This window comes from Eriocheir sinensis, chromosome 1 (assembly GCF_024679095.1).
Source record: "Eriocheir sinensis breed Jianghai 21 chromosome 1, ASM2467909v1, whole genome shotgun sequence".
NCBI classification, from domain to species: Eukaryota; Metazoa; Arthropoda; class Malacostraca; order Decapoda; family Varunidae; genus Eriocheir; species Eriocheir sinensis.
The window spans coordinates 23,518,362-23,590,450 of NC_066509.1; the positions used below are offsets into that span (position 1 = coordinate 23,518,362).

The window sequence follows — 72,089 nt, forward strand, 5'->3', positions numbered from 1 at the left end:
GTGTGTGTGTGTATGTGTATGTATTGTGTTGTGTTGTGTTATATTGTAGTGCATTGTATTGTATTGTGTATGTGTATGTATTGTGTTGTGTTGTATTGTAGTGCATTGTATTGTATTGTAAGTGTGTGTTGTGTTGTGTTGTGTTGTGTGTGGAGGGGGGCGTGTCTGTGTCTGTGAGGGGGGGGGGGGGGCTGCCGCTACCATCTGTTATTGGCTTAACTTGCCGCAGGTTCCTTCTCTTTGAAGTCACACAACAAAAACATTTAAATGGCAGCCAAAACCTTCCGCAAAGAGGAGATCCGACGTGCCGTCTACGGCACTTGCTTGGTGGATGCGCCCGTGGGCGGGTGCAGCGTGGAGGCCGCGCCCATCCGGGTGACGGTCAGCGTCCGCCGGCGCCGCGGGTGCTGGGGGAGGCTGGCCGGCGCCTGGAAGGAGGCGGCCACGTCAGCGATGCCCCGCAGCTGCCGGAGAGTGATATTCCGGCGATGGGCGAGCACCCGCCGCCGCCACCACGCCGACCCTGCCGCCGCTCCTTCATCAACCCTGGCACCGCTTCACCCCCCCCCCCTCCAGCCACTCCACTACCTTGCAACTACCCAGCGCTCTCTCCTCCATCAGTCTCTCTTCCACCGTGGCAACGATACACCCAGCATCTCCCTCCCCACATCCTCCAGTACCACCTTGCCACTCATCCAGCACCGTACTCCACCCTGCCACCCATTCGTCACTCCTTCATTCCACCCTGTCACATCCTCCCATCCCTCCTCCTAGATATACACCCATCCACCTCCTCTCCATTACCCCTGAAACCCTGCTATCCTTTCACCTTTTCACCTCATACTCCACATCACCTGCACCCATCCGTCTATCCACCCTGTTTTTCACTTCCCGTGGCTGTTGCTTCCCTTCCACCCTTCCACCCTGTCACCTTAGCCAAACTCCCGCTGTAGCTCTTCCACCAAGACCTTCACGCCACTTCTAGAGTCCCTTGATAGAGAGAGTCCCGACACAGGCGGCCCTGTGCATAAGGCTGCTGGGCGCCATTATTGGCCCTTCGAGCACCGCGCCGACTCTGAAGGAGGTACTAAAAACATAATTTTACCTCTTTTGGAGGTGGATTCGGCTGCTTTTTAATGTAACAATGCCTTGCTGCCTAGCCTTCGGCTGTAGCAACATGCCACAGAGGGGACACAAAGTGTATAATTTAACTGCAAGGCCGCTGAGAAGACAGACAGAGGTGTGCTAACAGGCAGTCGTCTTGGGAGAAAACCATCGTTATGACAGCAAGACACACACACTGCCATTGTGTGTGTCTTGCTGTCATAACCGCCCTCCCTGTGTACTGTCTATGGAAATCATTGTGAGAGAGACACAGCTACAAGGACTGAAACAATCGCTCACCTCAGGTCCAGACATCGAAGCTGATGAGGGAAGCTGTGGCCCTTATGGCCAAAATTATTGAATGTGATCTCTCCCACAGGGCTCTAACTGTTATTACAGACTCACAATGGATATTTCACAGTCTCATCAAGGCCAGTCTAATAGGCTGGACGTGTTACAAGAGTTTAATGAACAGAAGCTAGCTTTCGATGAGCCATACCTGTCTTGGTAAAACTCTAGAATCACACCCAACTCACTCTAAAAGTTAATATATTTTTTTTTTTTTATTTGCTAATCATCACTCTGGTAACCGTTTCCATTATTATTACTCGTATCTGAGATTTTAAAATGCGGGGAAATAATACTATTTCAGCGGTGATAGGTTAGGTTACTATTTGCTCATGTGGAGGCTCTTCAGCTAGAAACTCCTCTAGGTTGGGTTATGAGTGCATCTTTATTTAATAGCCTAATATATAAGGTTGCACAGTCTTCATTTTCATTGGTTCCAATGTCATTATAATATGTTGAAGACATTTTCCTACAATATTCTCTAAACCTATTTTGACCCTCAAGCAAAATGGAACACGTTTACATGGCCTTAGTATTTTATTGTATTATTTTTCAATCAACAATGCGTAAGTATTTTAAATAAATCAAATTAAATCAAATGTTATTGAACTCATTGATAACTTATCCTCACAATACCTTGGAAACGCACAAAAATTAGATTTATTGCAGCAACTACATCCTTGTGTGTGTGTGTGTGTGTGTGTGTGTGTGTTAACACAATAAAGATAGCAGCACGGCGAGTAATGGAATCAGAGCCCCCTTCACCCCCACGTAAGTACTTTACACTAATTTTCTCTCCATATGCTAAAGTTTTCTGCAAGCAGGTAACGGAAAGGAAGCAAAGTGCCTTTGCATTGATGGAGCTTGGGTAGTGTGTCAGCCACGTGGCCCATGACAAGTATATCAAGGCTCATGACGTCCAGGAGGCAGCGTCCCTCCCTGCAGGCAAGGGTCAGGCGATAAAGGGATATGTAGGTAGTAGAAAGACTTCCCAAACTGCTGCCGATAATGTTTTACAGCGATAAGTATTGTTAAGTCCATCCATCACAGTAGCAATACTAGAAGAGAAGCACCCAGACTTGTGTGAAGTCTCAGTACCCTCTGAATGCTGGAGCCTCTCAAGGTCGTCAGCAGTCCGCCGTGACATGCCTATATCACAGGCTACGTGGGTTACTGAGTGCCTATACTGAGACAGTAGCTGATCGTAAGGCTAATAATAATCTCCTGTCACCTTCTTACGGCACATTACAACGGCTGGTGACCAAATTATGGTAAAGTATAAGGGTGTAAAGGTGGGATGGCGACACCTGTTTGTGTAGCCACAAACTGTCTCTTATTTACTTTCCCAGAGTTCGTTGGCTGCTGGCTCCCTGCGGGCTGTTAGAGTAAGGTGTGCAGGTCTGACACAAGTGTGCTCAGTTTCAGTGGACGACCCGTATGGCTGTGAAACAGAAATACAAAAGAGAGCGTGTGCTAGCGTTTGAAAAGCGCGGCGAAAAACAGGGCCAATTATGGCGTCCAAATCTTAGGTTGTCGGGACTCTATCAAGGGACTCTAGCCACTTCCCTTCCACCATACTAACCAACAAAAGAACAGACAGACGGACAGACACACAGACATACATTATAGTTCCTAACGTGTGCACGATCACCTCCACGCCTTATTATTATTATTATTATTATTATTATTATTATTATTATTATTATTATTATTATTATTATTATTATTATTATTATTATTATTATTATTATTATTATTATTATTATTATTATTATTATTATTATTATTATTATTATTATTATTATTATTATTATTATTAATATTATTATTATTATTATTATTATTATTATTATTATTATTATTATTATTATTATTATTATTATTATTATTATTATTATTATTATTATTATTATTATTATTATTATTATTATTATTATTATTATTATTATTATTATTATCATCATCATCATTGGAGTTGTTGTAAAGATCGTTTCATCCCCATTTTTTTTGTTTTGTTTTCCTAATTGTTTCTTTCACATATTTATCTGTCTGTCTCTATCTATCTTTATCTTTATCGGTCTATCTTCCTTTTAACAATATTATCCTTTGGTCTTTTTTTGTGTTGACTTCACTATGTCATTTTTGTACTTATTGTTATACTTATTTATCCACTTATTTATGTATTTATTTATTTTTTCGTTAAGTCAGCTCGTTAATTACCTAGCTATATAATTACTCCGTCAACCATTTACCAATCTCCTCATGACAGCATTTCTCACACGAACAGAGGCAGCGAGCGGCAGACGAGGAGAGTCATCTTGAGGGGGTTAGCGGAGGGGGACAGACGGGGCAGCCTCACACCTCACACCTGCACTTCCTCCCTCCCTCCTTCCCTCCCTCCCTCCCTCCGTGATGCAGTGTTTTGGCGTCATACAGACACGCTTCTTCGGCCGGGTAAGTACTTGAGGCTCTGTTTTGTTCTGTCCCGCGCTTGTAAAGGCTGCGGCAGGAAGGTTGAGGGCGGACCGTTGCTGTGCGGAGGTAAAGGGTGAAAGGAAGGATTGGTTATAGCGGTACTAGTGGTTGGTGTTGTCGTACAGAAGTAGATGTTGTAGTAATAGCCGTGGTGGTTGTGGTGGTAGGAGGGGGGTGGTAGGAATCGTAGAGTTGTGTTGTTCTTGTTGATGTTAGCTTTTCTGCCAGCCTCGATCCACACAAGGCTGCATGTACCCAAGATGTTTCTACCTCCAAAGATCTCGCCTGTACCCGTCACACCACCGTTGCTGCGCCGCTCCTAGAAAATCCTCCCCAGCCCCCAGGAAGCCACACACGTCATTCCTGAAACAGCTTGACAGGCCCAGTACCTATAACGTGTTCACCAGCATGACTGAGCCCGTTCTCGGCGTCTGGTGTCTTAAGGCAATGGGGGGAGGCGAAGAGATGAAAGGGAATAGGGAGAATAGCAAATATGAAGGGGCAGTATAAAGGGAAGATTCAACTAGAGGAGGTGATAAAGGGTTTAACTTATTTTATCTTAAGACACTGTTAAAAGAGATATTAGCTTAGAGAAATTAGGTTGTAGAAGTTATTAGCACGCAGAAGTAATGAATGTTGAAAGCTGAAGAAGGTGAAGAAGAGAAGGAAGGAAAACAAAAATGCTATGAGAGGGAAAGAGAATAAAAGTTAAGAGAAAGGAATGGAGGAAAAACTATAACGAACGAAGAAAACAACAAGATAAAAAAGAAAAGGAGAAAAATGGACAAAAAACACGAAGTAAATGAAAAAGGAAAGAAGAAAAAAGCAAAACGAGAGGGAAGGAGACTAATAGTTATGAAAAGGACTGGAGGAGAAAGTATAACTGAGAAGAAAAGGAAGAGAAAAAAGAAAAAGGTGAAAGTGGACAAAAAACACGAAGAAAAAAAGAAAAAAACAAGTAACACGAAATAAAAGAGAAAGGAAGAGCTAAACAGTGAGCCACACGCCCACACCACACGCCAGAACCAGCGAGGGTGTGGAACATGAACCACAGTGATCCATCACTAACCAGTACGATCCCAAAACCTTCCCTGCTCGATAAACACACTAACTCTGATGCACGTGTTTGCCATTACAGTGTCTCCGTACTCTGTGGCTGGCTCTGAGGGAACCTGAAGTGCGTGTTGGGCACTTAAATATTATAGGAGCGCCTCTTAAGCCTTTTTCTGCTCCTTAAGTGCCGCCCATGTCGAGAGTTGGAACCTAAATCACGACTGACGGATCCCACGCGTGATTCTGATCCTCGGCACGCGATGACGTCATGAACAGCACTTACTTGTACCCATATCTCGGCCACGATCTTTTGAGTAGTAGTAGTAATAGCAGTCAGGGAAGTAGTAGCAGTAGTGGCAGGCTAAGGGCACGCGATAACGTCATGAACAGCACTTACTTGTACCCATATCTCGGCCACAACCTTTCGAACAGTCGTAGTAATAGCAGTTAGAGGGGCAGTAACAGTAGCAGAAGTAGTAGTAATAATAGTAGTGGTGGTAATTATAGAGAAGCACGAGCATGTGAAGGGCAAGAAAGGTCGCGGCGAGGGGGAGTAATAACGCGCGGGCAGGGCAGGAAAAAGCTCCCCCGCCAGGCCACGTCAGCGATGCCCCGCAGCTGCCGGAGAGTGATATTCCCGCGATGGGCGAGCACCCGCCGCCGCAACCACGCCACCCTGCCGCCACCCTGCCATCACCCAGCCGCCGCCCTGCCGCCACCCTGCCACCACCCTGCCACCCATCCTCCACTCCCTCTTCCACCCCTGCCATCCATCCCTCACTCCATCTCCTACTCTGCCAGATATCGAACTACCAACCTCCCTCCCTCTCCACATCCCCTGCAACCACCCTGCCACTCATCCATCACTCTAATCCACTTGGTCACACAGCAGCCACCTCTTCATCTTCCACCCTGCCACGCATTCTGACACCTACCCCCTCTCCACTACCCTGCTATCACTTCACCCATTCACCCTATCCTCCGCATCCCCTACATTCACCCATCCACTCACCCACCCACCCTGTTTTCCACCTTCCATGCCTCTTACTACCCTTCCACCTTTCCACCCACCCTGTCACCTTAGCCACCTCCCCCTGTGACCCTTCCACCTTTTAACCCTTCCACCAAAACCTTCACTCCACCTCCTCCCGCCATTCTCAAACACCCCCTCCCTTCCACCACCCTGGCACCCACTACCCAACCCCACCCTGCCTCCCACTCCTCTCCCTCTCCCGTCAACTGCCACCACCTCTCCCGCCATGCCTCCCCCCGTCCCCTCCCCTCCCTCCCCTGCCGGAGCCGCCTGCATGTTCCCTGAATGATGAATATTCCTGGAAAATGTTGTAAAAATGTGCAAACCATCTGGGGCCTTGCTTGTGTGTGTGTTTGTGTGTGTGTGTGTGTGTGTGTGTGTGTGTGTTGCTTTCGGTACTTAAATTTGATTGCACGTTCACTCTGTTTATATATTACAGTTCCATAAGTAGAATAGTATTAGTAGTATTAGTATCAGTATTAGTAGTAGTAGTATTGGAACCCCTATCGCTCATATCATTTGTTCTCTCTTTGTGTGCAGATTTTTGGTTCTTGCCTTTTTTGTTGTTGTAAATATTATTGTTGTTGTTGTTGTTTTAATGTCACGTACATTTTATATTTCCTGAAGCTCCCGTCGGTGTTTGTGTGTTGGAGAGAGGTAATTGATATCGGCATTTACATCCGATGTGCAGGAACAGTGGAGGGATGTAGTAACAAACGTAACGGGAAGGAAAGTGAAGAGTGGCGGAAGTAAGAACAGCGACGCGCACTCGGTAATCATCAAACGCGCAGTGCTTGCGACATCATAATTAATTGAGTTCCGTTGTTCTAGGTTGCTTAGTTTTTGCACAATTGGGAAATAAAAGTTCGGACCGTCTGAGTTTGCACCGTCTTTTGTTATTTTGTTACTTATACGTCGGATTAAAGTGCTAACCACACCTAACCTATTGTCGATAGACCCTCAAACTATAGCGCAATGGTCTTCCCAGTGGCTGCTGTAGTTGTTGAGATATAGGAGGTGGTCCCAGACTTGCCGATACGAAATTTGGACTTAAGTCAACTGGCAAGGCCCGCGACGCAGTCTTCAGCGTTCAGGTCTGCCAGGGTGTCTGTACGTGAGAATGAAAACTCAAAGGAAAGTAAACCCAACCCTCAACACTACTCTGTACACTTGATAACCCACAGTACTTCACAAGTGTCCTCAGCCTAACATGAAAAAAAAATCCCTTTTCTATAAAAGGAGTGAAGAAACTTTTTATAACATTTGGAGAATAATTTGCACCAAGACAACTTATTTTAACTTTATTGATATAGGAAAATATCTTTGACAGGTTGAGAAGGATACATTGAGCTGGATGATCAGATTTTTCATCATCTGGCAGGAATTTATTTGGTCCCTTATTACAAAATAACATTTGAGTCAAATGCATTAGGCAGTTTATAAAGTTAAATTTATTGGATGAATAAAAAGAGGTAAAAAAGCCATTACCTAATATGAAAAGTAGTCCATATAATTCCTCAAGCTTCAGCCTATCAAGCAAACAATTTTGAAACACACACAGAGGCACCAGGGTCACTGAAGGCCAGTAAAACATTGAGGCACAAGCAGGTCCACTGAAGGCCCAGTAAAACATTGAGGCACCAGCAGGTCACTGAAGGCCAGTAAAACATTGAGGCACCAGCGGTCCACTGAAGGCCCAGTAAAGCATTGAGGCACCAGCAGGTCCACTGAAGGCCCAGTAAAACATTGAGGCACCAGCTGGTCCACTGAAGGCCATGTAAAACACAGAGGCACCAGCTGGTCCACTGAAGGCCAAGTAAAACACTGAGGCACCAGCGGGTCCACTGAAGGCCCAGTAAAACATTGAGGCACCAGCGGGTCCACTGAAGGCCCAGTAAAACATTGAGGCACCAGCGGGTCCACTGAAGGCCCAGTAAAACACAGAGGCACCAGCGGGTCCACTGAAGGCCCAGTAAAACATTGAGGCACCAGCGGGTCCACTGAAGGCCCAGTAAAACATTGAGGCACCAGCGGGTCCACTGAAGGCCCAGTAAAACATGCTGCAGAGGCCACTTAGACAAGTGAGATCGACGGTTAGATACATTATCACATTATTCCGCCGTGGATCACACACACCCTGCCTGCTGCTGCTCCTCCCTTGCCAGACACACACACTGAAGTCCTAGAAAGAAAATCCACCCTCAGGCACGTTGTTCACGGCAGAGAAGTCGTACGCCTGGCCACTGGTGGGGCTGCTCACCTCAGGGCCCTCCTCCTCGCCGGAACACTTCTCGATGATATCCATCCAGGGCTTTCTCGTACACGGCCTCGTTGTCGTGGTGCTGCAGTCCTCAGTCTTGTCCAGTCCGCCGCACTCCTCAGTCATCTGGCCCAGGGCGGTCCACCTCGTTGATCTCGGCAGTCTGAGAAGATGAACACATTTATAACCCTTTGCTGGGTGAATATTAACGAGCCATGTTAACCTACAATACTTTTGGTGACTGTTTTACACTCCCACTGGTATGACACACAAATAACTGATGCATGCAGGAAGCGGTCCGAGTGGGGCATCACCTCACTGGGTCTTATTGTGTATTCTAAGACAATAATGAATGAATGACTAAGGAATTTATGTTAAGATACATGTCCTCAGACCTGAGAATAGAACTCTAGCCTTTACATTACTTTATTAGTTCCTCATAATTCAAAGTACCCATCCTTCAAACACCTTCCAGCAGCCAACAAGTTATAACCCTGTTCACTACCACTGCCTCCATCACCGTATTGTGTAACAGCACTGGCCTGCCGTCTGTGGCTGTGGCCTTCCACCTGGTGCCGCCTTTTCATGCCTGCTCAACAAAGACCTGTGTATCTACACTCAGCAATACATTCATTATGATGCAGTGATGCTTCAGGACTGAAGATATTGAAGACAATTTGTTCTGATGATCAATGTATTTTTCCTTTCTCTTATAAGCAGTAGTTTACTGTCCACTTTGTGCTTGAGTTTTGAAGTGAAGAAAGAATACATCACTGACTGGTAGAGCATCCCATTATAAAATGTGAGAAAACATCCTCGTGAACTTACCTCTGTGTCTGGTCTAATGAGTTCCAGAAGACGTTGTACAATGCCAGCCTTAATGACGAAGTCTCTGAGTTTGGGGCCATCGCCAGCAGTGTTTCCCGGCGCCCACACGGCTTGCTCTGCATGCCACGTTGGTGTGCGGTGAGCGGAGCAGCTTGACGAACGACACGACAGCGCCCGAGGCTGTTGGGGAGGCAAACACCGTGGATTACATGCAGGAACAAACTTCAAACTAAAAATACTTGTTCATACAACGTAAAAACAAAGATTCTGTCAAGAAGCGACACCCTTTTCTGCATCCTTCTTTTCATCTTAGGACTTTCTGTTCCCCTTCACGTTTTTCAACCCGAGACCCTCACAGCAGGAACGATACAACTCAGGGCTGGATGCCACAGAATGCTTAACCTTGCTATTATTTCTGAATTGGACAGATGGAACAGTGTAGAACGTGCAGGCAGGGGCTGCGGCAGGGCGCTTGTCAGCCATCAGAAATGATCAGATGACGCGCAGGTGCACAAGTTCGTCGCGAAGTGATCCTACACGTAACAGTAATGGTCGCCAGTTTGTACAAACCATTTGGCATTCGTATCTAGAACATTTTCCTTACTTCACATTGGCACAATAGGAATTCAGTTTACTTATAAACTAAAGGAGGCAGCTAAAGAGCAAAACAAATTAATAAGTGAACACAACTGCTGCTCCTATGGCCTTAATACATGTCAAAAGAATGATCAGTTTCAGTTTGAGAAGCCTTGGTATTCCTCTCTTGAAAGTTTCATTTATAAAGAGGATAAATAGACATCCTGAACCCTGGCCTCTGGTTACAGCACTCAGCCCACACTCACTTGTCTGCCCTCTCCAGGAGGCGTACAAGGGGGTGCACCAGGCCGGCATCCGGGGTGGCATCTAGGGGCGGGCTGAGAGCATCTTGCGTGCAGCTTGTGTGGCCACCGGCTGGGTGCTGCTGTCGTTACTCGGGATGCCGTTGATATTTTCCTCCACACACAGTTTGGGGACCTAAAACAGTACACACATATTATAACCTGTTCAAGCTTATAATTTCACAGCCTCCCAGAAGTTTTAGTATATAGAACCCAAACTATAAAAGCCCTTGAAAGTTATTCAACATTTTCCATTATTCTTATGTACTCTAATTTTGTTAATTATCCCATCTTCCTGTTTATACATACATGCAATGCAGCTGTTCCTGGAGAACAAACCATTACGCAGTGAACACCAGATAAGGGGCCAAAGGCAGCACTTTGAAATGAAGTGAAAATGGTCATGACTTCAGGAAAGCACCGGGAAACAGTTTTCTTTTAATCATCACTGTGTTCCTCTTGCATTTGACCAACAGGATTGATACTGATGGCGAGCAGCAACTTCTCTTCCATGCATAGTAAGGAAAAAGGGAACAAAGCCTCGACACACACCAGCCAAACACTGTGTGGTATAATCTGTTATGAGGAACACATGCACCAAAGACAACCAAGGGCAGTGTCACACATTCACGATCTTGACTCCCGACGCCTCCCGACGTCAGGCCACACGCCGACAGTTTTGGATATTTCAAAACACTTGGCTCCCTCCCCGACATCTGTCACCCGTCGGCAGTAAACCACGGCCGTCGGATGTCCATCTCAGCAACGCCTCAACAACTTCCTTCCCATCGTTGTTCCCTTCCTCTTGTTTTCTTGATCCATTTTTCCCTTCACTCCTTCACCTTATCTTTCCTTCAACTTGCTTGAATATTCTTTATTTGCCTCGCTTCAGTGTTCGTCACCACTCTTCCTTTTCTTCTTGGCACGTTCCCTCTCTCGTACTCTTCCGCTTTCTTTCCTTACTCTTGAGCGATATGAAAGGAGGAGGAGGAGGAGGAGGAGGAGAGAGAGAGAGAGAGAGAGAAAAGAGAATTGAGAGAAGAGAACTGACTGATCCTTTAAACTGCAAAGTGAAGAGGATCAAATCTTATGTGAACTCCACCAAAAGGATTCTCAAGCTACACCTGGCCTGGAGTGTGTGTGGGCGTGCAGATGTGAAGGCGTGCAGGTGTGTGGGCGTGCAGGTGTGTGGGCGTGCAGGTGTGTGGGCGTGCAGGAACTAGAACCTTCACGAGAGAGAGAGAGAGAGAGAGAGAGAGAGAGAGAGAGAGAGAGAGAGAGAGAGAGAGAGGATAAAAACAATCTCATCTATTTTTTTCTTCAGTCGTCTGTGTTTTTCAAATCCAGTTTTTCATCATTTGGCAATACTCATTCTTTTATCGACGGGTTTAGGTTTCGGTTTTATCGCATTTTCGTAATTTCGCGTGATTGCGTTTTGCTCTTTTTTTTCTTTTTTTAGTAATACGAATCAGATTACCACCAAAAATTATATGCACGCCGTAATGAGAATGTTTGTGTGTTTGTATAATTGTTTGTATGTGTGTATGTTTGTTTATGTATTTGTGTGTATGAATGAACGGATGTGTATGTTTGTTTGTATAATTGTATGTATGTGTGTATGTTATTACTGTATTGGTATATGTCTGTGTGTATGAATGTAAATGTGTATGTACAGTCGGCTATAGAGAGTAGTGTCACACTGTCCAGTAGTTTCGTTCAGAAAGCGACATCTGGCAACCCCTCCACGCGACATGAAAATTATTATATCCTATCGAAATCGTACTGTTGTGGTGATTGGTGGTCACAGGTGCACTCTTCATAATTTTAAGATGGATATTTATCAAAAGTGCCCGTCGCTAACGTTTAATAAATATTTTTTCTTTAGGCTCTGTCGCTACATTTTGACACGAGCTTTTAGTTTCGTTCAAATTTAGTCAAGAGCAACTTTAAGTTGTTTATCAAACTATGATACATTTAAAAATATACTGCACTTATTAGGGGAGATTGTTATGCCTTTAAACCAAAAACAAAAAATTCCTGGCAGCCGAGATCTTGTTCTTTATAAAAAAAATTATACGTAATAATAGGCTATAAACGTTCACATGATGGCGCCGTCGACCGCGGGCCTTGGCTGGAGCAGCGGTATTCTATCAAAGCCCTTATGTCCGCAGGCACTGCAGTTGAGCTGTCACGTCAGTGGCTGAGGAAACGTATAATTTTTAATACCTAAAAAATAGGAGAGAGAGAGAGAGAGAGAGAGAGGCTGAGTGGGGACGGGAGACATGTCCATCAGCGACAAGGGGTCAGCTAGTCAGCGACACACACACACACACACACACACACACACACACTTACTAGTAGATATTACGTAATCTTCACGGAGAAATAATTTTAGATTTTTGATGATCTGAATTGTCTTTGAGGCTTTATAGTGACGGGAATTAAGGCTGCGAGTTAAACAGACCCTCAAGCCTATTTGCTGTTTGATGGTAAGGAGCATTAGTCACTGCCTGCCTCTGTGAAGGACAGCATTGCACACGGTATTTTCAAAGTTTAATAAGAAAAAGTGTTTCAGACTGTTCGTGATGTTTTACCTCGTCATCATCATCATCATCATCATGTAGAAGACATTCATTATCGCATTTCTAAATTGAATTCTTGTAATCTGGTATATTTCTAACTGCATTATATTATAATATAATATAATATTATACAATATTATAATTTCACGGTCACACACACACGGTACACACTGATACGCGTCACTAACATCGCCAGTGAATGCGTCACCGTGGTATAGTTGCCAGATACCGCCACCAGACTAAACATTCTGAAAACCGTGACACTACTCTCTATCGTCGACTGTACATATGCCTGTGTTTTTCATGTATGTATGTGTGTATGTTTGAATATTTGAATGATGATAAATTCTGTAGTATGTTTATGTTATCATACATTGAAGTTTTTCTGTGGATCATTATTTGTACAAGGAAAGACAGAACCCAAACTCAATAATCATATATCAGGCGGGAGGCGGTGGCCGGGTGGTCAGCGTGCGGGCGTGGTGAGGCCGTGGACCTGGGTTCGAGTCCCGCCGAAACACGCTGATTTTTCAAACCATCGCCGAGTGGCGGAAGACTACCCACATGCTGGCCAGATCTTCAATCAACCCTGACTTCAGCGTAATCGTTCAAGTGGAGCACCGGGGGGCAGCATGGGCCACGCAAGAGTCATATACCACGGCAGCCACTATAGATAAAACTCGCCTGCGCCACTAACGGGCTGGGTCGTCCAAGAGGCCCCTCAAGACAGCCTACCGGCGTAAAGGCAGCACGTTAAAAAGAAGGCAAATTTTGTAGACTTACTAACTGACCAATCATTATAATGGCTGAGGATGAGAATGATGATAATAAGTAATAAATTATAAACCTGTGTCTGAGAGTTTAAATGTATGTTGGTGGAGTGCGTCTATGTAGGTGAATGTACGTATAAATGTGTGGACGTAACAGTGAGAGTAAATTATGCACCTGCTTATCCTCCCCTTCTCACCTGCCGACATCACCTGACTCTCCTCCAGTCCAATTAACACTAATCCACTTAACCCTCTCCTCCTCCTCCTCCTCCTCCTCCTCCTCCTCCTCCTCCTCCTCCTCCTCTTCCTCCTCCTCATCTTTCTCCTCCGTGGCCTCCTCGTTATTCTTGCTTGCCGATTGATTTTCCATTTCCTCCTCCTCCTTTCATTCTCCTACACCTCTAATATATGTTTTTTTCTCTTTGTCATTCACATTCCTCTTTTTTATACATTTTCTCATATTTATTCTACATACTCCTCTCCCCATTCTACTCCCCAATATTTATCTTCCTCTTCTCGATCCTTTTCACTCCACCTCCTCTTCCTCCTCCACAGCCCCTCCTCCTCCTCCTCCTCCTCCTCCTCGTCCTTCTCCTCATCTTTGGGGAACTTCGAATATAAGACGCCAGGAGTTATGTTATCCTTGTATAATTCGCTGGTAAGGCCCCATCTGGGATACGCCGTGCAATTCTGGTCCCCTTATTACAAGAAAGACATTGAATTACTCGAGAGGGTACATCGACGGGCTACGAAAATGATACCACCATTAATGACATTGAGTCTTCGTCTCGTCAACTCCCCTCATCATGCTGACAATCTTCTACCTTTTAAATTCCGCCGCCATGTTGCTTCTCTTTCTATCTTCTATCAATATTTTCATGCTGACTGCTCTTCTGAACTTGCTAACTGAATGCCTCCACCCCTCCCACGACCCTGCTGCACTCGACTTTCTACTCTAGCTCATCCCTATACTGTCCAAACCCTTTATGCAAGAGTTAACCAGCATCTTCATTCTTTCATCCCTTACACTGGTAAACTCTGGAACAGCCTTCCGTCGTCTGTATTTCCTCCTGCCTATGACTTGACCTCTTTTAAGAAGAGTGTATCAAGACACCTCTCCACCCGAAATTGACCTCTCTTTTGCGTACTTTTTCCTTTTGTCTATTGTGGGAATAGCGACTAGCGGGCTATTTTTTCTGTACATTCTTTTTGTTGCCCTTGAGCTGTCTCCTTTGTTGTAAAAAAAAAAAAAATTACGAATAACGACTCAAGCGACTCAACCTCTTCACGTTGGAAAAGAGACGACTGCGGGGAGACCTGATACAAGTCTGCAAGTACCTGAACAAGTTCAGCAATGTCGATCACTCCAAACTCTTCACGCTACAAACAAACCTGAGAACTAGAAGCAACGGTAAAACAATTCAAGCGAAGCGACGCAGTACGGATATCGGCAGGGATTATTTTTCGAACAGAGTCGTCCACCACTTGAACAGCCTTCTTGCAGGGGTGGTTAGTGCGGAAACAATCAACTCCTTTAAAAGTCGCATTGGCCGTCACTTTGCTGCGTCGGAAGTGAACTAAACGTATCCACGAGTACGTACATAAGTGCTTTAATCATTCCCGTAAGCCACTTTTATGGCTGACGGATTGATTAAATCACTGAAAGCAGGCAGCCTCGCAATGAGCCAATAGACTTTCTGCTGCCTGCTCGTCAATGTATCCATGTTTCATCCTCCTCTTCTTCCTCCTCCACCTTCTCCTCCTCCTCTCACTATCTCCGCACACTCTTCCCCTCCTCGTGGCCTCGCATACCTGGCATAGTAATCAACTTTTTCTCACCTGTCGGAGCCACCTGGGGAGCCGTGAGCAGCCATGTGTGAAGAGTCCACACGTGCACGCCCACACACCTGCACGCCCACACACCTGCACGCCCACACACCTGCACGCCCACACACCTGCACGCCCACACACGTGCACGCCCACACACCTGCACGCCCACACACCTGCACGCCCACACACCTGCACGCCCACACACGTGCACGCCCACACACCTGCACGCCCACACACCTGCACGCCCACACACCTGCACGCCCACACGTGCACGCCCACACACCTGCACGCCCACACACCTGCACGCCCACACACCTGCACGCCCACACACCTGCACGCCCACACACCTGCACGCCCACACACCTGCACGCCCACACACCTGCACGCCCACACACCTGCACGCCCACACACCTGCACGCCCACACACCTGCACGCCTACACACCTGCACGCCCACACACACTCCAGGCCAGGTGTAGCTTGAGAATCCTTTTGGTGGAGTTCACATAAGATTTGATAATCTTCACTATGCAGTTTAAAGGATCAAGTCGCAGTTCTCTTCTCTCTCTCTCTCTCTCTCTCTCTCTCTCTCTCTCTCTTTCTCTATCTCTCTCTTTCTCTTTCTCTCTCTCTCTCTCTCTCTCTCTCTCTCTCTCTCTCTCTCTCTCTCTCTCTCTCTCTCTCTCTCTCTCTCTCTCTCTCTCTCTCTCTCTCTCTCTCTCTCTCTCTCTCTCTCTCTCTCTCTCTCTCTCTCTCTCTCTCTCTCTCTCTCTCTCTCTCTCTCTCTCTCTCTCTCTCTCTCTCTCTCTCTCTCTCTCTCTCTCTCTCTCTCTCTCTCTCTCTCAATTCACACACACACACACACACACACACACACACATATTCACACTCACACTCTTAGTAACACATTCCTCTCCTCATGTGATATTGCATTCTGTCTCCTTAATCTTCCTTATCCTCCTCCTCCTTCTCCTCCTTCTCCTCTTCCTCCTCCTCTTCTCCTTCTCATCCTTCTTCATCTGTCCCATTTCCTATTTTTCATCTTTTCAATTTAAATTTCCAACTACTCTCCGATTCCTTTTCCCTTCTTTCTCTTTTCCTCTTGCTCCTTCTCTTCTTCTTCCTCCTTCTTTATCATTCATCTTTTTCTTGAAGATTCATAGACATTTTTGGATTTTTCACACGCTCCTTTCTTTCCCCTTATATCTCTCCTTTCCTTCCTTTGTTCTCTAAACTCAATGTGTGTTTTATTTTACCCGAGTGGTTCCCAACCTTTTTTGTCCCGTTCCCCCTTTTCTAGTCACTCTTTCACCTGTGGACCCCTAGCAACGAAACAGGCTCATCGGGCCACTCATGAACATCCCATGGCCAAATTTGTCATGTGGGCCGTGAGTTTGACACCCCTGACACCGTTATTCCAGCATTTAAGCATTCACTGTTAAGGATGGTGTATAGTAGTATGCATTTTATTCCGAGCCGCATGTCTCCTAATTCCAGTACAATAAATTTGAAAATAATTAGAATCTCTATGGATCTCCTATATTAATTTTTTTTAACTCAACTTTTGTCATGTTTTGTGGATTGCCTTTCCTTTATCGCACCCATTTTATATTCCTTCACCTCCCTTCAGCCGTCTCCTTGCAGCCCTTTTTTTGCACCTCCTCCTCCTCTCCTTCCCCCTCTTCCCCTCCCAGTCCCGTTTCCTTCACCCCTCCTCCTCCTCCTCTTCAGCCTTTTCCTTTTCTTTCCGCCTCTTTGGTTCTCTTCTTTCGTCCCTCAGTTCCTCTTTTCAAGGTGTTAAGAGCCCTTGAACATCACAACTTCAAAGAGAAACAACAGGAGGAGGAAGAGATGGTGGAAAAACTATGAGACAGGGAAAGAAAGGACGAAGAGGTAGTGAAGGAATGATGGGGAAGAAGAGGCGGATGATAAAGACGTAGAGAAAGGGATGGGCGACTGTTGCTTAAATTACAGGCTCACGGAGTAGAGGGTAAAGCTTTGAACTGGGTCACGTTGTGGCTTAGCAATAGGAAGCAAAGAGTGCAAATCAATGGTAAAAGATATGACTGGGGATGTGTTACGAGTGGGGTCCCACAAGGTTCGGAATTAGGTCCACTTTTGTTTATTATTTCTATCAATGACTTAGATACAGGAATTAGGAGTGATGTCAGTAAGTTTGCAGATGATACCAAGATCGGTAGAGTAATTGAGTCGGATCAGGACGTTAGCATTATCCAGGGTGAACTAAACAGATTGTATGACTGGGCGGATAAATGGCAGATGGAGTTCAATGTAGGGAAATGCAGTATTCTGAGTGTAGGTAGGAACAACCCCTTACATAACTATTGCTTAAATGACACTCTCATAAGCAGTTCTGGGTTGGAGAGGGATTTAGGGGTCTTAGTGAGCTCTGATCTCCGTCCAAGGGCACAATGCATTCAAGCTAGAAATCGAACAAATAGGGTACTGGGATTTAGTTCAAGGAGCGTAAGCAACAGAAGCCCCGAAGTCTTCCTCAAAATATTTTTAGCATTAGTTAGACCTTATCTTGACTATGCGGATCAGTTCTAGTCACCTTACTATAGAATGGATATCAAAATGTTAGAATCGATTCAGAGGAGGATGACTAAGATGATTCAGGGGTTGAGAAACTTGCCATACGAGGAAAGAATCAAACAGTTAAACTTGCACTCTCTGGAAAGGCGAAGGGTGCGTGGAGACATGATCGAGGTTTATAAATGGATGAAGGGCTTTAATAAGGGAGACATTCATAAGGTTTTGTTGGTAAGAAAACCGGATAGGACACGAAATAATGGGTTTAAACTGGATAAATTCAGATTCAACAGGGACATAGGCAAAAATTGGTTTACAAACAGGGTGGTGGATGAGTGGAATAGGCTTAGCAGTCATGTGGTGAGTGCCAATACAATTCTCACATTCAAAAATAGATTAAATAAATTCATAGACAGCGATATTCGGTGGGGTCAGATACACGGGAGCTACACGGGAGCCTAGGTTCAGAGGAGCTGCCTCGTACAGGCCTACCGGCCTCTTGCAGACTCCTATGTTCTTTTGTTCTTATGTTCTTAAAGAAAAAGACAGAGTATTGTGTTAAAAAGGAGAAAGAGGAGGAGGAGGAGGAGGAGGAGGAAACATCAAACATGGAAACATGGGAAGGCAGGCAATAAGAAGCCTACTGACTTGTTACGAGGTTGCCCGCTCTGGTGATCTGGTCTGCTTGACGGTCACTTCGCGCCAGCAGAGGGACCACAACACCCCGGTACGTACGTTCAGTTTACTCCTGTTGGGACGAAGTAATCGTCTGTGCGACTTTAAAAGGAGTTGATTGTGTTCGCACTTACTACTTCTGCAGGGAGGTTGTTCCAATGTCTGTAGGGGGCTTCGTGGTGCAGTGGTTAGCACACTCGACTTACAACCGAGAGAGCCTGGGTTTGATTCCCGGGTGGAGTGGAAAAATTTGTGCGGTTTTTCCCAGCAGTAAATGAGTACCAGGTATTAATAAGGGGTTGTGTCCCGTCTCCTGGGATCTGTTCCCTTCTCCTATAATTCCTTCCCCTAATGTCTCTCTCTGGCATATGACCACAGATGTTTCGCCGACTAAACGAAACTTTCCAACTTTTCCAATGTCGGATGACTCGGTCTTAAAAGAAACTCCTGCCAATGGCTGTATTACATCGCCTTGCTTGAATAGGTACACCGTTGTTTCTAGTTTTCAAGTTAGTTTGTTTCTCGAAAAACTTGGAGTAGTGGATGTTACTGAACTCTTTCAGGTACTTGAACACTTGTATCATACCTCCTCGTAAGCGTCCGTGTTCCAGCGTAAAGAGGTTGAGCCGCTTGAGTCGTTCCTCACACGGCTGTGTGGTGGAAATATTTTAGGAGAACGTTGGTGAACTAACCCTTGCGGTACTCCATTAGTGACTGGAAGCCACTCAGAAGCCTGCCCGTTGAGCAACACTCGTTGTTTTCTACTGGTGAGCCAATCTCTTATCCACGCAAAGGTTGCTTCCTATACTCGCTGGCTGTATTTTCGTTAGGAGTCGCTCATGTGGTACCTTGTGAAAGGCTTTTGGAAGTTTAGATATATGACATCGCTTGGGATGTGATGGTCTCAGTTTTATTATATACCTTGGAAGAAGTCCAGTAGATTCGTTAGGCAGGAACGCTTATTCCGGAAATCGTGCTGGGTATCCGGTATCATATTATTGTCCTCTAGAAAACTGACAAGTTTGTCTCTAACGATCTTTTCGTGGATTTTGCTGCTTATGATGGAGGAGGAGGAGTAGGCGTGGGGGAGATAAAGAGGAAAGATGCATATTTTAAAACGATGTTCTGTGTATGTGTATTCAGGTCACGAGAGAGAGAGAGAGAGAGAGAGAGAGAGAGAGAGAGAGAGAGAAAATATCAAACGTTCAGAAATTTTATTGTATCTCATTTTCTTTCACTCTTTACCTTACACAGAAACCACTTAATTGATAGAAAATAAATGATTGCCAACAGTAACTGGTTCATTTGCTAATTTGCTTTTGTTATTTCCTCATCGTTCTCGCGTATCTTTAATGGATTACAGCGTCGAAGTTTAATTTACAAAGCATTTAATTAATCTTCTTTCTCTTGTTTTATTTGTTTCATTGATAACACAAATTCCAAGCGTAATCGAGAGCAAGGGATTTAACAATCTTCTTGAACTAATAATTTATTTTTGTCTGGACTTTTATCTTTTCCTTTTTTTTCTTCTTATCTTTGCTTTTTATCGTTGTTATCTTACCGTTTTTATTTCTTTTTAGTTTCCCATTTCCATGAACCAGAGGGTGAGTCACTGATCGTCACAGTTTAATTCCACAAGGTTTTTATTCTTTCTTTTCCGCGAGTGTCAGTCCTCCTTTACTCATTTCTTTTATTTATCTTTTTGTATTTCTCTCATTCTTGGGCTAACAATTACATCCTTTTTTCCTCATCTCTATTTCATCCGCACCAGCCAGAGAGAGAGTCATTGATCGTCTTCACAGTTTAATTTCATATCTGTTCTTTTCCTGCGTGAGTTTCAGTCCTTCTTTTTCATCTCTTACATTTCCACAGAGCCGAAAAACTTGTATCATATTAAGTCTAATTCAATAACTCCACATCCTTCCTCGAGAATATTTATTTTTTCTTCTCTAACGTGTTTGTTAAGTCCCTCCTGATATTCTTTTGCTCTTTCTTTTTTACTTGTTTCAGTCTTTTCAAATCAGGTTTTTATCTTCAGAATTTTCAGAATTTGAAAGTCAGGCAGTAATTATTCATCTCGTTACATATTTCTTTTTTTCATTGCTTCAAATTGTTCATTAAATTACTGACCTTTATTTCACTTCCACTAAGATAAGACCAATTGTTTACAGTAACAGATGAATTTTATAAAGTCCTTTTGCCCCTCGAAATTTCTCCAGTATTTGCTCATTTAATTTGTTCACGTTAGTTGGATTGTTATCTTTTACAGCTTCCTTTTCATGAGTCTTAGTCTTTTATAATTTCGATCTTTTCCAATCTTTCACGAGTTTCAACATCAATAAGTTCTTCCTTTTCTTTCGCATTGGCTGTTTACGTTCTTCTCATATATTTTTTTTTAAATCTTTCTTTTCATGCGTTCCAATATTCCTTTCCACTGTTTGCATCTTTATCCTATTTCCACAAAACCAAAAATAATTGATCACGTTTGCACTTTAATTTCATACCTGCACATTTCTTCCTTGTTGAGTGTCCCTTCCTTTTTTTCTTTTTTTCTTCCTCTTTTTTTGTATTCTAATTTAGATTTGCGTAATTTCCGTTTCCTTTCCAGTTTTCATCTGCAGTTTTTCACCTTTTTCTTTCCTCGCTTGTCCTCCTTTTCCATCATCTAACTATTTTTTATATTAATCTTTTCTATCTCACTTTTTCTCTTCCATCTCATTTTTTTCTCATCAACCTGCATTATCAATCACCTATTTTTCTTTTAGTCTTTATTTTGTGTATTCTATCTTCCACACTTTGGGTTTGTTTTCCCTGATGCTCCTTTTCAATTTTTAATCTGTTTTGATTTCTTTTCTCTGTAACTTTTTAAGTCAATCACCTTTTCTTCCTGGTTCTCACTTTTCTTTTCTCGTTGGCATCTTCCACTCCTCCATTTCATATCATTAACGTTTCTTGACATTCAGTTTTATCAATTGTATTTAAAATCTCTTGTTTACTTTCATTTTTTTCCACACCTTTAGAGTGGCAAGTGAAAAAAACACGTGTGGTCTAAGTCTCATTATAAAGTGGTTGTTTACGTAAAGAAAAAAAATACAGAGCCAGTTGGCGTGATTTTGCATTCTCTCTCTTCCTCTCTATTTCACTCTGCCTGGCGAGTGAATTTACGTATGATTGTATGTATGTATGAATGTATGTATGTATGTATGTATGACTGTATGAGCGGTTATGCATGACCGTTTATGTATTCCCTGACTGGATGATGGAGTAGAAAGGTACACACTGATGCGTAAACTGTACACACGACCTTATAATTATATGTACATTATTTGTATATGGTGCGTGTGTGTGTGTGTGTGTGTGTGTGTGTGTGGCGTGATCCAGCGAGCAGGAAAGAGCAACACATTTTTACACATGCATGAGGGAGGAGGGACAACACACACCTTCACGCCCCGCAACACACCCGCACCAACACACCACCGCAGACAACCAACACAAAAAGACACTCCCGCGCCGCTACGTCCTCCGCGCCTAGCTTCCCACACGCCCCGCCTTGGACTAGAGCTGAGGGCGGAAGGCGTGGGCGGGGGAAGTGCAGGAGGCGTGGGTGAGGGAAGGGCAGGAGGAGGAGGAGGAGGAGGAGGAGGAGGATAGATCAAAGCACGTGGACGTCGGAACACTGAGTGGGCGATGGTGGTGCCTTCGGGAGGAGGAATAGGAGGAGGAGGAGGAGAAGGTGGTGTAGGATTCCAACGATAAACAGGAAAAGGATTTGGTATAGGAGACGAAGCAGGAAGAGGATAAGGAGGTGAAGGATTCAAAGGAAGAGGAGGGCGTATAGGACCCAAAGGGTTTTCTCAAATCACCTTTCAACTCCTGTTTTCTTAAGAGCGTGACATCAGGGACTCTGTTTTCATCCCTCGCGGCGACTTTCAACAATGCCTCGGCTTCTTTACTAGTCTGAGAGGAGTCCTGAAGGCCACTCGTCCCCCTGATGGCGTTGGGGAGCACTAGACACGCCACCATAAGTACCCAGAGGCACCAGGTTCTTGCCCCCTCGCGTCCCAGCAGACGGTGAAGCCCCAGCAGGAGCAGCGGGAGGCCTGGCGTTCCTTGGGTGGACGTCTGGGCCCGGCTCGACTGGGGGTCGTTTTGGAGCTCGGCTGGAGCCTCTTCTGGGGGAAAGGAACGGAGATCAAGGGCACGCAGCGGTGGGGAAAGGAAGGATTAAAGTTATAGAGACGATCAAAATGGAAAAAGCTCGAAGATAACTGATAAGGCAATACGGTTGATCTTAGATACAAACAAAGAATGATCATGAGGATGTAACATTTATGGAGGATCGTTTTTATGATATTCTATTTTCATGCGAAGATCTTAGGCTGAATTCACACATTGCTGATTTAGCGTCCCGTTCGGTACCAACCTAGAAAATTTTATGAACGGGGTCAGTCTTGATCGACAACATCCCGTCTCATACCATCTTTGATCTGAACATGTCCCCACGGCGATACCCCCAAAAAATACGTCGGGGTCAGGCGTGGGTCTGCCTGCATCAGGCAGGGGTCCGCTGCCGGCGGTATTGCACGAGCAGTCCCGCTTGACAAGGCCAAACGGGACCTAGGCGGAGCCCCGTCTGACGGGGACTGCTGATGATCCGACGTTGCCAAGTGGCGCACAATTTCTACGGTTATTTCATGCCATTTTCATCCCGCCTGGCGCCGCCAGATGGAGGCTCACCCCACTTGGCGGTGTCTGACCCCGCCTGCCGCCGCTATGTGGGGATCCCACGCCCCAGCCATTTTTACTGCCGACCATGGCCACGATGCCACACGTTTTGTGCCGTTTTCACTGATCGGGACCGAACGGGACGCTAAATCGGCTGTATGTGAGCCCAGCTTTATACAACTTTCCTCTCACAAAAGGAACAAAAAAGAAAATGATAGCGGTAGAAATAGGTCACACGGAGAACAACAGAAGACAAACGTTGAAAATAAGAAACGGGAAAGACACGCAAAGGAGAGAAAAGTAGAAACTGTAAAATGAAGGAAGGAAAACAACAGAAAGAAAGCAGAGAAAGGATAAGGAACTCAGAACAAGAGAAGAAAGAAAAGTAAGAGAAGTAGCACACTCAAAGACAAGAACTCGGAGAAAGACAAGAGATAGAGCTCTAAAGGCAGAGAAGGGGAATATAATTTTGTAACTTAAAAGAATGTTCAGAAAAAAGAATATTTCATATTAAAAGCAAAAGTAGAACAAGAGATTCAGAACCAGAGAAGGAAGAGCAGAAGCAGCACACACAAGGATGATAACCTGAAGGAAGACGAGAGAGATAAAGCTCAGGTCAGAGAACAAAAGAGGATCAGGAGGGGTGGAAGGCGCGGAAGTCAAGTCAGATAAAGAGGATCAGAGGAACGAGGCGCCGAAGAGGAATAACCTAAAACGGATTTGGGAACGAGCCGTCTAAGAGGAATTCAATAAAAGGCGATTGAGGATACAACACGACCAAATAGGATGGGATAAAAGGGATTAGAGGAATGGGATAACGAGGGGGAGGAGGAGGAGGAGGCGGAGGAGGAGGAGGAGGAGGAGTACCGTCAAGGGGATTAGGGAAGGAAGCAAGAGAGGATAAGGACAAAAGGGAAGGAAAATAATGAGGAAGAAAAGAGCCATAGGGAATAAAGAGATAGAATCATAAGAATAGAATCAAGAGGAAGATTTCCACTGCAGGAGAAAATAAATAATATTTGAATTTTCGTAGGAAGGTAAAAAAAGAAAAAAAAGATTGGATATAAAAAGAAGACCGAGAGGACTATAAGTAAAATGAAAGAAAGCAGAACGACGGAAAGAGGATCAGAACTAATATGGTAAGGCGATGAAGAGAAAGAGAGAGCGGAAATTTACTTAAAACAGAAAAGAGGAAGACAACCACAATTAAAACGATTACGAAGAAAGAAGAAATATACGAAAGAAAAAGTATACAAACAAAAATACGAGTTGAATAAAACACGAAAAAAAGAGAATATGAGAACAAAAGTAGAAAACAAAAAAAACAAAAATTGTTAAAGGAAAGCATAACCAAACGAAGACAAATTGAAAAAACTAACAAAAAAAAAAAAAAAAGGGAAAACAAGACATCATAACAAAACATTACAACTAAGACGATAACCTCTTTTACTACTAAAACACACACACACACACACACACACACACACACACACACAAACACACACACCGGCCCGGTAGCTCAGTGGATAGAGCGTCTGCCTCACAATCAGAAGGACCGGGGTTCGATTCCCCGGCCGGGTGAAAATAAGTTGGGTTTATCTTCTTTCACGTGTAGCCCCTGTTCACCTAGCAGTGAGTAGGTACGCGACGTAAGGCAAGGAATTGTGACCTCGTTGTCGCGGTGTGTTGTGTGTGAGTGGTCTCAGTCCTACCCAAAGATCGGTACTAAGAGCTCTGTGCTCTTTCGGAGGGGAACGGCTGGCTGTCTCGAGAGAGACCCGCAGCAGACCAAGAGGTGAATTACACACACACACACACACACACACACACACACAAACTTCCTCCTGACTCTCTTATCGCGACGTTCGAAGACGATTAATGTTCATAGAGAGAGAGAGAGAGAGAGAGAGAGAGAGAGAGAGAGAGAGAATGTACTCTACTCCATTTTACTTCGTCACTTCCGCAAAGACCTCATTACTCTATTTTTTTCCTTTTCACTTTTCCACTTCTTTTTTACTCCTCTCGTCTCTCTCTCTCTCTCTCTCTCTCTCTCTCTCTCTCTCTCTCTCTCTCACCAAGCATCGTGTCAGTCAATGAGCGTCGTTTTTCGACTTAGAAACAGCTGTTCGTCGTGTGGTGTAATTAAGGCGAGGTTATTATTGTTGTTGTAATTATTATTATTATTATTATCATTATTATTATTATTATTATTATTATTATTATTTTTATTATTATTATTATTATTATTATTATTATTATTATTATTATTATTATTATTATTATTATTATTATTATTATTATTATTATTATTATTATTATTATTGTTATTAATGTTGCTTCGTGTATTTAGATCGTTAGTTAGTTCATTATTTATTAGTTGGTGATTAAGTGGTTCAGATATTGGTGTTTATTTTGTCATGTTCTTTTTTTCTTTTATGGTGTGTTCCATCATTTGATTGTTATTATTACTTTCGTCACTCCGTTCATTGTTACACTGGATGGATAATTTAGTTTAGTTTTAGATATTTGATCTGAAGTGTAAACATGGCGAAGGCACTGACGGAGGAACACTTGATTCCTCCTTCCTCGAACGTTACTTGTCAGGCAATATAGAATGGTACTAGGATCATTGGCTCGTTAGTTAGTTAATAACGAGTTCACGGTGATTCTGGTGAAGTTATCGTTAGCGAACAGCCGCGCCGAGGAACAGGACCCGTAACAATGAACTTGTTTCATGTGGCTGTGTTTTTCAGGCCTTACACTTCCCGGAGATTAGGCACAAAGGAACATTAAGCCGCCCGCCGATGGAAAATGCTGCGGAATAAGGCGATCCGTTTCCTCAAGTTGGGAGGCAACTCGGCCCTTCTTTCGTGCTCGAGTACCGGAGTCTCGCCGGGAACGACTAATTGATAATAATTTAACGGCAGCAGCAGCAGGAGAAGCCACCGAATGACACAGGAAATACCGAATAAAGAACCTTATCTCTTCACACTGTTCCATCAAGAGTGGCTAAAAGAAACTCGCAAGAACGAATTTAACAAAAAAGAACTATAGAGAATTTGATGGCAGCAGCACAAGAGGCCGGAGAATAACACAGGAACCTTACCCGATCTCACAGGCATAGCGAAAAGGAGAAATAATAAAAAAAAAACTCACAAAGTACTATAGCGAATATAAAGGCAAAAGAATCTTAAAAAGTCACGCAGAAACTAATGAATATCGAGCCTCATTCATTCACACAACCCCAACGGAAGGAGCAACAAATTACTCGTCAGGACCAACAACACTAAACGTACCATTGCGACTTTGATGGCAGTCGCAAGGAGATCCCAGAGCCCACAGGTAATGCCGAGTACAGAATCTCCTACATTCACGCGAACCCCTCGAAAAGGTCCCCACCAAAAAAATAATTGCAAGGACCCGCTGAAAGTCAATAAAAGGACCCAACAAAAGCCACGCGGATAACCCTTTCAGAATCCCAAACACCTCACGGAGTCACTCAGGCCCGTACGCTCAGACGGTTTCGGCTTTTACGACAAAAAAAAAAAAAATAAATAAATAAAAGGTCACAAAGGAGGTGAATCGGGTTCTCATGAATGTTTATCAAGCTCATGGTGCAGAAACCTTGTCAAACTCTCACCAGGCTCACACAACTACCCATGGAAGTGCTAACACAGCCTCTATGAAAGCCTTATTCACTGTGAGTGTGTAAGCCCCGAAATGTTTGAGAATATGGGCCGCAAACTCTCCTCCACGCCTCGTCTTCCGTCTGGCTTTCATCCGCGTCCTCTGTGGCCTGGAGGCTGAGGCGTGGCAGGAGGACTCGGCTGTCACCTTTGTGTTATAACGCTGAGGAAAATGTCCCGTGAAACCAATAATAAATGTTGCACAAGAATAGCCTTACGAAACAATAAATATTTTGCCCGAGACACAGCTTTACAAACCTATTAATAAATGTCCTTTATTCGTTGTTGCTAATAAAAAAAAAAAAAAAACCCCAGTTATTAGAGTAGAAAAAAAGGCCAATTCAAGCTAAAATCTAGATCTGCCTTGATTCTCGTTTCCTAAGTTTGTTAAAAGTCTTTGGCAGGTTTTCATGAACAACACGACGTCTTCCTCATCACCACCATCAGCATCTTCAAACCTCCCTCTTCAAAGCCCTCACATCGTGCCATCATCACATCATCTTTGAGTTCAGCAGTTCAGCCGAGCTCCTTCGCACGTCAGCAGTACAACAAAACAGACAGCCGCGTCGTAACCCAAGACACAACAATTCTAAAATGGTCCTCCACTTCGTACACTAGCTACGTTATCCCGAGTTTTTGGTTACTCTCTAACACCATCCTTCTTAGCCCGTATTCTTAAACACTTTCGGCTCTCACAAGAAATATTTCCAAAGAGGATTAGCCGGGGTCCCATGAGTGTTTCTTCCTTTCACGGCACAGAAGCCTTGTCAAACTATCACAATACAGTACTTAGCGGTAACCTTGGCCCAGGGTTCGACTCACGCCTAGGGTTAGATAATCCACCCCCCCTCCCCCGCATACACGCGAGGAGTGGGCCCCAGGGGAAATCTTGCGAAGGTAACAAGTGCAGCGCCGCGTGTTGCTGCCGACCCTGTGTGTAATTCACCACCACGGCCTGATCACGTGTTGAACTCGTAATCGCCAGCAGGTACCCTCCCGACATGAGCAAGTGCTCTTTATCGTCGATCTCTGGGTACTGCCAGGACCTCACACACCACACACCCCACACCCCTTGCCCAAGGGGGGACAGTAACTACTCCTAGTCAACGGAAAGAATCCGGCCTGTGTGGGCTCGAACCACCGCCCTGTCAGATCGTGAAGCCTGGCAGCGCAGCGCTCTAACCAGCTGCGCTGGTGTGTGTGTGTGTGTGTGTGTGTGTGTGTGTGTGTGTGTGTGTGTGTGTGTGTCAGGTTTTGATGTTCGTCCCTTTAGGCTAGAAATAATGATAATGTCTGATAATTCTCTCTCTCTGTTTATCCATCCATCTATCTACCTATCACACACACACACACACACACACACACACACACAAACACACTTTATCCCCCTCCTCCCCCTTCCCCCTTCCCCCCCCTCCTCCCTCTCCCCCCCCACACCCACCGTCGAGCACGTGGACGGACACCGAGGCGGGCGTGGCGTGCACGGGCGCGCACGTGTAGTTCCCGGCGTCCCTCCAGGTGGCGTGGGTGACCAGAAGCCAGCTGGTGCCCGAGTTCTTGTCCGTCACCAGCTGCACGCCGCCCCGACCCCCAGCGTTGATCTCCACCAGCTCCTCCTTGGCTGCAGGGAGGAGAGTGGAGATGGAGGTGACGGTGGCTGTTTGTAGAGGAGAAACAAAGAAGAGAAATTGACAGTGGTTTGTACGTAGAGGAGAAATGAGAAGCTGTAAATGAGAGGAGGAGAGAAGAGTTGCAAATAATGGTGATTTGGCTGTAGGGAAGAAAATAGGATATGTAATTGATGGTGATTTGTCTGTAGGGAATAAAATAGCATCAGTAATTGATGGTGATTTGGCTGTAGGGAATAAAATAGCATCAGTAATTGATGGTGATTTGTCTGTAGGGAATAAAATAGCATCAGTAATTGATGGTGATTTGTCTGTAGGGAATAAAATAGCATCAGTATTTGATGGTGATTTGTCTGTAGGGAATAAAATAGGATCAGTAATTGATGGTGATATGGCTGTAGGGAATAAAATAGCATCAGTAATTGATGGTGATATGGCTGTAGGGAATAAAATAGGATCAGTAATTGATGATGATTTGGCTGTAGAGAAGAAAATATGAGTTGTAATTGATGGTGCTTTTACTCTATCGCTGAACAAAGGAAGAATAAAAGGAACAAATTGTGATTGATCGCCACTGTCTTCTTGTTTGTGCGACCCCGATTCGCTGAGGAGAAAGAATAAAAGGAGGAGGAGAACGTCGATAAAGATGAGGAATGGGAGGAACGTGTCATTGGTGGTGCTGAAAAGGGATGACCTTTGAAGCTTCTAATAGAGGAACAAATGGAGGGTAATGATGGTGGGCAAAAGGTGACTGAGGGAAATGGGAATGATAGAAAAAGAAAAGGTTTAATCGACTGAATAACAAATATGAGTGTAGATATACAGGAAAGTCATGATCAAGAAAAGGTAAAAAAAGTGAAAAGATATAGCGCTGTTTTCTTTCTTCCTTTTTTGGGGGGTTGGACAAGTAGGAGGACGTGTTACGTAAGAAAAATGAATGACTCCATGATTTAACGAGCACTCAGGTGGCCGAGATACGCAATTAAGTAACTAGGCAGGTGCACAGGGGGACTGCATACCGTAGACACACAGCACAGCCTGAACGTGATCACATTGCCTCAGCCAGTAAGCTCCGCCCCAAGCCACAATATTTTCACATCATTGATCACCCAAAGCAAGCTACGCTACCTCATCGTAGAAGCTGGAGAAACAAGCGAGAAGAAGGAGAAAGGATGAGGAGAAAGAGGGAAGATGAGCAGTAAGCGAAAGAGGATGACTAGTAAAAAAAATGAGGAGAAAGGGAAAGAAGACGAGGAGGAAAGCGAAGATACATAATAAGCTTGAAAATGAAGATGAGATATAGGATGAGGAGAGGGAGATAAAAGGAGAAAGAAGATGGGAAAGAGAGAATATAAAAGGGAGAAAGAAGATGAGTATAAAGTTACCCAACACTCTATCTTTCTTAACTGCTGGACGAGGAAAGTCGAAGAAATATTTGGATCAGAAGAATAGGATTGAACTCTATGTGAAGAAGGATCAGAAGGAGGAGGAAAAGGAGAAAGAAGGAGATAAGGAAGAGTGGAATGAACTATAGTTTCGATCATGGCTATTGACCTCACTATCTACTCTTTGTCCTTCGTTTAATGGAATGGAGGAATATGTTGAAAGATTTTAGGGGATTGCAAAAGTTCTGATGCATTGAGGAGGATCAGGAGGAGGACGAATACATAGGAAGAACAGACACCAGAAGACCTGGCGGTCTATGGCGAGGGTGTCTGTCTACTACCGCTACTACTAGTAATCTACGTGTGGTAGGACAGTATAGAATAGATGAAGGAGGAGGAGGAGGAGAAGTTAATTTCTTAAAGCGTATGGCGAGCAAGATTAACCCACAAACAAGGAGTGCATCTCGGGATATTAGAAAGCTAGTGGCTGGAAAATAAACCAAGCCCAACGTGTTAACTAAGTGCCTCAGTTCGAACCCCTCTCTGAACGCCTCTTCCACTACCGTCAAGGCCCCCTAAGCACTTTCCACTTCCAGTATTACCAGGCGTCATTCAAAAGATGGAAACACGAAATAATATTAAGATGTTTAAATTCCCCTTATTAGTCCATCCTTGTTCTCCTCCTAACACAGTTTTCACACCTAGTGACTTCATCTTCCACCTAATAAGTCTCCTTTTAAAGAGCCTTATTTTTATCATTACTGCGCCTCGTGAAGAGAAAGTAACACTAATAATAATATCCAAAAATATTACTCGTGGAAAAATAATATTAATACTACTAATAATAAAAAAATAACCTGAAAAAATACTTGTGATAAAATTCTAATGATAAATATTAATACGAAATACTAACATTCTAAAATATCAAAAAATACTTATACAATCACTTTTCTCGTCCCTAAACACACGACAACGACCACGGTAAGAGTTACTCTGCCTGAGTTCCCCCTCGCGGTGCACCTTTACCCTCTGAACACTCTTCACACCTCGCAGCTTCAGCCACCTTCAAAGCTCCCTTCTGAGCAATCTACTTTCCATTATCGCTGAGCTCGTAAAAAAAGTTGTTGAATAGACAACAAAGACCATAACACAAGCTCGAATTTCCCTCCTGACACCCTTTGTTCCCTCACATCTCCTTCCTCTTACACTCGACGACCTTAAACCACCAGAAACGTTTTATGTAAACACTCTTATGCCCGTTATCACTGCGCTCGTAAAACAAATGCTGAATGACGACAGACTATAATTCAAGTTCGAATTCTCTTTCTAACACTTTTCCCCGTTTTCAACACAATTTTTTTCTATAGTTTCAATGTTACTGCAAAGTGCTACAGGGCGCAATGAAAAAAAAAAGGATATAATAGTTACCGAGGTTCGGGTCTCTTCTCTCAAGTCGTTTTTTCACTCGCTTTGTAGGCGAACGAGCTCACCCTTGAACACTATACTTCTCCCACCACTACCCTCAGGAAGCTACTGAATACAAAAACAATGAATACGACAACAGCTCTTTGGTACAGATTCCCCTCCTAGCACTTCCTTTCCCCTTTTAGGACCTCCATTCCCTCTTAGCGTCCTCCACCGTTACCACCCCAGCAAAGCCACTGAATACAGAATAACAACGCATACCATAACAGCTCATTGGTTTAGATTCCCCTCCTAACACGTCCCTTCCCTTCCTAACACCTCCTTGCCCTTCTTTAACAGTCTCCTTCCACACCAAACTGCCTTCCATCCCCTACTATGTTTCTGTTAGCACTGGGGCTCTTAAGGAAAGTAAGCTGAACACAAAGATTATAGCATTGGAGACTCGGTTCGAGTTCCCCTTCCTAACTCCTCTTGTTCCCTCTCTGTAATCACTTGATTCCTTTTACTATTACGCCCCGTTGTAAAAAAACGTGAATACAGCAAAAATAATAAAGACTTCACCATACAAAGGCTCGGATCTCCCGCCCAACGCCCTCTTTTCACACCTAAGGCCCCTAAAATAAGTCACCCGTGAACACTTTATAACTTTTATTATTACGCTCTGCTGTTAAAAGAAAAATTGGAATAAAGTAAAATAACAAAGGCTGTACTACAAACGGGTTCGAATCTCCCTCCTAACACCTCCTTTTCACACCTAAGTCTCCTAAAACAACACTAACTCCCCCATGAACTCTTCTCTGTGTTCCCTCTTCCCTTTATCATGACCCTCTACTAAGAATACACTAATACAGTAAAACACTACAAACATGTTCAAATCTCCCTCCTAACACCCTCTTTCCACACCTTGGGCTCCCAAAACAACACTAACGCCCCCATGAACTCTTCTCTGTATTCCCTCTTCACTTTATAATTACCCTCTACTAAGAATATTGTACTTGAATACAGCAATATACTACAAACAGGTTCGGATCTCCCTCCCAACACCTTCCTTTCGCATCAGTCGCCCCCAAACCAGCACCAAGTCGGCCGTGAAACCTCTATTTCCATTATCGGGGCGTCACGGAAAGAGTGTCGGCAGTACATTGTGGGGATGGGCCTCGAGGGCACAGGGGGAGGGCCAACCCGCGCCCCGGAACGGTCTCAGCGGGCGCGTGGCTTACAGGGGCGGCGCCGAGGCATAAAGAGCGCGCCTGACTGCTGAGAATTCCTCGTTATGGGTCTTTTACTCTTATGTAACGACTTGTGAGGGTGTAAGGAAGGAGGAGGGAGGTGTGTGGCTGGGTTGGTGGGGTGTGTTTGTGTGTGTGTGTGTGTGTGTGTGTGTGTGTGTGTGTGTGTGTGTGTGTGTGTGTGTGTGTGTGTGTGTGTGTGTGAAGGGGATACGTGCATGAGTGTGGGGGGCATGTTTTTATGTTTGTGTGTTGTTATGTTGTTGTTGTTATGGCAAGGATCCTGTGTTGTTACTGCTTCCTTGAATAATGATCAAAGTTTACTGTCTTAATTTAAATGCTTTTTAGATTTCTTTGGTTTTGTGTGTTATGGGTCATATTACTGTTGTTATCATTGTTATTGTTGTTGTTGGAGGAATGGAGAAAGAGAAGATGAAGATAGGGAGAGTAAGAGAAACTACAGTGGCACATAATGATAAAAAGAAAGAAGGAAAAAATAGAGGAAGGAAAACACAGAGAAGGAGGGAGGGGAGAGAAAGGGGGGGGAGAGTAAGAGTGTGAGAAACTGTTAAGAATTATTTTGATCCCTTATGAAATGTGTCCAGGAAAGTTAGGGACAAGGGAGGAGTTTGCTGGAGTTTTATTTAATTATTCTCTCTCTCTCTCTCTCTCTCTCTCTCTCTCTCTCTCTCTCTCTCTCTCTCTCTCTCTCTCTCTCTCTCTCTCTCTCTCTCTCTCTCTCTCTCTCTCTCTCTCTCTCTCTCTCTCTCTCTCTCTCTCTCTCTCTCTCTCTCTCCTCTCTCTCTCTCTCTCTCTCTCTCTCTCTCTCTCTCTCTCTCTCTCTCTCTCTCTCTCTCTCTCTCTCTCTCTCTCTCTCTCTCTCTCTCTCTCTCTCTCTCTCCCCTCCATCTTCTCAGCCTGTGGAGGAAAGACGTGGATGAAAAGGAGAGGAAAGAAAGGAGAATGGTATTAGAAAATGTTTAATGGAAGGAGGAAGAGAGGACGCGGAGGAAATGGAGGGAAAAGTGAAGGAGAGAAAAACGCGATAGATAAGAGAGAGAAAAGAAAATGTTTGCCTGTGGAGACTGAGATTCCGATGAAGTGAAGAATGGTAGAACAGGAAAAAAAAGAGAGGAATAAGAGGCAAGGAAAAAAAGAACGGATAAGAGTATTAGATAAGAGAGAAGGATTATTATTATTGTAAATATATGTAAAAATAGACAAATTAAGGAGAGAGAGAGAGAGAGAGAGAGAGAGAGAGAGAGAGAGAGAGAGAGAGAGAGAGAGAGAGAGAGAGAGAGAGAGAGAGAGAGAGAGAGAGAGAGAGAGAGAGAGAGAGAGAGAGAGAGAGAGAGAATCCGCAAAATCAAAAGCCTCGTTCGACAAAGAAAAAGAAAGAAAAAAAAACAAGAGCAAAGCATTCAATCTTGCAGAGTGAACAACAACAACAACAACAACAACAACAACAACAATAAAGTAACAAAAAGGGAACACACTCTAAAACAAAACACACAACCCTTTTTCTCTCCCTTCCTTCTCTCCTTTCCTTCCTTCCTTCCTTTCTTCCTCCACATTCGTCCAGTTTCACACACTCCCCTCCACCACAAACCCTCTTCACCCCTCCTTTCTCTCCCCTTCCAAACACCTTGTTATTTACCTGCAATTTGTACTCCTGCTTTTCCTGTTAGTATTATCTTCTCTTTCGTTATTTGTCTTTGTTCTGTTCTGTTTCTATTTCATTCGTTTTTTTCCTCATCTGTCTTTCTCTCTCTCTCTCTTCTGTATAATCTTTTTTCTCCTCACCTTTCTTTCCTTCCCTGCATCTACTCTCCCCTTGTAGTCCTCCCAGCATCACTTTTCCCTTTTTCCCCTTCCCATCTATTTCGTTACTTCCTTTCCTTCTCCTTCTCTCCTCTTCCCTATCCATTGCGTAACTTTCACAGCATCCCTTTCCTCTCCACTTGAGCTCATCATCTTTTCCCTCCTTCTCACTCATCCCCCCCCACCACTTCCCCCGGTGTGTACTCACGTGGGTCACGGGGCAGCACGTGGTACCAGGTGACGGGCGCTCCCCTGATGGCGCCCTTCACCACGCACGTGATGTTGATGTCGCTTCCCGCCTTCATGAAGATCTCCCTCGAGCCGGTGATGCGCGCGCTGGGGACTGGGGGGGAGAGGCGGGGAGGAGTTAGATTAGTGGTGACAGGTGTGAGGTGTAAGAGGTATAGTGTGTGCAAGGGTGTAAAGGGGTATGGTGGAGAGGAGGGCGGGAATATTGAGTAGAGGACTTGAAAAAGGATAAACTCTTAGGTCCTTCGCTCCACGGTTTACACTGGCAGAAAAAATCAATTACGTAATGAGGGTTTTTATCCTATAGCATGGGAAATAGCTTCGTTATGTCCAAATATATTCCAATTTATCATGTTATATGGACACGTCTTTAATGTTATGTCATTCCTATGGCAGTGTAAAGTTTTCTTTGCAAATTTGCGTTGGAAAATAGCTGTCACCCCTCTGGCCAAGGAAGTTAGGAAAAAAAAAATCTTGTGGTACTAGGCATCAAAACGCCCGGATGCGAACAGGCCAAATGGAGGTTAAAATAGAGAAAAAAAAGAAGAGAAGGAGGAGGAGGAGGAGGAAAGACAAAGATTAATAGGTAGGAGAGAAGGTTGGTGAATTTATAGAACGTGAAAGTGGAGATAAATAAACTATAGAGGAATAAGAAAAGAAAATGGAAAATGGAATGCATGGGTGACGAAAGACAGGTAGATGAGAAATAATTATTGAATTTGGTGAGAATGAAAATAATGAAAAAGATGAGACGAAAGATAAAACGAAAAAAATATGAAATCGTTATCGACTAAAAAAAAATGTAAATATGATGAAAAAGGAGATAGAAAAAAGGTACGTATAAGGGAAAGAATGGAAAGAAAGAACAGTAAAATGTAAGGAAGAAGAAACTATAAAAAGTTAGGAGGACATTGCAAAGAGAGAAAAATAAACAGCAAAAGAAGTGGGAGTTGAAAACACAGAACGAAAGAGAAAGAGGAAGAAGCCAGACAAAAGAAAACAGAGAGGAATTAAGGAAGAAAACAATAGAAACATAACCAGGAGGGGAAGAAGACGAGAAGGAAAAGCAGAGAAAGACAAGCGAGGCGAAGGTGTGCGACAAAGAGTAGAGGGTAAGAAAAATGGGGAAGACGGAAGAGGGAAATGGAGGAAAGGTCAATAAAGGAGGGGAGAGGAAGAAGAATGGAGGAAGAGGGAGTGTTGGTGAGGGTAGCGTGATTAGGGAGAGGAAGAAGAAGGAACTAGGAGGAAGGGAGATAGGGAAATGGATGATGGACAAAGGGGGAAGGAGAAGACAGACTAATAGGAGAGGTCAGAGAAAGTATATTTTGAATGTAAGAAGGACAGGAGGAAGACAAGAGATGTAAGGAAGAAAAATAAATAAAAAAGAAATGGAGAAATAGACGGAGAGCGAAGAGGACGAGGAGAATGGGAAAAAAAATCCAGGTGCTTAAAAGACTATGAGAATGAAAGAAAAAAATATATAAAAAAATAATTGGCAGTAGAGCTACGAAAGGAAAAGTTACAAAAAGAAGAAAACAAAAGAGAAGAATGATGCAAAGAGGAGGTGTTTTAGAAGGGAATTAAGTAAAAAAAGAATGAAATGAAAAAGGAAAAGGGAAATATTACAATCAATGAGAGGTTATGAGGATTCAAAATAAGGATAAACGCAGAAGAAAAGAAACAAAGCAAAGAAATATAGACATTGGAGAAACAGAAGAAGCACGAAGAGAGAGAGAATAAAGGCGAATGTATGTTTATTAATAAGGAAATGGAACGAAGATAAGGCAATGAATAAATGAGGGAGGAAGGGGAAGAAGATAACAACCAAACTAGGGAACTGGAGAGAGAGAGAGAGAGAGAGAGAGAGAGAGAGAGAGAGAGAATAACAATTAAGATTTCGTAATAGCAAATCAGATTATATAGAACCAAGAGAGAGAGAGAGAGAGAGAGAGAGAGAGAGAGAGAGAGAGAGAGAGAGAGAGAGAGAGAGAGAGACTGAAAACTGAGATAGGGAAGAGTAAAGGAAATTGCAGGCGAAACAGAGGCCAAGGGAAAGAAGGCGGCGGGAAGGGCGAAGGGAAGAGAGGGAGAGGAATGACTTGATTATTCGGCGAGGGGAGAAAAGGCTGGGGATGAGTTAGAGAAACACTGGCGGGATTTGGTGCCCGTGACACCCTTGTGACTGGCGCTCAAGAGGTGCTGTTGTTGTTGGTGGTGGTGGTGGAGTTAGGCTAAATAATAATAATAATAATAATAATAATAATAATAATAATAATAATAATAATAATAATAATAATAATAATGATAATAAAAGAAAATATTGAGACGAGTTGATTTACTTAAAATTGTAAATAGACGATTTTTTTTAAGAAAAAAATAATGAAAACTAGAAGAGATCATGTAGGAAAAGTGAAAAAAATTCCTACAAGAATCAAAACAAAAAAATGTTATATAATTTGAGAAATTGTGCAAATAAGAAAAAAAAAGAAAAAAATTAGTATAACATTTACAATAGTGAAAAAAGTAAAAAAAAGTTACAAAAAGATAAATATAAAAAACGTAAATATATTTAATGGCTAATTTAAGTAAATTGGAATAGTTATTTAATTACCACGGTCCCCCCTCCCTCCTTCGTCCCTCCCTTTCCTTCCTTCCTTCCTTCCTTCCTTCCGTGTCTCTCGCATATATTGTTTGTGCCCTTCTCTCTCTCTCCTGTTTCATTGCGTTTCTCATTTATTCTTTCCTTTCCGTCTAGTTTCGTCTATTTCTCCTTTCTGTTTCCTTGTTTCATTTCCTCGTATTCGCTGTCTTCCTTTTTCTTTCCTTTTTCTCTCCTTTTGTCTACAAATCCCCCTTTCTGTTTCCTTCCTTCATTTAATCACATTCGTCATCGTTCACTTTCTCCCTCTCCTTTCACTATTCTCTGTATCCTCCCTTTTTCTCTCCTTTTGTTTCCAAATCCCCCTTTCTGTTTCCTTCCTTTATTTAATCACATTCGTCATCGTTCACTTTCTCCCTCTTCTTTCACTCTTCTCTGTATCCTCCCTTTTTCTCTTCTTTTGTTTCCAAATCCCCCTTTATGTTTCCTTCCTTCATTTAATCACATTCGTCATCGTTCACTTTCTCCCTCTCATTCCTCTCTGTATCCTTCCTTTTTTCTCTCCTCTGTTTCCACATCCCTTTCTCACTGTACTTCCTACTTAAATTTCTCCTCCTTCTCCTCCTCCTCCTCCCTCATTTCCTGTCTGTATCTCACCGTCTCATCCTCTTAGCCCTCAGTCATCCATATACATTCATCACACACACACACACATACACACATACACACACAGTCCAGTGTTGCCACTTCATGGGAATTTCCCACAAATCTATGAGAAACGAGGCTACAAGAAAAGAGTCGGGGAATTAAATTTTTTTGTGGGAATTTTGTGGGAATTCTGACAAAATGCAATAAAATCCGATTGTAATACAAGAGGACCATTTTTACATGTTCCTTCCCCCGGAGTCGCCACCTCCAGAGCGAAGACTGGCTACACTTGTAATTTGTACACGTTCAGTTCACGTGAGTTAAGGGCTTCCCCCTCTCCCTCCCGTCTTCCCACTAGGAGGCACCCCACCAGTGTGTGTGTGTGTGTGTGTCACACACACACACACACACACACACCTCACTCACCCTTCCTCCACCTCCAACACACCCTCACACCCTGTACCCACCCTTTCTCCATTGCAACGCCGTACCCATCCCTCCCTCCCCAAACACACCCACTCACCCTTTACCCATGGCCTAATAGCCCAGCCAGGGATGATGGCCCACCCTATACCCACCTTCATCACTTTATACCCACCCTTCCTCCACCCGAAACACACCCACACCCCCTATACCCCCTCCCCCCCTCCACTCACCCACAACGCTGAGACTGAAGCGGCGGAATATCTTGGGCTGCGTGGACACCTGGCACTGTAGAGGCCGGAGTCAGTGATGGCAGGCCGGTCCACCTCCAGGCTCCAGAAGGGCAGGCCGGGCAGGTGCAGCGCGCGGAACCTCGTGTCCGTCGTGTACGTGAAGTTACCTGTGGTCAGCACGTGCAGGTCCTGGCGCCTGATCCACGACACCTGGGAAGGAAGAAAACCTGGTTGTGTGTACGAGGGAAGTAATTTTGTTTGAAATGTTTTTTTGGTTCCAAGGGCCGCATTTTTATATGTCAGCAGTGTTGGCAAGCTTGTGAATGATGTGTCTCCCTGGTGGCAGTGATCATGCAGACGTGGGGCGTACAAGTCATCATGATGGCGTACACTGGCAGAGGTTCCTAACCTTTATTTTAAGGCGACCCCAATCATGCACCTCTAGACATGACTGCGACCCCTTTAGTTTAGTTGTATATGTGTTATTATCATAACACCATGATTGATATTTTGAGGTCTTGGCGACTCCAGGAAAAACACTTGGCGACCCCACTTGAGGTCACGACTCCAGGGTTGGAAAAGAGGGGCGTACAGTGATCCCTGCGCCGCCTCACGCAGAGGAATGGTTTACAGCATAAGAGTCCTTCGTTTCTAGTGAAATATTCAGGCAGTAACAAGCGAGTAGCGAGGCACTGACGGAGAGGGAAGGCGCCTTGTGTTGCCAACTCTCAGGGGTAACGTAGGGAATGCCATTATATTTTAGTATTATTATTTAACTAAGCAATGGAAGAAATTATTTATTTAATCGCAAACTTCAATAGCAATGCTTATTATTCGATGGAAAGCGACCAAAGTACTCCAGCTGTCAAAGTAACCATGTCGACAAAAGCATCTGGGCAGTGTGGGTAAAACAAAGGCGCATCGGTGACGTCACGCCGAGCCAGTGTGCTGCGGAAAGTGTCAGAGTGAGGGTGTATCCATGTGCCGTGCGTGTTAAGGTCCCCGGCGGGTGTGTCGCGCGTGTGCAAGGCGGGCGGCGGCGTGCTGAGGCGAGGCGAGGCGAGGATCAGGTGAGAAACGGTGAGGTGGTTGTTGCAGGAAGGGACGCGGCGTACAGACAATCGTTGAGGCAGGGGAGGCCGGTGGGGAGGATAGAGTGAGCGCCCTGCCGCCTGAAGCCTTGTCCTACCAGTTTGCTCCTTCCCGCGAGACTATTCTTGATTATTACAGTGATTATGAAGCTTGTCCATGTTGAGAATCGCCTGGGGAGTGAATTGAAGGTATTTAAAGGCGTATAATTAGTAATATTTGAAGGAAGTTGTTCCGTGCTGTGATTGGCTGCCGGCCGTGACGTCATCGGTTCCTGGCTGGTGATGTTGACGCCGCGGCGGTGATCGGAGTGTGAGTCGCGCTCTGCCACGCCCCGGCGAGAGGGACGGGGCGGCGTGCGTGTGTGTGTGGCATGAACGGGGCCTCATTCTGACACAATGCTGAGGAATGAGTGTGAAGGAACCGGGGAGCGTGAGTGTGAGGGAGTGATGAGGAGAGAATCGTCGTACCTCAGGCTGCTGGGAGGGAAGGAGGGAGGGGAAGGGAGGAGAGGAGGCTCTTATGGTCAGCAAGACAAGCCGCAAGTCTCGATAGTGTGTTAATTTTACTATGTGCATCTTTCATTATTCTAAGTTTGTGTATGTAGCTTATACTTGGTGTTCTTCATACCTAGCTCGTCCATAAGGCTTCCGGTAATGATGGAACGAGCGAAGTATCCTGAGCTCGTCAAAGTCCCGTATTGGTGTTTTGAGCCGAGGGTCGTTCAAATGAAGCTGCCCGGCGCGTAGTGTCATCACCACACATTGAGCCTAACCGAAGCTCTGAAACTCTTATATTCTTCACCTAACGCAATCTTTGAAATACAGCTTTTATTTGTTTCAGTATTTTAGTCCAACATGTATTACAGTATACACTCTCTCTCTCTCTCTCTCTCTCTCTCTCTCTCTCTCTCTCTCTCTCTCTCTCTCTCTCGTGGTCTTTGTTTCTTTTACTTTCTGACACCTGTATTCCCGTCTTATTCCTGAGGGTATTCCAGGATTCCACCTAAATATGACTAACCAGTCACCAGGTATTGTAGGTACTCTAAATTACGCCATCAAACAAGGGACTATAAGAGGTTGTTACACTCCCAGCTTGCCCGATTACTTAGGACATGACGATCGGGAACGAAACACTTGAGGGATAAACACACCAATAACAAACCATCAACACTAACCCAGCCTAGAGTAAAGATATTAGAAAATAAATAAAGGGGGGACTGCTTTGAGCTTTAACAAGGTAATACTATGACTAGCGATCTCCCACGCCCTAATTAACTAGCTTGTCTTTCCCCTCCTTATCCTCCCTCCCCCACCCTCAATCCGTCTTTAATTAACCTCCCCCCCCCACACACACACACCATCATTAGTATATCATCTCCTAACCCCCTTCTACCTTCCCCCCCCCCCACCCCGCCAAACCCTCTCCAGTACCCCTTTACTCCTCGATCCCCCCAAACTGCTCCCCCCAAGCTCCCGCTTCACCCTCCATACTCTTCACCAGTTCGTCCCATTCCTCTCTCCCTCCTTCGCCTCCCCCTCTCGTCTGCCGGCTTCCGCTCCTCACCCCTCTCTCCTCTCTCTCTCTCTCTCTCTCTCTCTCTCTGGTGCTCCTCCTGCTTCCTGTGCCTTCCTCCTTTCTCCCTCTGTAATGAATGGCCGAGGAAGGGACGGCTCTTAATTAATAAGGGGATGATAATAATCTGCTGAGGATGAGTATTTTGTTTTGTGTTTTACGGAGGCGAGTTTCTTAATTCACCAACACGAGATACGTAAGGTTTAACTCGCTTGTTAAAAGAGCAGTTTGTTGTTTCTTTTTATGGCATAGTTTTCGTATGTATTACTCACTATTTTGGGGATTGTCTTGCCACAGTAGTTGATATTTATGGTCTTGCTCGTTTTGCTATTTTTTCCCAGTTTTCATAGTCATTAAGGCGGACAGAATGCGTTAGTGTGTGTGTGTGTGTGTGTGTGTGTGTGTGTGTGTGTGTGTGCCGTCAGACAGATCTGCTTGAATCAGAAAGAGTATTTTCATATATCATAGAACACACGTGGAATAGGTTATTAATGTCAATTTTAGTAATAGTAATGGTAATAGTAATTATAATAATTATTATTATTATTAAAGTGCTATAATATGGTGGTACAGCTGCTGTTTTTAGTGGGTGGAAAGTCAATGGAACGATAATGGTTGTGGTACTGGTGGTTTAGGTGGTAGTGACACTGATGGCTGGGAGGAGGGGGAGGATGGTGGTACTGGTGATGATAGAGGAGGTGATGGTACTGGTGTTGATGGTGTGTGTGTGTGTGTGTGTGTGTGAAGGGGGGGGATAGTTACGTGTACTGCTGGCGGTGGTGAAGTTATCCTAAAAGAACATTAGTGGAGCGAAATAAAGAAAACGTGATAAGTGTAACGCCTGAAAAACATGCATGAATTGAGACAGACAAAAGTGAAGGAAATAGCCCCCCTGGCGTCACTTAATGGAGTAACTAAAAAAAAAAAAGAAATACTGGGAGATAAAAGAACGAATGACCAGACCTGACAGAAATCATGAGCCGGAAAAAGAGGGAATAAATGTGAGATTCGAGTAACAAAAGCATATAATAAAAGTGAATTAAAAAAAGGATGTAATAAAGTTAAGAGTTTATAAAAACGACGTTGAGTGTAAAATGTACTGGCAGGAGGACTGGCGAGAGGACAGGAGTCGTGGCGGGGAGGGAGGGAAGGAATGGCGGGAGTGTGATGCCGTGATGAATGATTAAGTATTGGATTGATTTCACAGTAATTTGTATATCTGATAATTATTGATATTCATGTTAGTATTTGTATATCATCAGTACTTTCTTACCACTACTTTCTTACCTTTCTTACCACTACCTGCTACAATTACTGCTACGGTTATGACTTCAACAACTGTCACTAGTATTGCAACTACTACTACTACTACTACTACTACTACTACTACTACTACTAGTGCTACTACTACTAGTGCTACTACTAGTAGTACTACTACTACTAGTACTACTACTACTAGTACTACTACTACTAGTACTACTACTACTACTACTACTACTACAACCACCACCACCACAACCACCACCACCATAACCACCACCACCACAACCAATACCACAACACAACCACTACTACAAGCATCACCACACCTGTCATCACCACCACCATTGCTCACCCAGACTGAAGCACACACGATTTGATCCTTGGACTAACTCGGAGAAAAACGCCCACCGTGTATTACCTCTGTAAAGGGTTGTGGGCACAGAGTACGTATATAACTCTGTGGTTGTGGGGCAGGCCTTCAGAGAGGAAGGAAGAGAATGGGAAGGGGCGCGTGATGCTTCTTATGTGTTAGTGTGACGTGGTGAATAGGACGCCGGTACATAGATTAACGGAATACTACATGGAAAGAAAAGCAATACATCGCAGCACTTGTGAATAATACAGAGAAGGGCGACTTCAGGTGATTAATGCAGGGATGGGTAATAAGAGGTACTGGAATGGATGACAAAGTTCGGTCTGGATTGATCTGGATTTTTGAGGAGCGAAGAGGAATACAGGAATAATCGTGAAAATATTGATAATGGTAATAAGTTACCTGTAATAATGATAGTACTAATGATAACATTAATAAAAGACGATAATACTAATGACTGTTCTAGGATGGTGAAAACACCCAAAGCACGATACACAACGGAAAGGGAGAAAGGAAAGATAGAAATGAGGAATAGACTGAGAGGAAGGAGAAATCGCTACTACTACTACTACTACTACTACTACTACTACTACTACTACTACTACTACTACTACTACTACTACTACTACTACTATTACTATTACTACTACTACTACTACTACTACTACTACTACTACTACTACTACTACTACTACTGCTACTACTATATTCATAATGATAATAATGATAATAATAATAATACCCTTAGCAAGAATGGGTTTAGTAATAGGGTGGTGGGTGAGTGGGACAGGCTTGGCAGTCATGCTGGGAGTGCCAATACGATAAACGCTTCAGAAAAAAAGCTATAAATTCACGGATATTGGAGATAGGTATGGTTTGCTTGATAGGAGTTGCCGTAGATAGCTTCTACTACTACTACTACTACTACTACTACTACTACTACTACTACTACTACTACTACTACTACTACTACTACTACTACTAGATATTACCAACCTCTTGCAGACCCATTGTTTGTTATGTTCTCATAATTCCTGTTCTGCGATGTGAACTATGATGATGATAATGATAATAACAATAATAATAATAATAATAATAATAATAATAATAATAATAATAATGATAAGAATAACAATAATGATGTTGATAATAATAATAATGATAATAATAATAATAATAATAATAATAATAATAGTAGTATGATAATGATACTACTACTACTACTACTACTACTACTACTACTACTACTACTACTACTACTACATAAATGATACCTCCACCCATGTTTATTTTCCCGACGCATAATCATGGAGGGCTCCATAGCTTGGAGGTCATTAGCCCCAACTCTGTTCGCTAATGACTGTGGCATCCAACCATATCACTAATACTACCTGACACTAAATCACCTATCATCTATTACGTCTAGATCCCCCTTTCCTTCCCTACTCAAGTCACTCCCGACCCACCCTAATGTCACTCTCCACCACTGTGGCTTCATAGTCCATATTGGAGATGGTGGCTTTTGGCCAGAGTGTCTGGTGCCCCTGAGACATAGGATGGCCGACCTGAGCAGGGAGAACGAGAGACACCTCATCCAGGCGACAACGTGGCTCCTTGGCTGATGCTTCTTTTCTGAGATTAGTTCCGCGAGGCGTGTAGAAGCATTGGGCCCTGGGACCCATCCCGCCGGATGTGGTGAAGACGAGGGGGGTGAAGCTGCCCTGATCCACATGTTGGATTCTTTCACCGTATGCCCTTGTCTTCTCCTGCTCGTTCCTGTGGTGGGCGGCTTGCAGGGGCAGCTCACGGTGACAGGCAGCCATCGGGTCGAATATGCGGATGTCCATGAACGCCCGCTGTCCGCACCCAGAATCCGCGGGCACTTACATCAACCCGTGCCTCCTGTGAGGTATTGGCTGTCCTGTATCGAAGGTGTTCGCCGTCCAGGGAAGCAGTGCCGGCTCGGTAGTGACGTCTTGGCATACCTCCCAAGCATGCTGGCTGTCAGATCCCTCACTTCATCGTGTCGAATACAGACGAATCCTCCTTTTTACATGTCATGGTGTGGGTGACATCATTTGGTGATCCACATGCACAGAGATCGGGCAGTCCTCAATCGGCCAGCCATATCTCAGAGCAATGGCGTCGACAAATTCTTGTTTGTTAAGGCTGAAGCCCTTTGCTCTGATTGGTAATGACGTTAGCCAGTTAGAGGCGCCTGCCTCCTGTGCTGTGTGTATTTTCTACCCATTTCTGTGGACAGGTGTTGTGTAAGACGGTCCAGCTCGTCTTTTTGGGCCTGTTGCCTTTCTTCTGAGATTTTTCTTTAATATCTCTTATTTCTGTTTGGTCTATCTCGCCCTCTGCCTCCTGAGCGATGATCCTGTTGATGAGTGACCTGGTAAGGCTGATGGAGTTTTGGTTCTCCTTATCTGCCAGCTTCTCAGGGTTGGTGATCCCCATCCCACCCAGTCTTGGGGAAGTGCTAGCATATCCCTCTCTTCCTCCCCAAAGCATGATATTTCACCAGCGCCGGCAAGAATACATTCTTGACGGCATTTTCCAGTGGTCGGAGGAGGACTGATGCCGGGATGGTGCGCATCAGGAACGTCCACCGATGTTGGATGCCGTGGTGTACGCTGAATAGGCAGCGTGTGGCTCAGTCTTGGCAATGGCAGACAAAGCTTCTATTTCCTTCACCCATTCAGCTACTTTGTCTCCCACGTACTCCTTCTTATATACCTCTGTCGATCACTGCACCTAAGTGTCGTTGTCCGTCTTTTGTCACAATGACGCCACTTCCTCTAAAAGTTTCTGCGGCATGGTCATAATGTTCAGGTTTGACAATAAGGACAGACTTGGTGGCGTTAGGGATGTATCCTATCTCAGGGCCGGCGGTGTTCACAGTGTCCCACCACCCTTTTAAGTCTGAGATTTTACCAACACCTGAGAGGTCATCCGCATAAGCCACTTGTTTCACCTGTGTTTCTGCATACGCGATTTCATTTTGGAGGACTGATAGGCCCAGGGCGTACATAGCCATGGCTACTGGGTCACCTTGTGTTGTTCCCTCAGATGATTTTAACACTTTCACCTTTCCACTGTGGCTATTTATGTATAAGTCAGTCGGGTATGTATAGGTATTTTCGACATACATAGCTAAGCTAGGGCACTTGGTTTTAATGTTATGTATCATAGTCTTTCTATTTATTGTGTTGAAGGCATTTTTGGCATCAACAAGAAGCACTGCTTCGCACTCCACGTGGTCGAATATCTCCGCATGGCATGGACTGCTGCTTCTCCTGCCTGCTGCCCCGCACAAACTTGGAGGTTCCCTGCTGCCATTCTCACATCTTCTTTGACGACAGCCATGATGCATTTGCCTACGATGCGCCGCAGGACTTCTCCGACTCCTATAGGCCTGCATCCCGGCCTCTTGTCCAGGGGAATGAGGCGGCATGCCGTCAGGGCGTCCACATAGTGGCAGCTGGAGGAGGCGAGTTTTCTTGCCAGTGCTGCAATGGTGTTGCGCAAGTCGCCAGCTGCACTGCCAAAGTTGGCGCTGCTCAGCAAGCTTCGCCATCCCCGTGCATCAAGTCCTGAGGGCCCCGCGCTGCCACGAGTCTGGAGGGCCTTCTTCCACACCATCTCTCCTGTTATCCTTTCGTATATAACTGGATTCGGTGGTTGGTGACATCCTGCCAGTCTCAGTCCATTCAGGTCACTCGGTGGAGGATGTTTTTCCTTGAGTTGACTGATCGTGTCCCTGGTGGTGGAAGCACACCCCGTGTGGAATTTTCTGACAAGGCTCGTGTTGCAGACGCAACGTTGCCTTGTCGCATTTTGTCTGCAAACTTCCGGGCCCTGTCTTCTGTGGAGGTGTTGTTTGCTGGGGTCAGAGCCGGAGCCTCTCCTGTATGGCCCTGGCTTCTCCAAGGAGGGCATCTAACTCGTTATTTTGCCACAAGGCAACTCGCCTTCTTAATGCCTCGATATTTTCGGCTTGTTTGGTCTTTGGGTGTGCTTTTTGGAGGAAGAGATGGGGGAGAGTGAATACAATTTTCAGGGATATGGGCGCCAGTGGTGTGTTCTGGAGTTATTTAACAGGGTGACAATTTCTTTGATGATAAATGTCGTGGCTCCACATCTGGGTGGTTCAAAAGATTTCTTGCAGACCACCCAACAACTTCAAGGTATGTGTCATCCACCCACCTCGTTGCTTCCCCTCCTCTAGCCCCTTCCAAGCAAAGCTTCCCTGACCTCCGCCGCGCCCTGTCCAGTCGAAGAGGAAGAGTGATGAGGGGTGGTGGTAGTGGTGTTAGTAGTGGCAACATTGGAGGTGCCAATGGGGTGGTACCGGTTGAGGGGGATATAGAGGTGGCGGTTGTGCAGCAGCTCCCTCCGACACCCCCTCCCCCCGCTCACTCCTTCCCTGGCGGCCCTCATTGTCCCCGTGGTGGCGCGCTTCATCGTTATCCTCCCTGCTCTGATCCCTGCCCAGGGGATTTTGGCACCTGTCGCTCTTTTTACAGTTCGTACAGCGTCTTTTCTCCTTAACACATGCACAGTTTATACATCTGTGATCTTCTTTTGTACAAACGCAGCATCTTCTTTGGCTTGGAGGGTCAAGCATTTATAAAATTATAGATATTGATATTAATGACAACAGGAATATTGGTAGTACATGTAGTAATAATGACTGATTATTGATTATGATTGAAAGTAGTAGTGATATCTACTGTGGAATGACACTAATATTAATATTCCTATTAGTTTAGCGACATTGACAGATATATAGATAGGATTATAATCAATATAATAGGCTGACACATTGTTTTCGAAGGATGAAAGAGAGAGAGAGAGAGAGAGAGAGAGAGAGAGAGAGAGAGAGAGAGAGAGAGAGAGAGAGAGAGAGAGAGAGAGAGAGAGAGAGAGAGAGAGAGAGAGAGAGGGCCGGGGGGGCGTATAGTGTGACGCGAGGGGGAGAGCGGAAGAGACAGGAGAGGTCGGTGTGAGGGAGAGAGAGAGAGAGAGAGAGAGAGAATAATAATTGTAATTGCATTAGAGCAGAAGTAAACAAAGTATTACAATTATATTAATGACACTAACGTCGATAATAATGTAAGCAGTAGTTTTGATAGTATGAACACAAGTAATATGAATAATAATAATGACAAGAATATTATACTGATACTAATTATACTAGCAATAACAACAATGGCAACGCTAATAATAGTAACAAAGACAAAAAATAATAATAATAATTATAATAATAATAATAGTGTCACTAAATAAACGTTGTAGCCTATATCAAGGTGTATGAAATGATTAATTGATTTATATAATAAAATTTAAGCTGCAAAGGCGCTGTGGCTGGCTCCGTTTCTTTCCTTTACGTTAACATATGTTTCCATATCAATCATTTCATTACGCTAAGTATATATTTGCTTTTTTCTGGTGGACATGAAATATAAATGAAAATATTGATAACACCGATTCGACCATAACCAACAACAACACCGCCCCACCGCACCGTATGCAGTTGTCTGCGGGTCGACTGCCAACACCGGTTTTTCACTCTCTTTCAAGGCTAAATTGAATTAAATACAAGTAATAGATTAAATATACGTAGCTACAGAACCGCCAGTTTGGGAGGCGTGAGGCGAGCCTCTCTTGTCGCTGGCAACCCTCCGTCCCAGCCCATTAACTGCTCGGTCAGAGGTCAGGGCGGGGCATCGACGGTCGCCACCCGCCGTTCTATCTTAAGATGCCCAACCCGTGTGTTTTACGATATTTCTAAATCACACAACACTAGACACGAACCTACACGTCCATCGAACTTTCCTTGCTGCTTTCCTTGCTGCACTGATATTCACTTCCTTAATCACCAAGTCTATTTTTACAGGCTCAAGGTGTTTGCACCAGAAAAAAACAGCATATAAACACTACTACTACTACTACTACTACTACTACTACTACTACTGCTGCTGCTACTACTATTACCGTACTACTACTACTACTACTAGATATTACCAACCTCTTGCAGACCCATTGTTTGTTATGTTCTCATAATTCCTGTTCTGCGATGTCAACTATGATGATGATAATGATAATAAAAATAATAATATTATTATTAATAATAATAATAATAATAATAATAATAATAATAATAATAATAATAATAATAATAATAATGATAAGAATAACAATAATGATGTTGATAATAATAATAATAATAATAATAATAATAATAATAATAATAATAATAATAATAATAATAGTATAATAATGATAATAGTACTACTACTATTTCTACTACTACTACTGGTAATAATAATAATAATAATAATAATAATAATAATAATAATAATAATAATAATAAGAGTGGTAAATGAAACACTATACACTGCAACACAGTCATACATGGGACAAACGAGCGACGCGGCGCCAGATGGACAAACAAATTTTCACCGTTATAAAACATTATTATTTTTTTCGGTGGTGCATAAAATTAATTAAAAAAATGAATGTCAAAGGGAACGACCAGCCAGCCAGCCAGACACCACCACCACCACCACCACTTGCAGCCTCACCATCACCAGAACCACCATCACTTTTATCATCATCATAACTACCTCAACTACGTTTCGATTATCATTTTCTTTTACTCTTTCACTCATTCTTTCGATCACCGGCATTTTTTCGATCACATTCACATTTTTCAACTTCCTTATGTCATTATTTCCTTTCCATTACCTCTACTTTTCACCGTCCGTTCACCTTTTTCTTCTCTTTGATTATTTCGCTCTTCTTATCATCGTATTTTTTTATCTTTCCCACACTTTCAACCTCCTGATTCATGCCATTATGTCTCACTTCCTCACCTCCTCCTTTTTACCTTTCCATTCACCTTTCACTATTTTTACTCTTATTTTCCCTTTGGGCATAAGTATTTTTTCTCACACACTTTTCACCTCTTCAGTCATGGCATCAATCCTCTTTACTTCCTCCTACAACATTTTTCTTACTTCCCGTTTCCTTTACCATTCATCTTTTTCTCTTTTACTCCCTCTTTCTCTCTCTCCCCTTTTGACCATAGTATTTTTTACCCGTCACACACCCTCCTTCCACCTCCTTAGTATTTGTCATTATTTCCCATTCCATCTACCTCCCCCTCCTTATCTTGCCTTCCGATTCACCTTTGTCTCTTTGACTCATCACTCTCACCCGCCTGTCCGCCGTTTTAATGCCCGGATCCTCGCTCACTTTGACGGGTTGAAGCCCGAGTTTAGCGCTTCGAGTTAGACACTTTGGCTCGGCGCGCCAAGTTACGGGCGGGGGAGTGTGTGTGTGTGTGTGTGTGTGTGTGTGTGTGTGTGTGTCACCTCCTGCTGCTGCTACTATTTCTGCTACTTCTCGTCCTCCTTTTTTCTCCTCCTGGTCCTGTTTCCTTCGTCTTCCATATTTTTATCCTGTTTCTCTTCTCTCCCTCGTCCTTGTCCATTTTCTTCCCTCTGAGCCTGCAGGTCATGTTTCTGGCCATGCTTCTCTTCGCTCCCCTGCTTCTCTTGTTTGCTCCATTTTTTTCTTTTCCTGTTTCTCCATCATCTCCTCCTCGCCTTCGTCTTCTTCATTCCTGGTCGTACTTCTGGTTCTCATGTTTCTCTTTTTCTTCTTTTGCCTCGTCTTCCGTTTTCTTTCTTTCAGTGTTGATCCATCTCCATCTCTCCACTCTGCTATCTTTATTTCCTTTTCCTCTTCCTCCTGTTTATGCTTGTTGTTTTGCTGCTACTTCTTCCCCTCCTGCTTCTTTTATCTCCTAATGTTCTTACTCATGTTCTTCCTCCTCCTCCTCCTCCTCCTCCTCCTCCTCCTTCTGGTCTTGTTCTAGTATCCTCTCCACTTCGTCCTACTTCTCCTCCTTTTGTTCCTCCTCTTCCTCTTTTTTTCTGATTCTCTATCCTTTTTTCTTCCACTTGTCCATGTGTCCACCTTCTTTTCCTTTTCAATTTTTTTGTACCTCCTCCTCCTCCTCCTCCTCCTCCTCTCTCTCTCTCTCTCTCTCTCTCTCTCTCTCCTTTATGTCTCTCTATCTCTCTCTCTCCTTTTTTCTCTCTCTCTATCCTCTCTCTCTCTCTCTCTCTCTCTCTCTCTCTCTCTCTCTCTCTCTCTCTCTCTCTCTCTCTCTCTCTCTCTCTCTCTCTCTCTCTCTCTCTCTCTCTCTCTCTCTCTCTCTCTCTCTCTCTCTCTCTCTCTCTCTCTCTCTCTCTCTCTCTCAAAACAGATTTAACTGGATCAGGAAGCACCTTGCGAGAGCATTATAATCCTTGGAATGAACGGAACGGGGAGGAGAGAGAGAGAGGGGTGGGAGGACGGAAGGGAAAGGAAGGAAGGGAAGGGAAAAGGAAAGAAAATGGGTGGGAAGAGAATTGAGGTAGTAAAATAAAGAACGGGAAAGGAATGTGAAGGAAACGAAGGGAAGGAAAGAGGAAAGGTGAGGGAAGATAATGGATGATGGGAATAAGAAGAATGAGGGAATAAAAGAACAACGATAGGAAGTGAGAAACGAAGGAAACGAGGAAAGGATGAAAATAAATCGAGGGAGAAAGCCAGTAAACGAGAGGAAAGGAAAAGAATAACAATACAGGGAGGAAGAAACTGAGAGAAACGAACGATGAAAAACAGGAAAATAGTAAAGAAGTAAGAGGGAAAAAGATGACAAGAAAGAGGAGGGAGAAAGTAAGGAAGTCAAGAAAAGCGAGGAAGAGGATAACGGGAGGTAGGACGTAAAAGAGAGAGGAATGAAGAAACGAAAGAAGATAGGCAATAAGGAAGAAAGGAGATGAAAAGAAGGGCAGGGAGAAAGGGCTTAAGTAAGGGGGAGAGAAGGAAGAGGATATATAGATGACAGGGATGAAGAAAAGAGAGGATCAAATGATAAAAGAAAGTAGGGAAGGAAAAATAAAAGAAATAATAAGAAAGGGGAGGAAGAAAGGAAGAAAAGAGAATGGGAGAGAATAAGAAGAGAAAGAGGAAAAGGGGTGAGGGAAGAGAGAAAGAATGAAGAAAATAAGAAAAATACGAAGTAGGGAAGAGAGGAAAAGAAAAGAATAACAAGAAAGGGGAGGAAGAAAGTAAGTAAAGAGGATAAAGGAAGAGGACAACAAGAGATAGAGGGAGGGCGGGAGGGCGGGAGAGATGTTGGAATACAGTTGTTCGTTCCTCGTGCTCCCTCCGGCGTCCCTCCGGCGTTGACGTGCTGTGCCGTGCTGACGCCCCGCCGCTGTGCCGCCACTCCTGTATAGCGTTCCTGTCCGGTGGTGGTGGCGGTGTTAAAGGAGCCTCTGATCGCTTTTGTTTGTTGGTTATTTGGTTTGTTTGGGGTCTGCTTTTTGTTTGTGGTTTGAGTTTCCTAGTTTTTTTTCCTGTGTTTTGATATATTTTTTCCCTAGTGATGTTTGGTCTCAGGTTTATTTTTGCAATCTTTAGAAATGTTGATGCTTAGTTTGATAGCGTTTGTGTTTTTTTTTCATTTCTTTACTTTATCTTTTTTTTACAGTATTTCAGTTATATGTCAAGTGCTCGGTACATGTTTTATCTTTTTTTCATATTTTTTTCATGGTTGTTTGGTTTTGCAGTTTTATTATTATTTTTATTTTTAATTGAGGCTGATACTGAACTGTCTTTTATTTTTTTTATTTGAGCCTTCCAGATTTTTGTTTCAGATTTCAAAGTCATCTTTTTATCATTTAATTTTCACGGTTTATCTTATTTTCACCAAATTCCGAAATGATTGTCAACTTTTTAATTTCGACTATTTTTTGTTGTTTTAAGTTTCATTCCAGTACTGAAAATATTTTCCTTGCCCTTTCTTTTTTCTTTTTCTTTCGTTTTCTTTTTCTCTTAATCTCTTTATGTCCATGTATTCACATTCCTCTTTCACTCTAGCTCTTTTCTTTAGTTCTCTTTTCAGCGGTTGTTTGGTTTTATTTTTTTATTTATATCATCCCTGACGCCTGAATGCCCGCCCTGTTCCCGTAGCTCAAATATTCCTGCGGGTATTCCAGGACTCCACTTTTGCTGCAGGATATTTCGAATGACCGTTTTCATTACCTCGTTCTCCTTCTTTCCTTCTCCTCTCTCCGGTCTCCTTCTTTTCCCCGTTTTCTTTTTCTCTTCGTCATCGTGTTTTCATTCTTTTCGTTTCTTTTTTTACAGATTTCCGATTTTCTTTCACCGTTAGTTTTTCCTCGTTTTCCCTCTATCCTTCTCCTCTCTCTGGTCTCTTCTCCTCTCTTCACCGTTTTCTCTTTCTCTTCGTCGTCGTTCTTTCTTTCTCTTCATTTCGCTTTTGTTTTCTTCGACTTTCATATTTTTTTTTACTTGTTTTCCTTCCTTCCTTTTCTCTGGTATATTTTTCTCCACTTTCCTCTTGCTCTTCGTCGTGTTTTTTTTCTTTTCCTCCATTATTTATTCTACGTTTTTTTTTGTTATTTTCCAATTATCTGCTTAATTTTACCTTTCTAGTGTTCGCTTTGTCTTCTCATTCGTTATTCTTAGATTTTTTGCACCATCTTCTATTTCTCTTTCTTTTTAGTTTGTTCGTTATCTGCTTTTTTCTCACTTTGTTTTCACTTATTTTTTATTCTCTCCTGTAATGCTTTTTTTTTATATTCTTTTCAACTCTTCGTTTATCTTTTTATCGTTATTTCCACTCCTTTTCCTCCTCATCATCATTTTTCTCCATTCTTTCATTACCAATTATTTCTGTTTTTTTTTCCATTTCTCCTCAGCGATCTCCTCTCCATTTTCTCTTCTCTCGCCCTACTCCTTTCTGTCCTTGCATGTTTCCCTCATTCTCTTCCAATATTTAACTAAACTCTCCTACCTCTCCCTTAGCCTTCTTATCTTTCCCCCTTCCTTCCTTCCATCCTTCCTTAGATTTCTTTTGTCTTTTCTCTTTCTACCTTTCTTTATCATTCTCCTCATTGATATCCATCCTATATTGTTACCATTATTACTTTGTCTATCTATATATTTATCAGTATCTGTATAGTGATCTAGCTATCTCTCCATTCATGCATACATTTATCTATCTGTCGTATTACATTCTTACTTTTTTTCCTCATCACAATATTCCTTCAGTAATTATTTCCTCCTTTTTCTTTTTTCCATCCCTCCCTCCCTGCTTTCCTCCATCCCTATCAATTATTGCTATTTTTCTCTCCATTTTCTTGGCCTGGCGCCGACAATATCTCCCTCTCACCCTGCTTTCCTCTTCTTCCTTCTCCTTTCATCCCTTTCTTCCTCTCCTCCTGTTTAGATACTTCCCCTTTCTCTTCCTTTCAGCTTTTATTTCCCTCTAGTTCCCTCTGTATATTGTTCCCTCCTCCCTCCTTCTCTCCTTTCTTTTCCCTCCTTTTCTCCCTCACTTTAAATACTACCCCCTCCCTCCCCGTCCCTTCCCTTCTGTCTCTCCCTTCATCTATTCCTCCGGGTCCCTCCTTCCCTCTCATCCCTACTTTTTTCTTTCCCTTTTCTTCTCCCCGTTGAATACACTTCCTTTCTCTTCCATCCTCTGTCCTCCATTTTTCTCCACTTCCATTTCAACAAGACCTCTCCGTCCTCTTTTCTTCCTTTTCCCTCGTTTTTCCCTCTGCATCCTTTCCCTCTCTTCCCTTTTCTGTTCTTCCTTCTCCCTCCTCCTCTCTCATCTTCTCTTTCACACCCAAGATAAACACTCCCTCTCGTCCTGTCTCCCTCCCTCCCTCCCCCCTTAGATAATCCTCCCGTTTGTTCATCACGCAGGTAATCTCCAGTTTCTTAAGACTGATGTTGCTACTACTTACGCCAGGTTAGTCTCCCTTCCCCCCCTCCCCCTCACTACCTGCCTGGCCTCCTCCCCATCCTTGCCTGCCTCCCCTCCTCTTCCCTTCCCTTTCCTTCCCATCCTCTATACCCATTTTCACTTCACCCCTTCTCCCTTCCCCTCCTTTCCTTTCCCTTTTCTTCCCTTCCCTTCAATTTACATCCAATCCCTTCCCTTCCCCTACTCACCCCTTCCTTTCCTTTCCTTTCCTTTCCTTTCCTTTCCTTTCCTTTTCCTTCCTTTCCCTTCCTTTCTCTTTCCTTCCCTTGCTTTCCCTTCCCTTCCCTTCCCTCTGTCCTTGCCTTCTCTTTCCTAGCTCCCCTTCGCTTCCCTTCCCTTCCCTATCCTTCAGTTCCCTTCCTTTCCCTTTCCTTCCCTTTCCTTTCTTCCCCTTTCCTTAACTTCCTTTCCTTTCACTTCCCTTAAGTTCTTTTCCATTCCTTTTCTCTCACATCCCTAAAGTTCTCTTCCCATCCTCTCCTTTCACTTCCCTAAATTCCCTTTCCTTTCCTTAAGTCCCTCCCCTTCCCTCCCCTCCCTTCTCCCTCCCCTTTCCTTTTCTTCTTTTCTCTTCCCTTCCCTTCCCTCTTCTTTTGTTTCCCCATTCTCCTCGTCTTCATACTGACCTATACAAACGCCTTTATTCTATTTTGGTGTCAAGAGAAAAGTTAATTTATTTGTTCAATGCTCTTTTTGCTCATTCTTTAATCTGCTTACAGGAATAAGACGATTTGTTTCGATTAATTTTGATCTTTTTTTTTTCCTTTGCTTAATTCTTGCCTGAGATTGTACTTGTTTTATGTTTAACGCATTTCTTTCATTTTATTTCATTGTGCATGATCTTTCCGTTTTTGTTCAGTTTGAAAGTTCAAATTATAATTATCATAATTTTTAAAACATTTTACGCCTTATATGCATTTTTTTCCATCTTACCTGCATGGCCTCGGTTACCTGAGGAGTACAATACAGGCAGACTTCGTGCTTTAATTACTTTTCCTCACGCCCAAGGTCAACATTTTTTTTCTAACTTTCGTACCATTTTATTTATTTATTTATTTATTTATTTTTTTTTTTTTTTGCCCATAACGTTTGGTCAGTTCCGTGTTGTTTTCCATCCTCCGTGCAGCGCTGAGGGCCGGTGTTTTACTCGTGCCTGCTTTGTTTGGTTTGTCTTAACTTGTCCCGCCAATAAGTCTGCGTGTGTGTTTTATTTTTAGAGTTTACCGGAATATGTTGTGGCCGGGACGAGTTTATGTGCGTTGTCGTTTTTTTTGTGTGTTCATATATCAGTATCATGTGTTTTCTGTTTGGATATATGTTGTATATTCGTGGGTCTGTGCTACTAACTGGAACTGTTTCTTTTTGTTTGTTTTGTGTATACATTGATGTCTTTTTGTGTGTATTTGTTTTTTTCTCTGATTTTTAGTGTGTTTTGCCCCCCTCTGTAATTGTTTTCTTAATAAGGAACCAAAACCACCTCAATTATGCAAGATTTTATCGTGGAAACTTTATCGTTAACTTGAGTCATATAATTATAAAAGTACAACATTAAGGCAAGCGTGTGTAGGCGAGATAACATTAAATATTCAGAAAGATTATAATTGCATTTTTTTCATTTACAGGAGAAAGGTGAGTTTTGTGTGCCTTCATGTCGCCACGTCATGTAAGTGTTGAGGTGTGTGTGTGTGTGTGTGTGTGTGTGTGTGTGTGTGTCCGCGCGTGCGCTTAACACCACATATCCACCTCCTTTTCCTCTTTCTTCACCTCCTTCACCACCACCACCACCACCATCACCCAACCGCCACCTCCAGCTCTTCCTCCACCTCTCCGCCACCACAACCCTTCCACCAACCGCCACATCCATCTCTCCTTCCACTTTATCACATCCATCTATCCCCCCACCTTCATTTCTTCTTCCACTCCCTCCACCACCATTCTTCCCACCCCTCCCTTCATCTCCTCATCCGCCACACCCTCGCCACGCAGTCACCCAGCGGAGAGACGGGTGACGAAGTGTATCAGATGGGTGAGAAGGTGGATGACAAGTAGGTATGAAGTGGATGGCGAAGAGACGTAGTAGGATGCAAGTGCTTTGGAGGTGGATGACTAATTTGTGGGTGAGATGGGTAAGGTTAGTGGGAAGGCGGGGATGGGTAGGAGGTTTATGAAATTAGTTGATGGTTGAAAAAAGACAGGCATGGGATATAGGGTGTTGGGGGTGAGGGTGGAGGGTGAGGCTGTAAATATATATATATATATATATATATATATATATATATATATATATATATATATATATATATATATATATATATATATATATATATATATATATATATATATATATAAAGCTTCCAGGACACCGTTTTCTTTCATCTGTTTACTCACGAAAAAAAAAAAAAAAAACGAGATGCGTTTCTGAAGGGGTGACTGAAGTGGTCTCCGGGGCACACGTTACGTCGCCTGCCTCACTGCCACGTAATACATTTACATTATGATATTCCCGTCCCCCTTAACTTATGTACGCATGTGAGAAAATTAAATTGCCTCCTGTTGTACATTTCGTTGTTGAAGTGTGTTGTTACTTCTGAAGGAGGCGGTGGGAAGAAGAGGGAGAGGAGGAGGAAGGTGTAGGAGGGTGAGAGATGTGTGGTGAGGAACAATACAAAGTATATAAAGTGGACGGAAGAAAAAGAAAGGGAAGTGAAAAAGGACGTGAGTCAGAATGGTAAGTAGTAGTAGTAGTAGTAGGAGGAGGAGGAGGAGGAGGAGGACTGAGAAGCAGGAGAAACTGGGAGAGGTGATAGATACCTACCATGAAAAGCGGAATAAGTCGAGGAGGAGGAGGAGGAGGAGGAGGAGGACTGAGAAGCAGGAGAAACTGGGAGAGGTGATAGATACCTACCATGAAAAGCGGAATAAGTCGAGGAGGAGGAGGAGGAGGAGGAGGAGGAGGAGGAGGAGGAGGTTGGAGGTAACAAGTGGCTTCATCGGGAAGAGGGGCGTGAAGCAAGGCCGTCTGGAAGGGCCACGCGAGAAGGGGCAGGAAGACGTAGCAATATAGGTCAAGGTGTGGCGGTCAGTCCAGGCGGCGACGACCTTACTGACTGACTGACTGACTGACTGACTACGTACCTATGTTTTTTACGTACTTACTGACTGACTGATCGACGGACTGATTGACTGACAGATTATTTGACGAAGTGATTGTTTGGCTGTGTACTTGACTAGCAAGCTGATTGACACTAGTTTTCTAATTGACTGACTTTTTGACCGCTTATGCCGGCGACTAACTCACTGACTGATTTGTTGACTAACTGAGTGAGTGACTGAGTATAAAACAGGTATAAAACATTCATACATTCATATAAACTTTCATTAAGAGATAGACATATTCAGAGTGGCAGACAGAGACATTGACAGGCAGGCAGATGCATACATAAGGAAGCCCAAACATGAAGACAGGCGAGGAGGAAAAGAGGAAAAAGGAGGAAAAGAGGAAAAAGGAGGAAAAGAGGAAAAGATGAAGCGAGTCAAACCTTTATTTGCTCTTCGGAAAGAACAGTTTTTACTTCCCTTTTCCTACCATGACTCAAGACTTAGGGAGAGAGAGAGAAGACGAGGCAAGGGGGAGTTGTGATGTTCAGAGGTAGAAGGAAAAGTAGATAAATAAGTAGGAAGAAAAGAGATGGAAAAAGCAGGTGGTGGGGAGCAGTAGAAGAGACGATGGAGAAATGGAGATAAAACAAGATGGCAGAAAGGGAGGAAAGGAGGAGTAGATAGATAGGTAAACAAAGGAGGAATGTATGTAAAGGAATGAATAGAAGGAGGAGGAGGAGGAGGAGGAGGAGGAGGAGGAGGAGGAGGAAGGGAGAGGGTGAGAAGGCAATCAGTTGGAGAGGAAGAGGAAAGAGAGACGAGAGATAAGAGGAAGGAAAAAGAGGCTGCAGATTGGAGGATGAGTATCAGAGAGAGAGAGAGAGAGATTGAGAGAGATTAACTTTCACGTTTTTTCCCTCCTCTTATGTTTTATCTTTTCATAACAATTATTTCCTACTGTTCATTCTTACTCTTTTCTTCTCCTTCCTTGACTCTTTCATCCTATCTTTTTTTTTGTCTTTTTCTCCTCACCTTCCATTCCAGATCCATATTTTTCTCTGATTTCTCTTTTTCCTCCTCCTCTTCCTCCTCCTCCTCCTCCTTCTCCTACTACTACTACTACTACTACTACTACTACTACTACTACTACTACTACTTCTCTTCCTCCTCTCTCTTCCTTCTCTCTCCTCTTCATCTCTCCTCGCACCCTTCAGCCTTTCCTTTCATCTCTCGCCCTCCTCCTCCTCTCCTCCATTCATCAGTGCTGGGACCCATCCTCCTTATCATATATATCAATGACCTAGAATCAGGACTGAAATCCACAATATCGAAATTTGCTGATGACACTAAGGTGGGTGGAAAGGCCCTCACAAAGACCAACTGCGAAATCACTCACAAAGACCTCAATCACATTATCGAATGGTCGGAAAAATGTTAAATATCTTTTCATGTTGACAAATGCAAAGTCATGCACATCGGGTCACAAAATAGTAACCTCACATACATCATGAATGGGAAACCTCTGCAGGCGATGCAGGAGGAAAAGGATCTTGGAGTCACTATCAGCATTGAATACACGTGAATCACTGTAAAAAAGCATACAACAAAGCCAACACTATGCTCGGGTTTATAGCGAGGAACTTCAAGTGTAAAACACCAGACGTGATGCTATCCTTGTATAATTCCATAGTAAGACCGCACCTCGAGTATGCAGTACAGTTCTGGTCTCCTAATTACAGAAAGGACATTAGGACATTGCTTTACTGGAAAGGATTCAACGACGCGCCACAAAGATAATTCCAACCTTAAGGGCTCAACCGTACGAGGAACGACCCAAGCGACTCAATCTCATTACATTGGAGAAAAGGCGCCTACGAGGGGATATGATTCAAGTCTTCAAGTATCTGCAAAAAGTTCAATAACGTCGATTACTCCAAATTCTTGGAACTGCAAACCAACTCAAAAAATAGAAATAACGGCTTACCCATTCAGTCGAGTCGATGTAACACAGACATCGGAAGGAGTCTCTTTTCAAACCGAGTCATCCGCCACTGGAACAATCTTCCCTCAGAAGTAGTAAATGCGAATACCATCAACTCCTTCATATATAGAATTGACCGTCATTTCGCTGCGTCGGGAGTAAACTGAATAGCGAGGTGCTTTCATCCGCTCCTCAATATCGAGGTGCTTTCATCTGCTCCTCAATATCGAGGTGCTTTCATCTGCTCCTCAATATCGAGGTGCTTTCATCTGCTCCTCAATATCGAGGTGCTTTCATCTGCTCCTCAATATCGAGGTGCTTTCATCTGCTCCTCAATAGCGAGGTGCTTTCATCTGCTTCTCAATATCGAGGTGCTTTCATCTGCTCATCAAGCCCCATGTGGCGGTCGAGCAGATTAAATCACCCAAGAGAGCGACCTCGTAATGAGCCAATAGGCTTTCTGTTGCCTGCATTTCCATGTTTTCATGTTTCCATGTTTCCATGTATCCTCCATCGCCTTCTCTTCCAGTTCCATATTTCTTTTATTTTCTGTTCTTCATATCTTGCTTTTTTATCTCTCTTCGGCTTCTTTACTTTCTTCCCTTTCCCTGCTTGCGTTCTTCTTACTTTTCTTTTTTTGTTCCCTTTCCTTTCATTTTTTCTTTAGTTTTCTATTCTCGCACCTGCTCTTCCTATATCTTTTTTTTTTCACCCTAGTTCCCTATATCATTTTCTTATCCTCTTGTTGATCTTCTTGTTCCTCTTGTTCTTCTTCTTCCTCCTCCTCCTCATATTGTCTCCCTTTTCTCTCCTTCATCCCTTTCTCCTCCTTTCTCCTACATCATCATTTCTCTTTTTCCATTCCTCACATTATCTTTCTCTCTCCGTACTCTCACTTTCTTCCTTCAACCTCTCCTTCCTTCCTTCCTTCCTCCCTTCCTCTCTCTCTCTCTCTCTCTCTCTCTCTCTCTCTCTCTCTCTCTCTCTCTCTCTCTCTCTCTCTCTCTCTCTCTCTCTCTCTCTCTCTCTCTCTCTCTCTCTCTCTCTCTCTCTCTCTTTCTCTCTCTCTCTCTCTCTCTCTCTCTCTCTCTCTCTCTCTCTCTCTCTCTCTCTCTCTCTCTCTCTCTCTCTCTCTCTCTCTCTCTCTCTCTCTCTCTCTCTCTCTCTCTCTCTCTCTCTCTCTCTTAATCAGCATCAGCATCAGCCTGTAACGTTCCCCTGCATAAGTCCTCGGCCTCACACAAACGTTTCCATCGTTCTTGTCTTGTGCCTCTAATTCACAGCCTCTCCTACACGTCCCTCATTCTTCTCTGTATCACCACGCCATCTGGTGAAAGCCCTTCTCTTCAGTGCTTTTATAATCATTAATTTCTCTCTGTTACTCTTTTAATCAATCTGAAGTCCTCTCTCCTTTATATGTCTTGATAATTGCATTTTTAAGTGGCTTTATTATGTCATTTCATTATCTCTTTTCTCTCATCCATTTGCAGTTCCTTTTTGATCTGATACAGTGACTCCTGGACATATAATCTCTCCATTCCTCTCTGGGCACTTCGCAGTTTCCATTCCAAAAGCCGTGAAAGTCTATCCTCTGTGTCTCAGGCCCATAGGTCGTGACAAGAACAACACACTGCTGATTATGTTTTGCTTCAAGCACATTGGTAGAGAGCCTCTCGATATATTACCTTGTTTTAAAACCTCCAGCTTTATGTGTATATTGATTTCCTGTTCGAATAAAGGGAGTCATCGCGAGTGGCCCAAGGCTGTCCTAAAGACCATCACAAATGAACTCCGGGAGGCAGCATGAGCCGAGCAAGTCATCCTCTTCCAGTGTTTTTTGTGTTTAAATCCTTTTCTGGATGTTCTGTGATGGTTTGGATGAGCCCCCCCCCCCCATGATGATGATGGTATACAGGCATAAAGGTGAATGATGTCCTTTTCTTATAATATTTGATTTTTAATATAGTTTTTTAAATTTTATATAATCATATTGTTGTTATTTATTTATTTATTTAACTTAATTTACTTTAATCTATTTTTCTTTTGCTTGATGTTTTGTTTTTCTTTTCATTATTTTCTGCTTTTATCCAATTTTCTTGGTGCTCTTTTAATATCATCCATTTTTGATGTTCCTTGGTCTGGATGAGCCTCTTTCACCCCAGAAAAGACTCACCCATGATTTTGGATGTTAGTCAGGGCCGAAAGGTGGATGATTTGTCTATATATTTCCTTTTATCGATGTTGTGATCCTGTGTTTTCATTTTTTGGTGGTCTATTTTTGTATCTTCCTTCTTCTTTTATTCTCTTTCTTTTTTATTACTTTTCTGGTATTGTTTCTATTTTATCCTCTTTTTGTTGGTGTTCTCTTGTATCGCGTTTTCTTGGTGCTGTGTGCGGGTACTCCTGAGTCTCCTTCACCCCAGAAAAGACTCACTCGTCCCAGCATACAACACCAAACGCCTTCTTTTTTTTATTCTGTTTCTATATCATTCTTATTTCTGGTGTTGTTTCTGTTCTATCCTCTTTTCTCGGTGTTCTTTTTTATCGCCTGTTCTTGGTGCTATGTGCTGGTAGGGTAAGTCTCCTTCACCCCAGAAAAGACCCACCCATACCAACACACAACACCACACGCCTTAATGCTACATTTTTTTTGTCTTTTTTGTCGTTTTGTGATTTTTTGTCCATTTATGTAGTTGATGAGATGACACGATAGTTTCCTTTTATCGATGTTGTGGTTCTATATTATCATTTTTGGTGGTCTTTGTCTATATCTTCCTTCTTTTATTCTCTTTCTGTATGATTCCTTTTCTACTATTGTTTCTGTTCTATCCTTTCTCTCGGTGTTTTCTTGTATCGCCTTTTCTTGGTGCTGTGTGCTGGTACGGGCAAGTCTCCTTCACCCCAGAAAAGACTAACTCATACCAACACACAACACCACACGCCTTCATGCTAGATTTCTGTCTTTTCTGATTTTTTCTGCTGTTTTTTTTGAGATGACACGATTGCCTTCAGTACCTTCCTTCCACAACGTGTAACGAACGTGTCATTACTTGGGTCGTCTGGTTATTGAGATGGTCAGTACTGTCTTGCTGGCCCCGCCCCCCGCCCCTGGACCCTCGGGGTCTCCAGCACCGCCATGAACGCCCCGGGGGAGCCGAGGCGCTCTGCCGGGACTCCTGGGCCCTGCGACGCTCGCCAGGAAGACCTTGGGCCCCCTGACGCTCCCCAGCCCCGCCGAGGCGAGGAGGGTTGGAGCAAGACTTGCCTCTTAAAACCACCAGACGGGAATATTAAGTTAATCGAAAATATCGTGAAGGCGCCGATCACGGAGTTTGTCGGATCCGGGATGGCAGAACGAAGGGCCGAAGGAGCGTGACAGATCCTGATGACCTTGGAATGGTTTCCTGGGCAGAATCCGTTTGTCTCTTTCCTTCTTGCTTCCCTTTTTGCTTGTTTTGCATTCTCTCTCTCTCTCTCTCTCTCTCTCTCTCTCTCTCTCTCTCTCTCTCTCTCTCTCTCTCTCTCTCTCTCTCTCTCTCTCTCTCTCTCTCTCTCTCTCTCTCTCTCTCTCTCTCTCTCTCTCTCTATCTCTCTCTCTCTCTCTCTCTCTCTCTCTCTCTCTCTCTCTCTCTCTCTCTCTCTCTCTCTCTCTCTCTCTCTCTCTCTCTCTCTCTCTCTCTCTTAAACAATATAGTAGTAGTAGTAGTAGTAGTAGTAGTAGTAGTAGAAATAGTAGTTAGACCAAATCTGAGTATTGCCTCGTGTCTGTCAGGTCTTGATATGCCTTAACTACGCATAACCACGGCCCGGAGGACATAGAATCATAAGAGGGCAAAGGACGGAGCCTAAGAGTAATTACTGGGCTGCAAAGTTGGAACAGGGAAGGGAGGGGTGAGTTATCATTAGGCTGAAAGAGTGTCTGGGATGAAGGCAGGAAGAATGGGGAAAGAGGAGAGGAAGGAGGAACTGGGAGGGAGAAAAGGTAGGAGAGGAAGGGTGAAAAGGGATCGAAGAAGGGAAGGAGGAAGAACAAACAGTAGAAAACGGAGGCAATTTAGGAGGGAGAGAAGGACATTAAGAAACGAGAAAGGGAAGAATAATGGAGATGAACGGGAGGTAGAAAATGTGAGAGGGAGGGGCCGACTTGATCGGCTAGATTTCGATCGCCGATAGAGTCGGTCTGTCTGCACCCCGCTACGTGCCTCCTTTGGCAAAGGGCCGTGCTCCATTCTATAGGGAGGGAGCAATCTTTGGAGGAGGAGAAGGAGGAGGACGCTCCCTCGCTTGGTTTCCACAGTGTGCCACACAACGTCTTGTCCCCTTCAGGACCCTTCTACATCATACCGAAGGAGAGGAAGGACAGCAAACCCCCCAGAAAGAGCAAGAAGACCAAAGTTTCTCCACCAGCCCCCCTTTCCTTTTCTTCCTTTTCTGTATCAGCTGTGCAACATACTGGAGGGTCATTATGTGCAGTCTCTCAAAGGCCACTAACTGCCACTAGCTGAGGATTCTTCACAGTGTCACTGTCGATAAAGTCAGTGAGGCTCATGGTGTTGGCTGCAGGGGTAGATTGGTTAGTGTACAGGCAGGTAGACTCATGGTGTTGGCGTTGCTGCTGCAGGGGTAGATTGGTTAGTGTACAGGCAGGTAGACTCATGGTGTTGGCTGCAGGGGTAGATTGGTTAGTGTACAGGCAAGCAGACTCATGGTGTTGGCGTTGCTGCTGCAGGGGTAGATTGGTTAGTGTACAGGCAGGCAGACCCACTCCTCATTCACATCCCTGTGGGGACACCCAGCAGGTGGTCACGATTAATTGCAGTACATCGTTGCGAAGTCGAACTGTAAACGAGAGCCAGTCGAGCAGCAGTCGAGCAGCATTCTTTACCCATTGCAATAATCGTGCGTACGTCGCAGGTGCTCACGATGTGCTCACGATGAATCCCTGCAGGAATTTGCGATAATTGCAGTAAGCTGCGATACCCACTCGATCTTTCCTCGCTTCGCCTGCAATGGTAGCAAAGGTCTACGACTAAGCGAGCGGAGATTGAGCACACGTCGTAATGGATCGCAAGATCTTTCTTGTCGCAACAAATCGCACTTCTCGGGTGGCGACCGAGCTGAGACTCCAACATTTTCGGTATCGCAGTTAGTTGCAGAGGAAAAATCGCAGATGTGTGATCCCAGCATTAGATTCCACTCTGTCCAAGAGAGCTGTGAGTGGAGCCCTCCACACGTGAGATGCATAGGTCATATATATATATATATATATATATATATATATATATATATATATATATATATATATATATATATATATATATATATATATATATATATATATATATATATATATATATATATATATATTTATATATACATATATATTCATCTCTCTCTCCATTTCTGTTGTTTAACTTCCCCTTCCTCTTCCTCATCTTTTCGTTCCATCCTTACCCATAAGAAGCAGTAACAGGAAAGAGGTAAAGTTCGAGCTTCTTTTCTCTCCTCTCTTCTCACCTCGGCTTTCTCGCCTCATCATCATCATCTCGCCTCCCTTTCACCCACCTTCTCGTCTCCTCACCTGCCCCTCGTCTCCCTCCAATCCTTACACAGGAAAAGCAGGAACAAGAGAGGAATAAGGTAACTCTTTCCTTGTCTCTCTTCTCACCTTCTTGTCTCCTTGTCATCTCCTCCTCTCTACCACACCTTCTTCCCCTCATCTCCTCCTTCTAACCTTCATCCAAGAAAAGCAGGAAGAGGCAGGAATAGGTGACCTCAGACCTCCCTTTCTCCCCTGTCTTCTCACTTTTTCTTCTCACTTTCCTTCTTTCCTCTTTTCACCTTCTCTCCTCACCTGTCCTTCATCTCCATTTTCCAACTCTCACACAGTATAACCAGGAACAGAAGGAGTAGGTTAACTCTGAACTCCTTTAATCTCTTCTCACCCAATTCCTCTACTCTTTTCACCTTCTTCCCTCTTCTCTTCTCACCTTATCTCCTCACCTGTCCCTCATCTCGTAACCCTCGCCCATGAAAACCATTAACAAGGAAGGAATAGACGAATTCTGAGCTCCTTTTCTCTTCCCTCTTATCACCTTCTTCCCCCTCATCTCTGCTCACCGTGTCTCTTCTATCTCCACCTTGCCTCTTTACCTGCCCCTTATCTTCTCTGTCCAACCCTCACACAGGAACACCAGGGAGAGGAAGAAATAGATGAACTCAGAGCTCCTTTTGTCTCCTCTCTTCTTACTTATTCTTTCTCCTCACCTCCTGCTCCTCATCTTCTCCTCACCTCCTCTTTCTCCTCTTTCACCCAAGAACAGGAATACGTATAGATGAACTCAGAGCTCCTTTTGTCTCACTTCTAACCTTCATCTCCTCTTCAACTCCTCATCTCCTCACCTCCTGCTCCTCATCTCCTCACCACCTTTCTCCTCATCTCCTTTTCCTCTCTTTCACCAACGAACAGAAAGGAATAGGTGAAATCAGACCTCCTTTTCTCTCTCACTTCTCACATTCATCTCCTCTTTACCTCCTCATCTCCTTCCTCACCCAAGACCATTAAGGACTAGGTTAAATCTGACCTCCCTTCCTCTCCTCCCTCTCACCTTCTTGTCCCCGAGCTGCCTGACGCCGCAGGTGAGGTTGGCCGGGATGCCCACAGGTGTGGTGACCTCGACGGACGTGGGCGGGACGGAAGGACAGGTGGGCCACAGCTGCTCCGCCTCCAGGGTTCTGTGGGCGGCACCTGCGGAGGGAGGGGGGATGGTTGGTGTGGGAGGCAGCGGTGTGAGGTTGGAGGAAGAGGGAGGTAGAGGGAAGGGGAAGGGGAGGTTTGGTGTCGGAGGCCGGGGTGTGGTGGGGGGAGGAGTGGAGGAGGAGGTAGAGAGTGGGATAGGGATTGGGGTAGAAGAAAGGGTTGGGCAACATCTGTGATGTGGTGAGGCTGGTTGTGCGTAGGTTTGTGGGCGGGAAGAGTGGAGGGGAAACTTTGGGGAGAGAACGTAAGGGAAGAGGGGAAGGGAAACTTTGGGGAGAGAACGTAAGGGAAGAGGGGAGGGGAAACTTTGGGGAGAGAACGTAAGGGAAGAGTGGAGGGGAAACTTTGGGGAGAGAACGTGAGAGAAAGTGGAGACTGGAGAGAGAGAGAGAGAGAGAATATCATTATAATATTAACTCTCACACACATACACACACACACACATACACACACACACACACACACACACACACACACACATTAACGGACAGTGTTATTTGAGAGAGAGGATTACGGATGGAACGGAAAAGGGAAGAAAACAAAAAAGAAAAAAAAAAGAAATAAAATATAGAAAAGAAATAAAACTCGATTAAATTAAGAAAAATAAGCAACAACTGTGAGGAAAGAGAAAATCTATGAAGATGAAGAACAGTACGACAATAGAGAGACAGACAGACACAGACAAACTGATCCACTGACAGATAGACAGGCAGACAGACACAAAAAAGAGAAACACAGATGCAGACAGACAAACTAACACCCCCCAAAAAATAAAACAGCCCGATATGACAGCAAGACAAACACACAGACAGACAGCCCAGCACTCAGCGACACGTGACTCGCCGCCCGTCCTGTCCCTCCATCTGCCCGGCGCTCACCTGCAGTCATTAATTAATAATAATAATAATAATAATAATAATAATAATAATAATAATAATAATAATAATAATAATAATAATAATAATAATAATAATAATAATAATTTTAATTCGCACATTGGCATATACGTATAAAGAACAGGACAAGTTAATGAACGAGAACAAAATCGAAATACATAATTATACACTCAAATAGATGACAGCTTAATGATTATATATATGCGTGTGCACGGCACACATGCACAATCTACACGTACGGAAGGCCCAGCCACTCCTGCTCTGCACACTATTATAAGGGGACTGACTGCCGTGGAGTGGATGCCCCGCCGCTGTTAAATGTCCGTCTCAAGTGCTTTCCTATTACATGCTCGCGTCCGTTTGGTTTAATCTGCATAATGATACACTTGCCGAGGCCCGGTGCGTCATGTGTGCTGTTCCGGGCGGAGTGGGAGAGTGGGAGAGTGGGAGAGTAGGGGTGGTTCCTCTCTCCGCCTGGATTAAGGCCAAACCTTTGCTTACACTTCCTGATCAGGCTCGCGTCGGCAGTGTCTTGCAGGTGTCACACACTCACACACACACACGCACGCACACGCACGCACGCACGCACGCACGCACGCACGCGCGCACACACACACACACACACACACACACACACACACACACACACACACATACACACGTTATTATCTCAGCATCTTGCCGCTATCTCTACTTTTCTTCCTCTCTTCCTCACCACTTGTCCGGATGTTCTGCAATCTCTTCCTCCATTGAATCGGAACAGTAACATAAGCGTCCTAAGTGTTTGCATTTATATATTTGTTTATTATTATTTATTTTTATATTATATATTTATTTATTGTTCTCTACCTGTGTCAGCTTCTAAACTCTTTCTCGTTTGATTTGAATTCTTCATCTTTCACTTCCTTTCTCCTTGACTCACTGCACCTTTCTGTGACTGAAGATTGTAATTTATTTACCATCTCAACCTACGCCTGCTCCTTAACTAGTTATCGTCCTATTGGAATTCTACATTTTTCACTTCCAATTCCTTTCTTCTCGACTTCTATGCGCCATAATATTACTGAAAGGGATATATGAACTGTAGGGCGTACCCCTAACAGAGGATCAAAGGCAGCTCGTTGGAAGTCTGGCTTAATTATATTGTTGCAACTGATGTCGAGGGCATGGCCGCGGGAGGGATAGCTCGGAGTATGGGCGTAAGCTTCAGTGAGCCGCTCAGACCACCCACGCCAAGCTTTGTGTTGTGACGTGAGGCGCTGAGTGTTGTTTTCCTGTATGAATTGTAAATCCTTCTTACTTTCCACCCTCGTTACGGCACCCTGGCTATAGCTTCCCCACCCCGCTTCCCTTTCCTCTTCTATTTATATTATGTATTTGTCTGCCTACCCACGCTGCTCCCTCCACAAATGTTCAGTTACACCCAACTTCCTCTGCCTCCCTCCCGTCTATCGTTTCAGTCTTTTATTCACCTCCATCCCTCCCTTCCGTGTGTCAAAAACTCGCTTCACTCGTCTGTTCCTTCCGTTTAATCTCCTTGAATATCTTCCTCTCTCTGTATCTTTCTCTGTGTCTGGGTTTGAGTTTATAGTAGTGGACAGCTTCCTTTTCTTCTTGACGGTTGTTTTGCGCCTCCTTCCAGTTTATTGTGTTTCCTTTTATCCTTTAGGTGTGTAATTGCATCCATCAGTTTTTATGGTTGGCAGAAAATTATGGACCCTTAATGTTTTATGTTCAGTACTACGTTGGTTGTGTTATGTTAAAGTTGATGTCATTTAAGATTATTTTGTTTGCCGACTGAAGTTTGGTTTATCCAGCCCTAACTACTTCTTTGCCTTCAGTGTTTCATTGCTCTGCCTCCTTGCACTATTCTCCCTCTCTGTTTACCAAAATTTCTAATTCTCTCCTTCCTCTCTACCTCACTGCCACCTCTATCCTTTTCTTTTTCCCTATTTTCTCTTCCTCCCTTTCTCTACCTTTCCACGACTATCCCTCGCTTTCTCCTTCCACCTCTCCCTATGTCTCTCCTTTGTTCCTTTCACCTACCTATACATCTTCCTTACTCTCCACCTGCCTGCCTACAAGTTTCTCCCTCCCTTCCTCTTTTTTCTCCCTCCCTCCCTATCTCCCTTTCCCCTCCGCGCCTTTCCTCCCACTCTCTCTTTCCGGTCCGCGCCTTCCGTTTTCCACTCGGTAACGTGACGGGGGGTCTTGGATATTTATGGCCTTCCACTAAACCATTTGTTGTATTAGTTTTTCAATGTGTTTTTTCTTTGATGAATGTTCGTTATGCGTTGTGTGAGTGAATGCGTTGAAGGCTGCTCTCTGATTTCCCAGTGGTGTCTAACTAAACTATTCAATTTGTTCAATAAGTACAGATAGATAGACAGATACAGACAGGCAGACAGAGAAACAGACAGAGACAAATACAGGTAAATACACACCAGGTAAATACACACCAGACAGACAGACAGACAGACAGACAGATAGACACGCTGACAGATAAGCAGAAAAAAAATTGGGAGAGTCATAAACAAGGTTCATATAGACCGACAAACAGACATTCAGACAGACAAACTGGACGATTGACCGACGGATTGCTTGACTAAGAGACTAACGAAGCAACGACCAGACACGAAAATATTTTAAAACGAAGCAGAAAAAATTAAACGAATTGAAAAACACCTGAAAGGAGAGAGATGAGCGCTGGATGACTACCAAAGTGACACACACACACACACACACACACACACACACGGATACAAAAAGAAAGAGCAAGTGATACAGAAAACTGGATCTGGCTTTCCTCTCTTCTTATCCTCCTCCCTCCCTTCCTTCCTTCCTTCCTTTCTTCCTTCCTTCCTTCCTTTCTTCCTTTCTTCCTTCCTTTCTTCCTCCCTTCCTTCCTTCCTTTCTTCCTTTCTTCCTTCCTTCCTTCCTCCCTTCCTTCCTTTCTTCCTCCCTTCCTTCCTTCCTTCCTTCCTTTCTTCCTTCCTTCCTTCCTTCCTTCCTTCCTTTCTTCCTTCCTTCCTTCCTTCCTTTCTTCCTCCCTCCCTTCCTTCCTTCCTTTCTTCCTCCCTCCCTTCCTTCATTCCTTCCTTTCTTCCTTCCTTCCTTCCTTTCTTCCTTCCTTTCTTCCTTCCTTCCTCTCTCCCTTCCTTCATTCCTTCCTTCCTTCCTGCGTCAAGAAGAAACAAATAACTCGAGGAACAAATCTTGGCCTATTTCTTAAACATCTCACACTTCCTCTTTGCTCTCTTTCCTCAACCTCAACCCCCCCCCCCCCCCCTCTCTCTCTCTCTCTCTCTCTCTCTCTCTCTCTCTCTCTCTCTCTCTCTCTCTCTCTCTCTCTCTCTCTCTCTCTCCTCGCTCTCTCTCTCTCTCTCTCTCTCTCTCTCTCTCTCTCTCTCTCTCTCTCTCTCTCTCTCTCTCTCTCTCTCTCTCTCTCTCTCTCTCTCTCTCTCTCTCTCTCTCTCTCTGTTTCCATGTCTTTTTTTCTTTCCTTAATCTCTTTAGTTACTTTCTCCTGTTCATTTTTTCCTTTCTCGTAAATTGTTTTTTTTTTATTCTTCCCACTGTGTCTTTCTCCCCCTCCCCCTTTTTTTCCTTCTCACTCTTGTTTATTCGTTTCCATTTTTTTCCAGATTTTTCTTTCCTTGCAAACTTTTTTATCTTCTCTTTTTCCACTACATTCACGTCTGCTTTTTTTTCTCCAATTTTCTGCAACACTTTCACTTCCATTACTTTACTTTCTCTCTTGTCTTGGCATTCCGTGTGTCTTCTGTTTATATATATATATATATATATATATATATATATATATATATATATATATATATATATATATATATATATATATATATATATATATATATATATAATTTGTTTGTTTTCTTTCTTTTTTTCTTCCTGTCTTTTTCTTCCTCTTCCTGTCTCTTTCTTTCTCTTCCTGTCTCCATTTGTCATTGTCTCTCTCTTCTCCTTTCACTTCTTTATAAATCGTTTCGTCCTTTTGTCTCTTCAACAGTTCGTAATTCATCTTCCGGCAGACTCTTTATCTTCTTGTTTCCTTCTCTCCTTGCTTTGCTTCTCTTTGTCTTCTTGCCTTTTACTTCTCCTTCCTTAAATATGCCTACTTCCTCTTTGCGTTTCTATTCCTCTCTTACATTTTCGTTGTTCTCCTTTTATATCTTTTTTATTTCCTTTATTGATTTTTTTCCTTTATTTTGGTGTTTGCTATTGTTTTTTGTTCTTTTCTATGTCCTTTTTTATTCCTTTTTTATAGTTTTGCTTTTTCTTATATTCTCCCTTTTTTCTCCATATCTCCTTGCCGCCATATCTTTTCCATCCATCCTTTCCTGTTTCCCTTCTCACATTTTCTTTCATCCTGCTCCACTACTCACCATCCCTCCCATCTTTTCCTTCCATGCTCCCTCCCTATATTTTGTTCCGTTTTCAGTTTCATTTTTCAATCCTCTCCTACATCCTGCCCGCTCCCTTTCCCTCACCTCTCTATCTCCCCTTTCTTCTCCCTCTATAATTCCTTCTAACTTTCCCTTTCCCTTCCCTCCTCCTCTATTTTTCTCCATATTTACCTTTCCCTCCCCGTCTTCCTCTCCCTCACACTCCATCCCCTTACTTTCTCCCTCCCCATCATCCACTCTTTCTATCTCCACCTCTCCCCTTACTCGCTCTTGCTCTCTCCTCCTCCCCATCTCAACACACTCTCCCTCCATTCCTCCC

At 43.8% G+C, this 72,089-nt stretch overlaps 1 long non-coding RNA gene across 1 annotated transcript; it reads right to left on the minus strand.

Moving 5' to 3' along the window:
- Positions 1-9,136: 9,136 nt before the first annotated feature.
- Positions 9,137-22,590, minus strand: LOC126995548 (uncharacterized). The gene is made up of 3 exons (XR_007750420.1): positions 22,251-22,590; positions 9,944-10,115; positions 9,137-9,281 (listed from the first exon to the last, which is right to left on the minus strand). It is a non-coding gene; the product is annotated as an uncharacterized LOC126995548 (long non-coding RNA).
- Positions 22,591-72,089: the final 49,499 nt, after the last annotated feature.